Raw genomic sequence first — 72089 nt, 5'->3', positions numbered from 1 at the left:
TCCCCGGCCAGGGCGTCGGCAATGCTCTGGCCGGGGAATCTGATTCAGGAAGAGCACCTGACGTCGCTGTCCATATATGGACAGTGCTGCCAGGGGCTTCTCCAGGAGGGGAATCCCCGACAAGAGCATCGGCAATTCTCTGGCCGGGGATTCCGCTCCAGGAGGTGCCACTGATGTCACTGTCCATATATGGACAGTGACGTCAAGGGCTTTCCCAAGACAGGAGTCCCCAGCCAGAGAGCTTGCGCTGCTCTGGTCCAGGACTCCATAGTTGAATGCTGGAGCAGGGAGCTGACGGTTCCCTTCTTCAGCATTGGATTCAACTGTATCTGCGTCCTGTGGAAGTTGATACAGTTGAAACCGGGAAATACCACCTGCCGCCCGGGACACCACCCGGAATCCATGACTGTGCTGCTGAATCCGGGACGTTTGAGAGGTATACGCGCTGCACTCAAGTATATTGCCGTGGCGCTCCTCTCCCTCTGCAGTAAGTTCTATACTGAAGAGGGAAAGGAGTACTACAGCACTGTACCTGCATACAGCGCCTGTACTGGAGAGATTACGGGGTTCTGTTTTATTCGTAGAAATTAGACTGTTTTAAAAGCATATAATTGCTGTACAGGTGTTATTGAGACCTCTGACGCTACCACTATACAAGCACCAATATAACCAATAATACAGTGACCATATTGTGATGCCAGGTCTACACAGTGCTCTGTAGAGCATTATCACGCTGCAGATCATGCAAGAGAATACAGTACTGATCAGACACATGCACATTATATAATAATTAAAGAGGACCTGTCACCTGTCCTGACATGTCTGTTTTAGTAAATAATTGTATTCTCCATGAAATAACAATTCTGGAGCATCTTTTCTTAGAACTCTGCATTGAGCCATTCCTCTGTTATTCATCCGGGAAATGTATAAATAAATTGACAACAGGGTGTTCCGACAGTGTCCAATCATTGCTGACAACATCAAACTGTGTATGGACACATCCTATTGAAAGGGGAATAATAACACTCAGTTATCAATTAGGCCTGGACTACACAGAAACTTTTTTTTAAGCACCACATGTCGACTATCAAGTGTAGTTCTATAGTTAAAATGAGTTAGTTGCATCACAAAAAGTCTCAGTGTAGGCCAGTACTAATTCATACATTTCCAGGATGAATAACAGAGGAATGTCAGAACAGAGAATCGATGATTCAGAATTGTTGTCTTATGGGGAATGCAACTATTCCCTCTAGGAAACATATCAGAAGAGGTGACAGCTCCTCTATAAATCCAGTGGCTTACAGGCGACATCTTCTCTTATTAGAGTCGTTTGCTCTCCTTTTCTGCTCCATCCGGAACAGACAGCTATGGCAACTACTCCTGATGATTGCAGAGTTTCCTGCTGAAACACGTTTGACTCCTTGCTTTTGCAACCATCCTGAGCATCTATAGCAGCTCAAACAAATTCAGACCCTAGACCAGACCCCTTAAAGCGTACCTCCACTTTCAGTTAAAAACTATTAAAATACAGAAGTGTGCATTATAACCGTATTTCTAAATCACTTGTATTACTGATTTTGCCTTGAGCAGCAGCCTTGACTGTGTAATGTCCGTGCTGCCGGCTGCTCATAACTCTTCAGTAGGAGACAGAGCATCCTGCTATAGAATCCTATAATAATTATACTATACTAACGGCCATTCTCGATATGGGAGACATGGGGACGAGCACAGACTTTACACAAAACGGTTATAGTGCACACTCTTGCACACGCCTGTACCATGTACACTCCTGTACTATAATTGTTTTTAACTGAAAGTGGAGGTACGCTTTAATTAATCAGATTTTCAGATCAGAGGGAAAAGAAAAATATATATAAATTGAGTCCCCAGATAAGACACCTCCTTATATTTAATGCTACTCGCTCCGTGGGCCTCTTCTGCTGCCCACTGCACATTATGTCCTGACACCACCTAGTGGCGTCGGATGTAATTTGCCGCAGGAACTTGGTTCTAAAAATCACAGGTGTCCCAGTGAACAGACATTTATCAACTATCTTGTCTATAGGTGATAAATGTCCATTGTAGCACAAACCATTTAAAGTGGTTGTCCCAGAATCAAAAATTATCACCTATCCACAGGATAGATGATAGTTTCTGATCGCTGGGGCCCCCACCACTAGGATGCCCACCGATCGCGAGGGAACAGGGGGTTCCTTCTCACTGCTCGACTGCCGTGAGGAGAAAATTAAATGGAGTAGCGGTCAAGCATGCGCGCTGACGCTCCATTCAAAGTCAACTGCACAGCATAGTGCTTACCTGCTCCTGCGCCCTGAGTGAAAGCCTTGGTCCTGGTTCCTGGGCAATCCTGCCACTTCGTTCTTCTTTCCCATTCTTCTTTCTCCTGCCGCCATTGTGGCAAACAGGCTCCACCCCATTTTAAAACATGCCCCGGCCCAGCCCGCCCCTGTCGTTGGGGTTCCTTGAGGACAGGTTTGAACACTAGTCTAGCGAATGCCTGTTGAAGTTTTCAGATGTGTTTGGTAGATCGGAGGCTGGGGCTACACCTAGACTTTAATTGATCTAAAATCACTGTCCATAAAAATATTATGTAGAGTAGCTTGAAAATCTCTTCAAAATCACTCCAGTCAAGTGAATCGCTAGCAATTTTTTTTTTTTTACTTGCTAGATGCTGGGATTTTTAACCATTTTTAAAAAGTAGCAGATATTTTTTACTCCATCTCTTGCAAATCGCTTGTTAACGTTTGGATTACTCTATAGAAAAATATCTTACTGCGAAAAGTTTAGTTGTACCCCTAGCCTGAGACTTTACATGATAAGGATAATTAAATCTAATTTACACCTCCCTTTTTTATAGGTCAAGGATAAAGAGCCATTATTTCTAAATTCTCAATAGTGTTAGTGATGTCTATGCTCCCTTGCATTTTTTTGGGACCAGCTGGGACCAGATTCCAGTGGAAGGAACAAGGGAAACATTTCGAAAGAAAATATTTGGAATGTCTTCCTTTTCTGGTATCCACTGGGCATTTTACTAGGGTAATTATCCAAGAACACTGATTCACCCTTGCTGTGAACAGTGGGGTCACTTTTTACTTGTCCCTCCACTCATTGAGTGCCTTATAATGTGAACTACTCTGTAAAGGGACAGCTCTGAAGAACACTGCACTATTCCATTCCAACTTTACCTCTTAATTTATTTAATTAAACATGCTCACTTTCCTGCCTTATGTTCAGCCCCCAGTTTACGTAAATATGTAAATGTATTAAATCTTTAGAATATAAAATGCTATGAGACCTTGGAGACCATGCTTACTTTTGTTTTTTGTTATTTTAAATTACACGGGGGAAGAGAAAAGCCGCAAATTTTAACGTAAATATGTTGCAAATCTTGTTTGCAAAAAGTTAACTGCCGTAAACTGCTCAGTAAATTTGGGCCATTCCATAACTATTATAAAGCAAGAGTTGGTCAAGTAAAGTTGGTGGGTTGTATACAAATGCTTTTTCATAAGCAAGACATGAAGCCTTGGTGCCCTCGATATAAAGCAATAACTTACCGGCATACTCCACCTAAACATAGTCTACAAAAATCTTTGCACCAACGAAAACATTGTGGACACTGTTGCAGCATAATAAAGCAAGTAGCTGCCAGTGAAGATGAGGGCGTTGGACTGGTCGTAAGGTAATTATTGGGGCTATTAGTCAGGGCGTTATCAGGGTCAGGATAGCTGTGTAGTCAGGACTGGTTACCATTGATAAATAGAACCTTATGTATCCGCTTTTCAGCTTCCTAAAGATATTGAAACCCTGCACCTGATATAACAAGAAATAAACCAAAGTATACATGGAAATTGTTTACATTTACTTTTTACATTCTTGTGTTCACAAAGAAGCAAAGAATGTTAAGACGACTGTAAAAAGGTAATTTGACTATTAAAGCAAGTAATGTAAATAGCACCCCATTCTAAAAATTATATAATAGGTTTTAATACTGTTTAATGGGAATTAATATTTATAACATTTTACTTGGATGTGTTTTTCTAGGAGGATTGTGGTTCAAGAATGTTGTCCAGCATAAGTAGCATGATATGATTTACACACAGTTTGTATTGTTCTACCCATAGGAGTCAGTAGAAATGGTAGGTGGCCCTTGTGGTCAATTGGGATTTTCGTTGACCTCTATGGAGTGTACGTGTCGCACCACTAATATTAAAATGTTACAGTACACTGCGACTTTTGGTAGTAACTGTACAGTGCACACATTGCGTTGCACTGTAACATATAGCGTAACTCAATGACAGTCTATGGCAGTGGTCTCAAACCTGTGAGTCTCTAGCTGCAGGGTGTCGAGGCATGCTGGGAGTTGCAGTTTGAAACAGGTTGTGAACCACTTGCCTATGGGGTATAATGATAATTGTCCGTACCAGGCACATACAAAAAGACAGCAAAAATCTATTTAACTATTACATTAACACTTTACAGTAAAATGCTGCATCCTTTGCCGTAAACTAAAGTGGAAAAGTGACCCCCTCCCCACGTCCCAACTATATCAGAGGACCACAAAATCTTTTCATAGTTAAAGATATTTTCGATATCGTTATTTCCTGCAAAATTCTATACTTCGTTTCTTTGATAATGGCGAATTGAAGTTTCTATATAGTGGATATTTTCCGTGACATAGCCAACTGTACACTAACATACAGTATCACACTACAAAGCCATGATCTGTGCCAAAGTGGTCAGTACTCTACATAATGCCTCAAACTTTTTGTTTTGGGAATTGGTAAGGTCTAATATCACCCCCACCAATGTTATCTTCTTACAAAACCTAAAAGGGGTAGTCTGGTTTATAAAATCCATTTTCATATACCCTATTAGGGAATTCTGACTGAATAAAGGAGAGTCCCCCATCTATTAGTTATAGAAAACGGTCTCTGGAGGACCCAATACATCCATGCATTCCGCCAACAGCCTATTAATTTAATGGGCACTGTGTAATGCTTAATTTCTCCTGTGGGGGTGCTGCAGGAGTCTCCGACACTTGCTAACAGGTTCATCACAGATTAGAGTTGACCGCTAAGGGGTCAGCTATGATAAGCTTCAACCAAAAAGGCATTTTAATACAGGAACCTGCCTCTGCCAAGTAGAGTTTGAATTGGGAGGGGTATGGGTGTCCGGTAGAGGAATTATTTTTACAATTCTGAAGGGGGCAAAACATTTATGCAGTATTGTTTAATAATAAACAAATACTGGTATATAAACATGTACTGCAAAACAGATGTCACAGGCACAAGAGAGAACATCACAATTATAGAAAATAAATGAATTGGCTTGCCCTGTGAAACATATGGTCATGTAGACTCAGTGTGACCTCTGTATACATGGGCAGCTATTACATCCATTGTACCATAACATTTTTATTATTTGGGCTCCACAACCAACAATCCACGTTTATCATGTAGCCATATTGTATATAACGTATACTTCTGTGAGCAGTGAGTAGAAGAGTTTTACACTACAGATGAAAGGGTTCTGTCTCTGTAAGCAATTAGAAGCCATGAAGTCATGTTTAATGCTCTAGGGGAAGGCTTTTATTTCTTGTCAGCAGCATATAATATTTGTGATATCATCCAAACCACTCCAAACAAAGCCAGTATGAGCGAAGGAAATGTTCTTATTTCTGTAAAAAAGGGAAACACCAGTTGTGTACTTCCTGTAAAACCTATTGGAAAAAAAGATAATGTATCGCCAATGACTGTCAGATGTTCGAGGTATGCAACCTTTATGAATGCTTAAGGTTTACGACGCCATCATCAATTCTTTCTTTCTTTGTGTGATAAATAGAAAACATAAACTAGTAAAACATTTTCTTTTATAAAGTCCTACAGATAACTTCAAAGAACTTCAAAATAGAGTGTAATGGTTTTCAAGAAAAACTCCGGCAGTGGGTAAAGGGGTATTCTGCTTTCAGCATTTTTGCATTATGTAAAGTTATACAATTTTTCAATATACTTTCTGTTATCAATTTATTTTGGTTTTCAAGATCTCTGCTTGTAGTCATCCCATAGGAACATTAATTGTTTACCTTGTTCATGTGATGGTCACACAGGTGCACAGCTCGTTACAGTTACAGTATGCGTATCAGAGCTGAGCCTTCTAACGAGCTGAGCACCTGTGTCCATCACATGACCATGGACAGAATTTTATCCACTGAAAGTAAACAATGAAGGTTCCTGTTGAATTACTGCAAGCAGATCCCTATGCGCAAAAACATTAGCCTGCACTGAGCCTGCTGCATACTCAATGAGTGTCGGGTCTACGTTACAGTCGACACTTCCCTTTAACAGCTAGGTTCGGAGATAACTCTGATTCCGGCTGTTTAACCACTTTGATTCTGCGGCAAATATCAACGGCAGTAGCTAATCCGTTACAAAGAGGAGGCCCCTCCATTATCCAACCATCGTCCCCCCGAAACATGATCGTGGGGTGCCGATGGTTGTCATGGCAGCCTGGGGAACTAATGAAGGTCTCCAGGTCTGCCATCTTTTCTTCATGCTATTATTAAGCCCTGCCAGACACAGAACTTAATAGGAGCCGGTAAAAATAGCAATACACTGCAATACATAGCTATTGCAGTGTATTGTACCAGCTATAGTCCCCTATGGAGACAAAAAAAAAAAATGTAAAATAGAGGTAAAGCTTTTAATAATGTACAAAAAAAATAAATATTAAAAGTAAAAAAAAAACTCTTTTCCAATTTTGCCCCGAAAGTAAAAAATAAATAAACATAATAGGTATCGCCGCATCTGAAAAATTCAGAACTATTACAATATAACATTATTTATCCTGCATGGTGAACGCTGTAAAAAAAACAAAACACCAGAATTGTTGTTTTTTAGTCACTCAAATAAAATGAAATAATGATCAAAAAGTCGTATGTACCCCAAAATGGTACCAATACAAACTTCCGTTTTCCACAAAAAAACAAGTCCTTACACCGCTTATTCAACGATAAAATAAAAAAATGATGGGTCTTAGATTATGGTGACAAAAATAAAAAAAATTTGTACAAATATTTTTTTATTTGTAAATGTAGTAAAACATTTGGTATTGCCGTAATCACATTGAAACGCAGAGTAAAGTTAACACCCAAAAAACAATGGAGGAATAACAGTTTTTTCCCCATTCCACCCCACAAAGACTCTTTTTGCAATTTCCCAGTACAATTGGTGCCATTAAAAACTACAACTCGTCTAAACAAAGAAAAAGCCCTCCTACGAATATGTCGACGGAATTTGTTGTCATTTGAAACGACAACTCCTCCCGCAAAAAAAAGCCCTCATACGGCTATGTTGACAAAAAAATAAAAAAGTTATGGCTCTTGGAAGGCAGGAAGAAAAAAAAAACAAAGGCTGCGGTGTCAAGGGGTTGAAAGAAAAACCAATAATTACAATAATCTATAAAGGAAATCAGCAAGTCATTTGTTTTCGCTGTGACTTTGTTATTACTGTTCCTAATTGCCATGTTTTGTCCTGATGCCGTCAATATTATTGCCAGCCATGGACTGATGAGAATGCCATTTGTTTTTATTGGAAGCCAGGTAGTGGAGCGTTATCTACTATGTCACATGCCCCCCAGTCCTAGTACTACACTGCATAACATACACATAATCTTTTTCCTGCTGGCCTTCTAACAATTGTAAATGCACGGGCGCGGTCCCAGTGCATGTGGAGAAAACATTACAGCATCTAAACAATACACGAGGTGTGTAGCAACTTCCTGTAGAATTAAATGATCTGGAATAGCCAGAGACCTGTTTGATAAGAGGTGCGTACAATATTATAAAAGCAGATGTGTCAAATTAGAGACATTACAACCGGGGGTTCCCTGGCACCCTGGAGTTCCTTAGAGACTGCTCAAGGGTTCCCCAAAAACTGTTACTTTTACAGCAAGGATGGACTCAATTCATTCTGCTCAAAGATGCTTGTCAAAGCATTGAACAAATCTGGGCCAGAATATAGTTCTGAGCAAGAATTATAAAATGTTCTAGCTCCATATACAACAAATTTCTTTGAGGTAGGAATTAAATAAGGGGTTCCCTAGGAGTGAGTTTTTTTTTATAGGGGTTCCCTTATTGTAACAAGATTAAGAATCCCTGTACTATGGTGTTTTTTTATGCAACCTTACTAACACATATCAACAGTCCATTAAACAGGACTGCCATCCAAAATTTTTGGTCCCCATAAAGTCAAGGCGTTCGGGCCTCCACCATTACTCTGCAATATAATGGGGCCTGTGCCTTTCTCCGAACTAACACTGGGAATAACTTTATATGGGCGCTTTATATGAACACTATTTTGTTAGTCAGGGAAGGAGTATGACCACCAGCCAGTGAGTGTGATGGGTGTGGGGGAATAATGTGGTTCATTGTAGAGTTAAAATTGTGAAGTTAAAATATATAGTATTATATGGGCTTCACATTAACCTATCTTCTGACTGCACACCATGGTTACATACTATTCTGACATGTCCATTCCTATACTAGTACATTGGTACCACTATAAGAATATGATCACACAGGTACATGGCTTGTCACAAGACAGCGCTCTGATAACTGTACTGTAACGTGTCATGCACTTGTCTATCCTTCACATGACTAGGACAGATTTATAAATTTATACAGAAAGTACATTATAAAGTTGCAGCACTTTTCACTTTACGAAAAATAATCTGTATTTACTGAAACCGGAATACCTATTTGACCCCTTGACACACCAGGATGTGCTGGTACATCCTGGTGCGGGGGTGGAAGGATGGAGCGAGCTCATGTGCTGAGCCCACTCCATACACTGCGGGTATTAGCAGTTAACGGCCAGGCATAGAAAGAACTCTTATCCTCGCTGTTTAACCACTTAGATGCCATGGTCAATAGCGACCGCGGCATCTAAGTCGTTAAAAAGAGGGGTGCCCCTCCGACAGCCCATTGGCTCTGCAGCGCAATCGCAGGGTGCTAATGACGATACATTAGAGTATTGTTCAAAACCCCTAGGGGGACTAATATATATTTTTTTAAATTGTTAAATACAGTTTTCAGTGGTGTACAAACAATAAAAAAATATTAAGTTAAAAAATAAACCTTTTCCCTTCATCAAGGGGTCAAAGCAATTTACGCGAAACGTGTGTCGGGGGGCGCTTCATCGGCACACTGACTACACCACACTAATGGGTAAGGCACTTTGTCTATGGTATCATTATGGGATCTGTTGTTTTTGAATGGGCGTGAGGGTCTACTGTGACACTGCATTGGACCTAACCATTGTGGCATATTTTTGCCAGTAATTTGTACATGGTGATGCCACTTTCTACCATCTTCTTCTGTGGATGTATACACCCCCCCCCCCCGTTCATTATAAGCAACAAATTTTTGTAGGACCATTTTTTTGCATTATGTGCTTCGCATTGTAAACAATGATCCCACTAATGGTACCTCATACCCAGTTAAGTAATGCCACATATGTGACTGTAATATGTATTCGATATGAGATATATACTGTGCGGTTTTTGACATTGTGTTTCTGTCTAGCCCTTATACAGTTAATCTTGTTTGGATCTCCTGTATTTTTTTTATTCCCCATTTTTTGTTACTTAATAAAATTGAGATTTTCTATTTTGATACTATCAATAGTGTATGACTCCTTGTCCTCTTGTTTGTATATACGATTTTTGGGAGTTTATATTTTTGTTACTACTATATATTTTGGAGGTGCATATTTGTCCTATGAGACATATGTTTATGATAGTATAGTAAATGAAGATAAATTAGCGGTATATAATGTATTGTGAGGCATTTGCAGTGGTTCAGCTAAAAATAAGTATTTTGGCTATACGTATATATTTATATGATTCCAAAATATCAATATTGTGTGTTAATTTGATTGATATCATTTTACAATACCATATTCACAGCCCAGATAAGGTATGTTGCTTTTGTTTTATAATTCAGTAAGTCCTATGTAATGCGGAGATTTGTTATGTGATGTTCTTGCTATGACAACATAAGGATATGAGCGCATGTTTAAACAAAGACAAATCTCTGGTTCCTAAAATGGAAATACTATGCACTATTCTAATTACCATATTTACATATAGGCCATGTAAGTATGCTAAAACAACAATCCGGCTGTCAGCCAATTTATTCTTTACTGATGAGGCTGCTAAACCAAGCAAATGACTTCCCAGTCAGGAAACATAGGGGAATGTATTTTTCCACAGCACAGCTGGTGAGGGACATGGCTTTAGATGTTATATATATATACAGTGAAGGAAATAAATATTTGATCCCTTGCTGATTTTGTAAGTTTGCCCACTGTCAAAGACATGAACAGTCTAGAATTTTTAGGCTAGGTTAATTTTACCAGTGAGAGATAGATTATATTTAAAAAAAAAACACAGAAAATCACATAGTCAAAATGATATATATTTATTTGCGTTGTGCACAGAGAAATAAGTATTTGATCCCTTTGGCAAACAAGACTTAATACTTGGTGGCAAAACCCTTGTTGGCAAGTCCAGCAGTCAGACGTTTTTTTGTAGTTGATGATGAGGTTTGCACACATGTTAGATGGAATTTTGGCCCACTCCTCTTTGCAGATCATCTGTAAATCATTACGATTTCGAGGCTGTCGCTTGGCAACTCGGATCTTCAGCTCCCTCCATAAGTTTATCGATGGGATTAAGGTCTGGAGACTGGCTAGGCCACTCCATGACCTTAATGTGCTTCTTTTTGAGCCACTACTTTGTTGCCTTGGCTGTATGTTTCGGGTCATTGTCGTGCTGGAAGACCCAGCCACGAGCCATTTTTAATGTCCTGGTGGAGGGAAGGAGGTTGTCACTCAGGATTTGACGGTACATGGCTCCATCCATTCTCCCATTGATGCGGTGAAGTAGTTCTGTGCCCTTAGCAGAGAAACACCCCCAAAACATAATGCTTCCACCTCCATGCTTGACAGTGGGGATGGTGTTCTTTGGGTCATAGTCAGCATTTCTCTTCCTCCAAACACGGCGAGTTGAGTTAATGCCAAAGAGCTCAATTTTAGTCTCATCTGACCACAGCACCTTCTCCCAATCACTCTCAGAATCATCCAGATATTCATTTGCAAACTTCAGACGGGCCTGTACATGTGCCTTCTTGAGCAGGGGGACCTTGCGGGCACTGCAGGATTTTAATCCATTACGGCGTAATGTGTTACCAATGGTTTTCTTGGTGACTGTGGTCCCAGCTGCCTTGAGATCATTAACAAGTTCCCCCCGTGTAGTTTTCGGCTGAGCTCTCACCTTCCTCAGGATCAAGGATACCCCACGAGGTGAGATTTTGCATGGAGCCCCAGATCGATGTCGATTGACAATCATTTTGTATGTCTTCCATTTTCTTACTATTGCACCAACAGTTGTCTCCTTCTCACCCAGCGTCTTAATTATGGTTTTGTAGCCCATTTCAGCCTTGTGCAGGTCTATGATCTTGTCCCTGACATCCTTAGAAAGCTCTTTGGTCTTGCCCATGTTGTAGAGGTTAGAGTCAGACTGATTAATTGAGTCTGTGGACAGGAGTCTTTTATACAGGTGACCATGTAAGACAGCTGTCTTTAATGCAGGCACCAAGTTGATTTGGAGCGTGTAACTGGTCTGGAGCAGGCTGAACTCTTAATGGTTGGTAGGGGATCAAATACTTATTTCTCTGTGCACAATGCAAATAAATATATATCATTTTGACAATGTGATTTTCTTTTTTTTTTTTTTATATATATAATCTATCTCTCACTGGTAAAATTAACCTAGCCTAAAAATTCTAGACTGTTCATGACTTTGACAGTGGGCAAACTTACAAAATCAGCAAGGGATCAAATACTTATTTCCTTCACTGTATACATAGATACATATAGATAGATAGATAGATAGATAGATAGATAGATAGATAGATAGATAGATAGATAGATAGATAGATAGATAGATAGATAGTTTCTCAATGACCATGACCTACACAAATTTTAAGAAGCATTATATTGTAATCATATTTTGAATTCTTGGCTTGATTTTATATCTTTTTTTTAAAAAATTTTAAAAATAAACTTATTTTGCTTCCTCTTGGGTTTTAGGTAGGAATGAGATCTCGAAACCAATGTGGAGAAAGCTCAACAGCTGGGCAGCTCTTTACCTACAACAATGGGAATGCAATAGAAAATGAGAACCTCAGCAATGATGGCAGAAACAAGAATAACATCCACAGAAATAAGGAAGGAGATGTACAGGTCTCTGGAACTGTTAAAAGACATACCAAATCTTCTGGAGTATGTGACAGAAAAAACAGAAAAATGCAAGACCCATCCAAGGAGGATCTTGTAAAGCTACTGAGTGTGATGGAAGGAGAACTGCAGGTATATTCACGTGATTAATATTCCTTCTAGAAAATTATTTCGGAGTGGAACGTAACCTGGAAAAGTAAAACACTTGAAATCAATATTTGAGATAGAAATGAGATATTAGATGAACACTATTTTGTTAGTCAGGGAAGGAGTATGACCACCAGCCAGTGAGTGTGATGGGTGTGGGCGGAATAATGTGGTTCATTGTAGAGTTAAAGTTGTAAATTTAAAATAGATAGTATTATATGGGCTTCTAAGTCGTTAGAAAGAGAGGGGGCCACATTAGTGTATTGTTCAAAACCCCTAGGGGGACTAATATATTTTTAAAAAAAAAGTTAAATACAGTTTTCTGTGGTGTAAAAACAATAAAAAAATATTAACCCCTTCCCTCTTTAGCCACTTTTGACCTTCCTGATAGAGTCTCATTTTTCAAATCTGACATGTTTCACTTTAGGTGGTAATAACGTCGGAATGCTTTCACCTATCCAAGCGATTCTGAGATTGTTTTCTCGTGACACATTGGACTCCATGTTACTGGCAAAATTTGCTCGATACGTTTAGAATTGAATTGTGAAAAACACCAAAATGTTGCGAAAAATTGCAAAAATTTGCATTTTTCTCTATTTAAATATATTTGCTTGTAAGGCAGACAGTTATACCACACAAAATTGTTGCTAATTAACATCCCCCATATGTCTCCTTTAGATTGGCATGGTTTTTTGAACATCCTTTTATTTTTCTAGGACGTTACAAGGCTTTGAACTTTAGCAGCAATTTTTCACATTTTCTAGAAAATTTCAAAAGGCTATTTTTACAGGGGCCTTATATATTAGAAACACCCAAAAAGTCACCCCATTTTAAAAACGTCACCCCTCAAAGTATTCAAAACCGCATTTAGAAAATGTCTTAACCCTTTACACATTTCACAGGAATTAAAGCAAAGTAGAGCTGAAATGTACAAATTTCATATTTTTTTTCAGAAATAAATTTGTAATCCAATTTTTTTTATAACACAGAAAGTTTTACCAGAGAAATGCAACTCCATATGTATTGCCCAGGTTCTGCAGTTTTAGGAAATATCCCACATGTGGCTCTATCATGCTACTGGACTGAAGCACCGGTCTCAGAAGCAAAGGAGTACCTAGAGGATTTTGGGGCACCATGACTTAGAATATATTTTAGGCAACATGTCAGGTTTGAAGGGCTCTTGCGGTGCCAAAACAGTGGAAATCCCCCAAAAGTGACACCATTTGGGAAACTACACACCTCAAGGAAATTATCTAGGGGTATAGTGAGCATTTTGACTGCACAGGTTTTTTACAGAAATTATTGGAAGTAGGCCGTGAAAATTAAAATCGACATTTTTTCAAAGAAAATGTAGGTTTAGCAATTTTTTTCTCATTTCCACAAGGATTAAAGGAGAAAAAGCACCGCATAATTTGTAAAGCTTTTTCTCCCAAGTAAAACAATACCGCACATGTGGTCATAAATGGCTGTTTGGATACACGGCAGGGCTTAGAAGGAAAAGAGCGTTATTTGGCTTTTGGAGCTCAAATTTAGCAGGAATGGCTTGCGGAGGCCATATCACATTTACAAACCCCCTAAGAGGACAAAACAGCGGAAACCCCCCACAAGTGACCCCATTTTGGAAACTACACCCATTGAGGAAATTATCTAGGGGTATAGTGAGCATTTTGACTGCACAGGTTTTTTGCAGAAATTATTGGAATTAGGCCGTGAAAATGAAAATCTAAATTTTTTCAAAGAAAATGTAGGTTTAGCTCGTTTTTTCTCATTTCCACAAAGACTAAAGGAGAAAAAGCACTGCAAAATTTGTAAAGCAGTTTCTCCCGAGTAAAACAATATCCCACATGTGGTTATAAACGGCTGTTTGGACAGACGGCAGGGCTTAGAAGGGAAAGAGCGCTATTTGGCTTTTGGAGATCACATTTAGCAGGAATGGTTTGCGGAGGCCATGTCGCATTTGCAAAGCCCCTGAGGGGACAAAACAATGAAAACGCCCAAAAAGTTACTCCTTTTAGGAAACTACACCCCTTGAGTAATTAATCTAGGAGTGTAGTGAGCATTTTGACCCCACAGGTGTTTCATAGAATTTATTAGAATTCGGCAGTGGAAATAAAAACAATTATTTTTCTTCAATAAGACGTAGCTTTAGCTCAAAATTTTTCATTTTCTCAACAAATAAAGTAAAAAAAGAACCCAACATTTGTAAAGCAATTTCTCCCGAGTACGGCAATACCCCATATATGGTCATAAACTGCTGTTTGGGCACACGGCAGGGCTCAGACGGGAAGGAGCGCCATTTGGAGTGCAGATTTTGCTGGATTAACCCTGCAGGTGTTTTGTAGAAATTAGTGTGCACTCGATGTTGCAGAGTGAAAATGGGATTTTTTCCATAAATATGCCAATATGTGGTGCCCGGCTTGTGCCACCATAACACGACAGCTCTCTAATTATTATGCTGTGTTTCCCAATTTTAGAAACACCCGACATGTGACCCTAATCTTTTGCCTGCACATTCGACCAGGCTCAGGATTGAAAGAGTACCATGAATAATGAGGCCTAATTTGGCGATTTACAAAGTATTTGTTCACAAGTGCAGAGGCTCAGATGTGAAATAATAAAAAGAAAGTTGCCCCATTTTGGAAACTAAACCCCTCAAGCCATTTATTAAGGGGTGTAGTGAGCATTTTCACCCCACAGGTCTTTTCCATAAATGAATGCGCTGCGGATGGTACAAATTAAAAATTTATATTTTTCCCTAGATATGCCACTTCAGTGGCAAATATGTCATGCCCAGCTTATGCCACTGGAGACACACACCCCAAAAATTGTTAAAAGGGTTCTCCCGGGTATGGCGATGCCATATATGTGGAAGGAAACTGCTGTTTGGGCATGCTGTAGGGTTCAGAGGGGAGGGAGCGCCATTTGGCTTTTGGAGAGCGGATTTTGCTTGGTAGTAGATTTGTTTGAGTGTTGCTGGTGTTTCAGTTTATAATGTGGGGGTACATGTAAGCTGGGCAGAGTATATCAGGGGCTTAGTCAAGTGGTATAATAATGGGGTAAAAAAAACAATATAATGATCCATAGATGTGTGTTACGCTGTGAAGCAATCCTTTCTGCATAGGCCAGTGTCGCACTGATATAAGGCATCCTTTCTTATGCCCCTTTTGGTCCACACTCTGCTCCTTTGCAGTTTGGGAAATTTTGCTGGGAAAGTGTTGTCCTGGTATAATACGGGCACCCTTGCTTCTAGCAGATATGTTTGGGTCCTCCCCTTCCTGGTTAACTAATTTTAGGGCCTTGATAAATCGCCTCTTGAAACAGAAAAAATGTTCTCCTCGGGCTGCACAACTACATATTTTTTATTTCCTGACTTATTGGAGCCTTAACTAATTTTATTTTTTCATAGATGTAGTGGTATGAGGGCTTTTTATGACGAGCTGTAGTTATTATTGGTACCATTTTGGGGTACATGCGACTTTTTGATCACCTTTTATCCTATTTTTTGGGAGGCCAGGTAACCAAAAAACCACAATTCTGGCATAGTTTTTTTAGTTTTTTTTAGGTCAGTCCGATTCCGGCGATACATATTTTATAGCACTTTTTTATGTTTTACAACTTTTTGCACAATAAAATTACTTTTGTAAAAAGAATGTATTTTTCTGTCGCCAAGTTGTGACAACCATACATTTTTAACTTTTTTGTCGACGGAGCTGTATGAGGGCTTGTTTTTTGCGAGACGAGCTATAGTTTTTATAGGTACCATTTTTGGATACGTTCAACTTTTTGATCACTTTTTATTCCAATATTTGTAGGGCACAGTGACCAAAAGACAGAAACTCTGGTATGGTTTTTTACGGTTTTTTTTTACGTTGTAATAAATAATATAATATTTTTATACCTCAGGTCGTTACAGTCGCGGCGATACCAAATACGTATGGTTTATTTTATTTTTTTCAATAATAAAGGACTTGATAAGTGAACAGGGCGATTGTGTTTTATTTTATTACTTGAAATTTAAATTAGTTTTTTCACTTTTTTTTACACTTTTTTAAACTTTCACATTTTTTTTTTTTGCATTGCGCAACCTACGTAGTGCAATGTATTCGATCTGTCAGTTATTCACTGACCGCAAGCTGATTAGGCTTTGCCTCCCGGCGGGGCCTAATCGGCTTCCGTACTGGCAAAGCAGGAGGCCATTGTGTCTCCTGTTGCCATAGCAGCAGTCGCCAGTCCTGATTGCCTGTCAGGGCTTGCGATCTGCTAGCAACCGCTAAGATGCAGCGATCGCTTTCGTTCGCTGCATCGAAGGGGTTAATGGCAGGGATCAGAGCTAGCTCCGGTTCCTGCCATTACAGGTGGATGTCAGCTGTAACATACAGCTGACTTCCACCGCTGATGACACCGGATCAGCTCCTGAACCGGCGCCATCTTGCCGACGGCTACGGAAGCCGATCAGACTCTGCCACCGGGCTGGTCCTGACCGGCTTCGGTGCTAGGCAGACTGGGAGGCCAGTATTAGGCCTCCGGTTGCCATTGCAGCCACCAGAACCCTGGCAATTTCATTGCTGGGGTTCCGATGAGCTGCAAACACCTTAAATGCAGCGATCGCATTTAAGGGGTTAATGGCGGGGATCTAAGCTACTTTCGGACCCCGCCATTACAGCCGGATCTCAGCTGTAAGATACCACTGACATCCTGAGATCATGGCTTCTGAGCCGGTGCCAAGCATTTAGCATATGGATATGGCAAAATGCGGGAAGCACTAGCTTTCCATGGCGTACCCATACGTCAAATGTCGGGAAGGGGTTAAAAGTTAAAAAATAAACCTTTTCCCTATATCAAGGGGTCAAAGCTAAAGCTATTTACGCGAAACGTGCATTGGGGCGTTTCCTCGGCACACTGACTACACCACACTAATTGGTAAGGCGTTTTGTCTATGGTATCATTATGGGATCTGTTGTCTTTGAATGGGGGTCAGGGTCTCCTGTCACACTGCATTGGATTTAACCTTTGTTATTTAGATATCGGTGCCGTTCTATTCGGCGCCTGATATTTAAATAGCCACCTGAACTGTCAATGGGGAGTGTAATTGGCAAGGGGGCATGTAACATCGCTGTGACACTGTCCAATCAGCTACGAACTGTGTCACAGCAAGAGCTGGAGAGAGGAGAGCGTGTGCTGTGCGAGCATGCGTGCGCACGCTCTCACTCTTCAGCTCTCGGCAGTCAAGCTGAACAAGACTGCGTGATCTCTCTCTCGAGAGAGAGATTACACCGTCTTGTCTTTGTCTGCAGAGAGCTGAAGAGTGAGTGAGAGCGTGCGCGCGCCCGCACGCAGGCGCACACAGCTCCGATGCCGCTGCCCGAAGATACTCTAGCCGCCATGGAACAGAAGGAAAGGAATTCACATTCTTCTTCTCCTCCTCTGTTCCGTGGTGGCGGCGGAGCTGCGCGCGCGCACATGCTCTCACTCTCTTTTCTCCAGCTCTTGCTGTGACACAGTCCGTAGCTGATTGGACATGTGTCACAGCGATGCTACACGCCCCCTTGCCAATTACACACCCCATTGACAGTTCAGAGGGTTATTTAAATATCGGGCTGACAGCTGCGGGCCATCGGCCATGAGAAGTTTGCGGGGGGGGCCCAATAAGAACTTTTGCATCGAGGTCCATAAGCCTTTAGCTATGTCCCTGGATGGGGACGAGAGGTCGGAGTAAGGATCGCTCGCCCTCATCCATAGCTCTGTGTGACAGGAGCAAACGAGCACAAATGTCTCGTTGATCAGCACTCAGTTGCACCGGCCGCTACCAAATAATGTTTTTTAAAAGACAAAAAATCGCTAAAAACAAGCTGTACACTCTGAGGCCAAATTCACACTGAGTTTTTTTGCAGAAAATAAAAAATCTGATTCAGATTTGGAACTGCCAGCGTTGTTCGATCCTTTTTTTTTTTCATGTTTTTTTTCACGTTTTTTTGCAAGCACCCATTGAATCTAATCTAATCAAGAACCGCAGGCAAAAAAATCTGAAAATTCAGAGAGTCACAGGTTTTTTTCTCCTTCTCCTTGATTTCAATGGGAGATCAGAGGTGGAAACTGCTTGAAAAAAGAGCACGCTGCTTGTTTTTCGGCAAGCAGCCAGGGAAAAAAAGACGCCTCTGCCTCCCATTGAAAACAATGGGTTTCCCCATCAAAATCAGCGCCTAAAAACTCAGTGTGAACTGACTCTTATGAGCCCTAGCCTAGAGACAGGCCCTTTGCAGCTGAGGTGTCACATGGACAGCCCCCCCACAGTAAAATCACCAAAACCATAAACAACACTCTCCCCCACCCCACCTCAGCACATAGCGTAGGGTAGGCAAAAAAAATCTCCTAACCGGCGGCTCACCACTCAGCTTCTCCCGGTCCACAGACAAATGAATTCCTTCCCCCGCAGTAAACACACTATACCGCCACTGCAATCACATCATAGAGATGTGGTTGTAATGGCACAAAGGTGTGCTTGCTGCGAGGGAAGGAATCACATACTTACCCAGGACCGCAGCGTTTATGGCGCCTGCACTCCTCTCTGTCAGGCTGTTCTGGCGGGAAGCAGTAGACGGTACTTGTAGCAGATGTGCGCACGTCACATCTGCTACAAGCATAGGAAAAATGTAAGCAGCTGGGGTGGTACTTGAAGCAGACATGGGTGCGGCACGTCTGCTACATGCATTTTTATTTTTAGGACTTGATTCTGGTGGTAGTGGATTGTCGCGGCAGCCCTGGAGGGCTTTCATGGCGCCTCAGGGTGCCCCGTTATCCCGGTTGGGAATCACTGGTCTAAGTAAAGAAGATAGTTGAAGTGATTTGCGCTAAACTCATTAAAAGGTGAATGCCTTACATTTTAAACTGTCTGACAGCCAGACAATAAAATCAAAACCTGTTAGGGTATGTTCACACGATGAGAGGCATTTACGTGTGAAAAGACAGACTGTTAACAGCTGCCTCGTTTCACACGTAAATGCTCCTCCTCACATTTTGCGAGCCATCTGAGACGCACGTAAATCTTGAGCTGTGCTTCATTGAGTTCAATGAAGAACAGCTCAGATTACGTGGCAAAGAAGTGCCCTGCACGTCTTTGCCGAGGCAGTCCATTTACGCGTCGTCGTTTGACAGCTGTCAAACGACGACGCGTAAATGACAGGTCGTCTGCACAATACGTCGGCAAACCCATTCAAATGAATGGGCAGATGTTTGCCGACGTATTGTAGCCCTATTTTCAGGCGTAAAACGAGGCATAATACGCCTCGTTTACGCCTGAAAATAGGTCGTGTGAACCCAGCCTTATGGTCATACGTAGATTTGCGCCAAAATTTGTAGCTTTCCAAATTTGACAAAAAATAAAAAAAGTCACAATATTTATAGCAATTTTTTTGCATGTCATAAAGGCGTAACCTGAGGCTCCTTCACCCCAATGCAAAAATGCAAAATCTGTAACAGGGCGGCCAGACTTTTAAGTGTAATTTATAGTACTAGTCTCCTCATATGAGGCAAAAACCATTTGGCCCCAGGGCCCAGGTGCGACCGAAAACCTCTGTACACCTTGTAATTCCCCCACTGTCACGTCTCTGTTTGCAGCTTTTTTAGCACAGATAAAACGTGGAATAAACTGCATTATAAATGTGGGCCATGGTCTTTTCAATGGGATTTGTCAGTGTAGTTTATGCTTTTTAGGCCAAAGCAGTTTAGATTCCTAGACATTGGAAATGAATATAGTGTTTCTTTCTTCTTATATAAATAAGCTGGTGCTGTAACGTCTTTGTACTAGATCTTGATCTAAATTATTGAGACGTTTGTTATTTTCTTTGATCTTACCCGACATATTTTGTTGTTTTTCTTGTGTGCAGCATTTGGATTGTATTGCGTCTGAGGAAATCATGATCAGTCTATAAATCTGCTGTACACAAGCATTTCATTGTATTTCTTATTACGGTATATGTTTTTATCTAATCTAGTTTATACACCTTATCAGGTCTGTTTAATATAACAGTGTATCTGAAATTGTGGCATTTAGTATTCTGATTTGTGAGTCTATGAATTCTGTTTGAATGTTTAGCGCCACCTAGTGGTAGCTAGGGCTTGCATATGTAGCAGATTATTCATCCAAAGTGATATACACTAATGTATTCATTCCTATATAATCTATGTACAGTATATGTATAAAAGTAATAATCAATCCAAATTATAATATAAATCTTTCTCACAGAACTATATATCACTCTGCTCATCTCCTCCTGCTCTATTACATGCTTGAAACGGGTGCTCCCCTTTATAAGAGTTTGAAGATGAGATGATCGCAGTAGACTAAACAGTTGCAGTTAAACAGTAACCTGTATTTCTTTCAGAACACTGCAGTACTTTACTTGAATAAGTTCTCCTGAGGTAGAATATAGAGATGAGCAAATTTCCCACAGTTCATTACGGGTCCAATTCAATCAAATTGGAAAATTCGGTACATACGAATTCGCTGCAAATTGCAAGTGTCCCGATTGCCCTGAAAGCTCATGTGTGACTCTCTGATATCTTTTAGAACTGTATTTAACCCTTTTAAAGCTCTAGAAATGCCAAGCCAGCGTTAGTAATGTCATCCACCTATATCCTTTGGCTGTGCTAGAGGGAGGGATAACCGAAGTGCAGTTTGAGAAGGCTGGCAGCAAAGTCAAGTGATCCTTTTTCTAATCTGTAAAATGGCAGCATGTGGTCGCAAATTCCTTTTCTAATCTGTAAAATGGCAGTTGGTGTTCACGAACCCCAAAAGTTGTGGATTTCGCTGAATCGGACCGGATTAAATTTGTGGAAAATCTATTTGTTCATCTCTAGTAGTATAACAATAGTGAACGGACGATGTAACTAGCTGATCCTTGCCGGGACTGTGACATACGCCAACTTGTCCACCAAGGTGTGGTTACGCCCCAAGTCAATGTTTGTTTCGGCTCACCCTACAGTGCCTTTATGGGTCTCAGGAAGGCTCCTGCATACCACAGCCTGTCTCACCTTTGCTAATTTGCGGGTTGCACCCCACACAGGTGTGAGTGTGCAGTGTACATGTTACACAACACTCAACTGTATGTAGTGGTGAGGACAAACTTTCTGGACCTCGCAGTACAGTTACAACGCGGTACTATACTACCCACATCCAGTGGTGTAACTACCGCCGTAGCAGCCATAGCGGCTGCTACGGGGCCCGCACAATGCCCGGTTGCGTCCTTAGGACTGCATAGAACTGTCTACAAGGGGGAGGTGGAGAGCACTGTCTACAAAGGGGAGGTGGTGGGCACTCTCTACAGGGGGAGGTGGGGCCTGTATGGCACTATCGACAAGGTGGAGGGGGCACTATCTACAAGAGGGAGGTGGGGGCACTGTCTACAAAGGGGAGGTGGGGGCTATATGGCACTATCTACAAGGGGCAGGTGGGGTCACTATTTACAAGGGGCAGGTGAGGGGCACTATCTACAAGGGGGTGGTGGAGGGCACTGTCTGCAAGGGGGAGGTGGGGTGTACTATCTACAGGGGGGCTGTATGGCACTATCTACAAGTGGGTGGGGGCACTGTCTACAAGGGGGAGGTGGGGGACTGTATGGCACTATCTACAAGGGGCGGTGGGGGCACTATCTACAAGGGGGAGGTGGGGGCACTATCTACAAGGGGGGTTGACACTATCTAAGTGGGGTACTGTATGGCACTATCTAATGGGGGGCTGTATCACACAATCTACAGGGGGGCTGTATAGCACAATCTACAGGGGGCACTGTCTACAATGGGGGGCTGTGTGGCACCCAGAAGAGGGGAAGGGGCCCAGTCAAAAGTTTGCTGTGGGAGCCAGTCTTTTCTAGTTACACCCCTGCCCACATCCCATGGAATTATACAGTCCACATCCCGCTACAATGGCAGGGATCAAAGATAACTCTGATCCTAGCTATTTAATCCATTAGATGGTGTGGTCAATAGCGCCTGCAACATCTAAGGAGTTTAACATGGGACTCCCTCTGTTTCCCCATCAGCACCCCCGCAATGCGATCACAGGGTGCTTGTCGATGGCTGTCATTGCAGCCAGAGGCCTAAGGGAAGCCCCCAGACCTGCCATGTCTATATGCCTATTAGGGCGTACGAAAGGCACGGCCTAATAGATTGCCTGCCAGTTTTACAGGCAATAATGCTTTGGCATACTGAGAATACCAAAGCGTTATAGAAGCAAACAAACAATTGTATTGTGAAGTTCCCTACTGGGACAAAAAAATAAATTGTGTTCATAGTAAAGAATAGTTTATTTTGCAAAGTGTTAAAACAAAAAAATACACATATATGGTGTTGCCGCAATCATATTGAACCATACAATAAAGTTAACATCGTATTTAAATGGCGCATAAAATACTGTAAATAACAAAGGTGGAATTGCTTCCCTAAAAGTGAGTCAATAATTTATATGTACCCCAAAATGGTTCTATTAAAAAATATGACTTGTCCTGCAACATCAAGCCTTCATAGAGTTACATCGATGAAAAAATAAAAAAGTTAGGGCTCTCGTGATGCGACGATGAAAAAACAAAAAAAAGATGCTTCGTACTAAAGACCCAAAATAGGCCGGTCCTAAAAGGTTAAAGCATGCATACAAATAAAGTGATGCAAACATTTTTACACAAAGGGTAGGAACGTGTGAGTTAACGCTCATTACATGCTACCCAGAAATAGAACAGCATGTTCAATGTCACAGGTTCCCTTTAAATCCACTTTTAGTGTTTTTCAATTAAAGACTTTTTAGAATAAATTATAATATAATTAAACCGACCAGCCATAATATTAAAACCACTGACAGCTGAAGTGAATAACATTGATTATCTTGTTACAATGGCACCTGACAAGGAATGGGATATGTGAGGAAGCAAGTGAATAGTCAGTTCTTAAAGTTGATGTGATGGAAGCAAGAAAAATGGGCAAGTGTAAGGATCTGAGTGACTTTGACAAGGGCCAAATATTGTTGGCTGGACAACTGGGACAGAGCATCTCCAAAACGTCCGGTCTTGTGCGGTGTTCCTGGTATGCAGTGGTTAGCACCTACCAAAAATTGTCCAAGGAAGGGCAACTGGTAAATCGGTGACAGCGTCATGGGCGGCTAAGGCTCATTGATGCATGTGAGGAGCAAAGACTAGCTCTTCTGGTCCGATCCCACAGAAAGATACTGTTAGGCCGGATTCACACGAGCATGTACGTTTGCCCGCGCAAAAAACGCGCCGTTTTGCGCGCGCAAAAGACACTTGACAGCTCCGTGTGTCAGCCCCGTATGATGCGCGGCTGCGTGCTTTTCGCGCAGCCGCCATCATTATGACACTCCGTTTGGATGTTTGTAAACAGAAAAGCTTTTCTGTTTTCATTCATCCTTTTCACAGCTGTTGCGCGAATCACGCACATCCCACGGAAGTGCTTGACTTCAATGGGTGCATGATGCGCGAAATATGCCCAAAGAATTGACATGTCGTGACTTTTTCGTAGCGGACTCACGCTGCGGAAAAATCACGCAACTGTCTGCACTGCCCCATAGACTAATATAGGTCCGTGCGACGTGCGTGAAAATCACGCGCGTTGCACGGACGTATATCCTGTTCGTCTGAATAAGCCCTTAAACAAATTGCTGAAATAGTTGATACTGGCTGTGATAGAATACACAGTGCATCACAACTTGCTGTGTTTGAGGCTGTGTATCTGCAGACCAGTCAGAGTGCCCATGCTGGCTCCTGTTCACCACCGAAAGTGTCTACAATGGGCATGTGAGCATCGCAACTGGATTATGGAGCACTGGAAGAAGGTCCCGATGTCTGATGGATAACATTTTCTTTTACATCATGTGGACGGCAAAGTGTGTGTGCATCTCTTACCTCTTGACGAGATGGCACCAGAATGCACTAACAGAAGAAGGAAAGCTGGCAAAGCCAGTGTGATTCTCTGGGCAATGTTATGCTGGGAAACCTTGTGAATGTTACTTTGACACGTACCACCTACCAAAACATTGTTGCAGACCAAGTACACCCCTTCATGGCAACGGTAGTCCCTAATGGCAGTGGGGGTCACTTAGCAGGATTATGCGCAATTTACAGGATTTAAAGAATCCCCTGCGTAAGTCATGGTGCCGGATAACACAGGACAACTTCAGAGGTCCTGTGGAGTTTATGCCTCGATGGGTCAGAGCTGTTTTCGCATCATGAGAGGGACCTTCACAATATTAGGCTTGTGGTTTAAAGCGGTTATGTTGGGACCGAAAACTATTAGCAGTGTACTCACTACAGTATGTGAGTAACTCGTTAGTATGCAATCCGGTCTCCCGTCGCACTGATTCTGAGATTTTAATCGATTTTTATAGCGCTGGTGGGGGATCGAATGTCTAGCTGCACAGTCTTCCTTCATGACAACACCCCTCTTCGTCACGTGAACCGCCCCGCTGTACTCTATGTACAAGCAGCAGCAGTAGTACAGCGATAAACAAAAAATAAAATGGTACATACACTGAAGCAAGAAAAGTCTACAATAACATAAGTAAGTAAAACTAGTATCAATATATATGTTAATGAACTTGTTTTGTGTTCATTTCCTATCTCCTCTTGGTAAGGCTGTGTTCACATCACCGTTCCTTTCCACTGAGGGGTACCGTCGGAGGTTTCCCTCGGGTTAACCCCTCAACGGAAAGGCAAATGGGAACCTTAGCTTCCGTTTCCCTCACCATTGAACTCAATGGTGACGCAAACCTAGCTAATGGTTTCCGTTTTGTCACCGTTGTGACAGGGTTATGTCGTTTTTGACGGAATCAATAGCGCAGTCAACAATAACGGAACCCCGTCACAACGGTGACAAACAAAAACCTTTACATCAATGGTGAGGGAAACGGAAACTTAGGTTTCCATTAGCCTTTCCGTTGAGAGGTTAACCCGACAGAAACCTCCGAACGAACGCCTCAACGGAAGGGCAATGGTGATGTGAACAGACCCTTAGAGACTCACAAGAGTAAAGGGAAATTGTTACGTCACCAAAATGGTTGTGCACCAATGAGACACAGATGTATCCTCTATCCCCTGTTACTCTACTCATAGAATAAATAATTGCCATATAATAGACTTTCCCAGTGGAAATAAATAATTATCTGTGGATGACGTGAAGAATCTAAATCAGAGCGTGCTTGTAACAATGCTTGAATTACACATACACATCTGTGCTGTCAGTGTAGTGGTTTTTATTGTATATTACTAGATTCGTGTGCTAGTAGTTGTATTGGAAAGCAACACCTGGATACTCAGAAGGATTTTGTGTAGTATATTGTGAAATGCTTTAACAGCAATCAATACATTTCTATTGAAGCACAACACATGGATATCCAATGATCAAGTATTGCCTGCTGTGATGGTGCATTATGTGTGGTTTTATTGTAAGCCCTCAGCAGAGGGGAAATCATTCTGTAATCAGGTAGTACAGGTCATGTCTCCAGCATATGGACAATCAGGCTTCATTCACATCTGCGTCAGGGTCCCGTTCTGACGTTCTGTCTGAGTTTTCCGTCAAAACGGGACCCTGACTTAAACAAACGGAAACCATAGGTTTCCGTTTTAAATCACCATTGATTTCAATGGTGACGGCTCCGGTGCCAAATGGTTTTTGTTTGTCTAAGTTGTGCAATGGTTCCGTCATTTTGAAGAAATAAATAACATAGTCGACAGCCTTGCACAAAGGAGACAAATGAAAACCATTGGCACAAGATCCATCACCATTGAAATCAATGGTGATGGAAACGGAAACCTATGGTTTCCGTTTGTGTCAGTCAGGGCTCCATTCTGACAGAAATCTCAGACGGAACGTCGGAACGGAGCCCTGATGCAGATGTGAACATAGCCCAAGATGGGTCAGAGGTGCAGCCACAAGACATAAAGTGTTCTCATTGTCCAGTCTCCACATGGGATCATCAGGAGGCACCACCATCAATCAGCTAGAGTGCAGACCAGCATACCAAGCAGATGCAAATATCTCCCTCCACTGCGTTCTCATCCTGGCTGTGGCAGACAATAGTTGGGCAATACACATAATAGTACAAAAGACCACAACTCACATACAGACAGTAGAAATACAAACTAAAGTCAATATTATAACAAATCATGGTGACTTGAAACTGCCAAGATGTTCCTCCCTCCTGAGGGGTATATAAGGGCTTGTCCTGGGGAGGATGGGAGTTTTGGATTTAGACCTTCAGGAGAGCTGAAGCTGAGGCCAGTGCTCTTAGGAGCTTCCTGTGATTACCTGATTTTGTGGACTGTGTGCTGTCACTGCGTGGAAGGCGACCTGTTCTGTCAGCATTGGATGCAATAAATCCTATTGGAGTTGCCATGTCTTCACTGGCTCTGTTGATCGTGTATTAACCTAACAAACCCCATGACACCTGCATAAAAGTGTATTGAAATTAATTGAAATAGTTATATTGTGGCTTCCTCATATTCCATACTAATGATAAGAAGGTCAGAAAAAATAAGTCTAATAAATAAACAAATATTTTATATGTGACGTCTTATAAATATTGGGGAGTGTAGGGAATGGAAGCAGATGAGATAGCTGCAACTGAAGACCACTGGAGACCAGGTGTCAATCTGTAAGCCACTATGTAATAGAGACTGGCGCACTAAACCATCTAGAGCCAGTGATGAAATACAAGACCACTGCACACCAGGGACAATGAATAGTTTCAGACAGCCGTAATACAGCATTGTAATGTTCATATAATGCCCCACTAAATCCCTACTGAACCAAAGCCGGATAACGATAGAGCCCTTAGGTGATTTAAGTTTGGTTCAACAGAACCTTGGAGAGTCTTCCTTCTTGTTTTCTTTCTTCCCGTTCTTGTTTTTTGTGAACAAAATGGGAGATCAGATCCCTCTAACATAAATGTGACCTAAGCCAAAGGCCAGTTCAAGACCGCTATAATACAGATACACTTTAACTTCCATATTTGCGGCCACAATATGGAAGTTAAAGTGTATCTGTATTATGGCTGTCTGGAATTGGCCTTTGGCTTAGGTCACACTTATGTTATACGGATCTGATCTCCCATTTTGTCTACAAAAAGCAAGAACAAAAAGAAGGAAAACCTTGCCACAAGAATAGTTTGGTGAATTTTTTTTCCTCCCTAGACTGGGATCCCTTCCCATTTTGTAGAAAAAGTATGGACTGAAACTTCTTAATTGGTGTAAAGGATTGGTTTTAAGTACATTAATAAAAAATCAATCATAAGTGAACTAGAGGGGTCAGGGCCAAATTGGGGAGCAGAAAGATGAAGATGGAATGACTGGATAAATAGGGAATTCCAGTGGTGGAATATAAAGTGGCAGACTAGTATGGAGGAATATAGTGGATGAATCCATGGCTATGGGGAGGCTTGCATGCAATATACTTGGTGTCCTTCCAGAAAATAGATTCATATGTGTTAAATCACAATATGTCCTGCCTTATAACACTTGGCAATTCTAGAAATAGTCTGTATTAAAAGATTATACATCTACCGTAAAAAATGCTGCTCTAGGGATTAATTATTACCTGACCCGCAATGAACTTTGCAGAATTCTCGTACATCATGTCAAGAAGTTTCTTGGTCAGGTGGAAGGAAATCAACATTAATTAAGCTAAACAAAATCCCACTTTGTGTCAGACATATAAACATATAGAAAAACGTTCATTCAACTGTGTGAAGTTGGAATCTCTGCAGAGCGCGTCATAGGAAGTTTCTTGCCAAGCACCAGACTGCAGATAATTAATGATATCATTGAAAGCTCCCATGGTCCGTTCTCCTCAGAAATCTAGTGACATCATCGATGAAGAGTCCTGGCAGTGAGAGTAGAACAAAGATATGTGGGTTGGAAATAATAGTCAGATGTCTTCTAGTGAACATTTGATTTAGCGTGAAGCTTGCTATGGGGGAGGTCTTGGTCCTTAGAAAGTTTAAGGTAAACAAAATGTAGATCCTTTAGTGTGTAGGTTACATATTTACTAATGTAACTTTTTTGTAAGGATTGATATGAAGCTAGAGATTATTGATGATAAATGTAACTTGTCAACCCATTTGTTCTATTAGTACTATAGTTACTGTGTTATTGTTAGCACACTCTTTCCGGAATACTGAAGGATCTGCACTCTGACGTGCACGTATTTCACAAGCATTGGCTACCAACTACTCAATTACGGTTTGGGGCTTCAGGAGGATTGGTAAAGTTCAGAAAAAATACCCCACTCATTTGTTGTTACAGTAGAAAAAAAAATCTGTGTCATTATCACCAGAATTTATCGAGAGATCAATAAGCTCTTGATCACATACAGACCCACATAGGCTGTATAATACTATGACTGCCATTGGGGCATATTTTCGGTCTCCAAAGCCATGCCATCCCATGCCTCTATAAGCTAATGTTCTGGCATATAAATAAGAAAATAAAACTATTATTAATAAAAATGTGAAAAAAAATGATATATATTTTTTTAATATAATTATTAATAATCAAATATATGGTATGGCTATAATTATAATAACGTACAGTGAATTTAAAAACAGATCTATAGTATTATAGACTTTCTACAATTTTCCGGGTTGTAGAAATAATTTGCAGATGTACTTGTATTCACGACCCTTACAATAAGATTTCTTGCATAAAAAGTACAAAATAAAAAAAGGAAACTGCCAAACTGAACTGCAAAATACTTTGCTATTTCTTAAGTTAGCCGCAAATTTTATTCCAAATCTATAAATGATTTGATATTTGCTTGTTCAGTGCAAAATAAATAACTTAATCTTCTGCAAATTACTTTATACTATTTGTACGTTGATAATTAACAACCAGTACCAGAATACAATAGTTTAATACCAAATGAATATGCCCAAACTTTAAATTGTTACATAAATAAAAGAAATATAAATACATATGAAAGCTGAAACGAAAATATAATGTATAAAAAAATATGACACAAAATACCTGCTACAAGAGCCTATCATTTAAATATGAAGTGGAATGAATTATCACGTGAATTATCATTTCAAGCCCAATTACACAATAAGGCCCGATGCACAGGACCCTAGTTTTCATCCTTAATTACGAATCCGTAATTACAGATGAAATTGCGGACCCATTCATTTCTATTGGCCACAAACACCTTTCCATATATTTACGGATGTGTGTCCGGCCCGTAGAAATGATCCGCAAAATATAGAACATATTCTATTCTTGTCCGCAATTGCGGCACAGAATCGTTCATAGAAGTCTATGGGCGCTTCCGGAGAGAATGGCAAAAGCCCTCAAAATTTTTCAATATGATAATGAGGAACCACATAGGGTGTACACCACCAGTAAATAGACAGTAAATTGTAAGGAAAGGGGAAAGTAGAAAAGTGTGTGGAGGTGTAACAATAGTAAATAAAATAAATTCTTTATTCGTTTTTTATTTTTTATATTGGTTAAAAAAATCAACAGTCAGCATATATTGAATTATTGCAGAGACCCCTATTGTTCTGCATTGGAGGGAAACAATGTACCCTAATTACTGATATATGCCCAACCTTGCTGTACTGTAGTCATCTATTAATATTGCCCATGAATGAACCTGGCATCAACAATATGAAACTGATACTCTGATTTCCCCGACTATCTGAAATGAGACAGGGCAAACGGAGTGGTAGTTCTGTAAGTGCGCCTACCTTCCTGTAATGTGTGCTGCCAATAGCGCTCTGGGTATATACCAGAGCACTGAGAGACCACTGATAATCAGCGCTGTTCTTCCTCCGCTTGTGTGCTGAACGGGGCAAGCGTGACAGCGGTGGGAAAAGCAGGATGGTTGGGGCTGTGGGAAGCACAGAGTGCTGCTGCCCTGCCCTCCAGTGAGTCTGCTCGAGAGCAGAACGGGGACGGCCAGGCGGCTCGTGCGAGAGCCGGGTCGCAAACAGTGGCGTAACTACTGCCGTAGCAGCAGTAGCGGCTGCTACGGGGCCCGCGGCATGAGGGGGCCCGTGTCGCCCGCCGGCACGGGCCCCCACCATGGCCGGAGGCTCCGCTAGCAGCCGCTATGGCTGCTACAGCGGGACACCACTGAACACTACGGCAGAGCAGGGAGGTATCTCCCCGCTCTGCCATTAAACAAAACACATGTATCCCCTATCCACAGGATATGGGATACATGTGTCATCGCTGGCAGCGATAAGGAGAACGGGGGACTGAAAGTTCTCCATCACAAACCTCGGACTTCCGGGGTCTGTGTCGGCAGCTCCGGAGAAATGAATGGAGCGCCGGTCCCGCTTCTGCGCATGCGTGACCAGCGCTCCTTTCATTTTTAGGACACACTGTAGGTCGAATTTTTTTGGGAGGGGGGACGCTGTATGGCGTTCCCTACAGGGGGGGCTGTATGGCGTTCCCTACAGGGGGGGGACGCTGTATGGCGTTCCCTACAGGGGGGGGAACGCTGTATGGCGTTCCCAACAGGGGGGGGCTGTATGGCGTTCCCTACAGGGGGGGCTGTATAGCGTTCCCTACAGGGGGGGCTGTATGGCGTTCCCTACAGGGGGGGACTGTATGGCGTTACCTACAGGGGGGAGCTGTATGGCGTTCCCTACAAACCCCCCCTGTAGGGAACACCATACAGACTCCCTGTAGGTAACGCATACAGTCCCCCCCTGTAGGTAACGCCATACAGTCCCCCCTGTAGGGAACGACATACAGCCCCCCCATGTAGGGAACGCCATACAGTCCCCCCTGTAGGGAATGCCATACACCCCCCCTGTAGGGAACGCCATACAGCCCCCTCTGTAGATAGCGCCATAAAGCCCCCTCTGTAGATATCTGCAAAGGGGGCTGTATGGCGTTATCTACAGGGGGGCTGTATGGTGTTATCAAAAGGGGGGGTTTGTAAAAAGGCACTATCTACAAGGGGGGGGGGTTGTGTGACACCCGGGGGAGGGGGGCGCCCCAGTCAAAAGCTTGCTATGGGGCCCAGTCTTTCCTAGTTACGCCCCTGGTCGCAAATGTAATAGGGATAGACTACCAGTTATATTTGAGCTAGGTTATAGTGCTGATAGCTGATGTTGTTTGTTAAAAACTGTAACGGCCGAAGCGCGTTTCGCCTGTATTTTTGGCTTCTTCTAGGGGCGGGGATCGCAGGACTGACAGCCCTTTTATGTGTCAAAAATTGATTGACACCATGAAGGGCCAAAATAAAAAAAAACATTTCAATAGATCAATGTGTTGCAATATGCACGAACAGGGCTAGTTAGATACAAAGCCATGTCTATGGTATATATTTACAAGTACAAGATGGAAACAATGGATAAGGTGGTAAAAATACCCAACTAACTCAGCTCTAGAGGTTTTGACAATCACTGTACATTATTAGTATAGTGCAGAGTGATAAAACAATAAAAATTATGTACAGATACCTAATAAGAATGGGATACAGGCAGTACGATAAATACAGAAGGTTGGTGATTACACAAAATTATAATGTTTCACACATAGATATGAATTTTTGTGGATAGTCAATCTCCGTATTAGAAATTTTTTGGTAATTAGTTCAGTTTTACATTCACTAAATGTGACTATATCATGAGGTACAGTTGGATCAGAGATAAAATGCTTATGTTTGAAAATTCACTTATTATGTCTATAGTTCTCCTAAAATAGAGCTTGAATAAAGGGAAAGAACCGTAGTCACAAAATGACCTTTGACATAGTCACTAAAATCCAGTTAAATTGAGAAAATTGAAGTTTTCGTTCAAGCCACGAGGATTAAGAGTCCATACGGAAAATCCAAAGACTCTCCCTTAGGAGGGCCTCATCCAGATCTCCTCCTCTGATGCCAAGATGTAGTTGGCAGATAGCCCACCCCCTCAGATTGGTCCAATCCAAATTGTGCGCATTTTTAGAATACCTGGCAATTGGAGTTGGCGTAAAGGGCTTATTTAAGGCCCGACTTTCTCTCTCGTTCTTATCATAGTTTACAATGAAGCCAATATGCTCCCGTATCCGTATCCTAATTCTCTTATAGTTTTGCCTACATATCTATGACCACATGGGCATTCTAGACAGTAAACCACACCCACCGAATTACATTTGATGTGCTCGTTGATGGAAATTTTTTTGCCAAAACCATCTTTAAAGTCTTTTGTGGTTTTGAGGATTCTGCATGCCTTACATAATTTACATGGAAAAAACCCGGGGATTGAAGTTATGGTTTTAACCTCATTACGGACAAAATGGCTTGTAACAAGGAGATTTGAAATGCTCTTCCCTTTACGGTAACCCGTAGGGAGTCTGCCACCTAGTATTTTGTTCAAATCTAGATCTGTTTTTTAGAACATACCAGTGTTTGTTGAGAATGCTCTGCATCAGGTCCCAATCATCATGGTAATCTGTAATGAAACTAGGTTGTTTTGGAAATTCTTCTTTTCTCTTTTTAGGAACTAACAGGTTTGCTCGTTCTCTCCTTAATGCTATATTATAGGCTTCTTTAATACTCCTATTTGAGTAGCTTCTCGATTGGAGTCTTATTTTGAGTTCCATCACTCCCTTTTTGAAGACAGAAAAAGTTGAGCAGTTGCGTTTAAGGCGCAAAAACTCACCTTTTGGGATCCCTCTTATTGTGTGGATTGAGTGGGCACTTGTTGCATTCAATAGGCTATTGGTCGAGGTGTCTTTCCTTTACAGGTCAGTTTTAATTTCCATGGTGGCGTCTGTGTAAAGTCTGATATCAAGGAAGGGAATCGATTGTTGACTGAATTCCAATGTCAACCTAAGATTGTAAGTGTTGTCATTTAATAAATCAACGAATTTCTGTAAGTTTGAGACGGTCCCTCCCCAAATGACTAGAATATCATCTATATAACGAGGCTCATATTATCGGTATAGGTCTTCATGTTGTCACTGAAGACTATGACCTCTTCCCACCAGCCAAGATAGATATTGGCGTAGGTGGGAGCCACTGCCGCTCCCATGACCGTGCCACGCCCCTGTAGGTAAAAACAGTCATCGAAGAGAAAATAATTGCATGTCAAAATAAATTTTAGAGCACGAAGAACTTAATCTTGCTGGATTGAACTGCCCATGTCTAGAAAGGAAAAAGTCAACTGCTGCACAAACCCTTGTGTGGTCAATGCTGGTGTATAAATTCTCGACATCACAAGTAACCAGTGTATCATCTTGATCCAGAGTGATTCATTCCACCTCCTTTAGAATTTGCATATTGTCCCTGGTGTAGGAAGGGAGCTGGTATACAAAGCTCTTGAGTTCTTGATCCAACCAAATGTTAAATTTTTCTGTAGGATTTCCTACACCAGAGACAATAGGCCGACCAGGTGGGTTATCAATATTTTTATGTACTTTAGGAAGTAGAACGAACGTGGCAATATTAGAATCTTTCACAGAGAGATAGTTCTTTTTGTTCTGGGTTATGGCTCCTGAATCATAGCCCTCGTCTAACATTGACTTATATTCCAGTAGAAACTGTGCTGTGGGATCTACCCACAATGGTCTGTAACATTTTATATCCAGGAGTTGTCTTTTAGCTTGATTGTAAATATTTGTCTTTGGGCCAAATTACTACATTCCCTCCCTTGTCGGACTGCTTGAAAACAACATCTTGCCAACTTTGAAGTTCATTAAGTGCCCTTTGCTCCTCAATTGAGATATTATTATGTACATTATGATCAGGGAGTGAAAGAACGTCAGTGCTTAGCAGATCTATGAAAACCTTTACTGTTGGGCATGTGTCTAGGGGTGGCATTACAGTAGATTTGGGTTTCAGAAATTTCTTGGTTTTAATTTCCAAGTTTCCCAACCCCACGATATTGGTATTTTCAAGGAGTAGTTCTTCTAAATCATTGAGGACTTCACTTTCAAGATCTGAAAATGACTGTGTACTTAAAACGTCAACTGTTGTTCCCGCAATATCAGGATCTGAAATTTCCCGTTTTGCAAAAAAAAAATGTAAATATTAGCTTGCGTCCAAATAGATGTAAGTCTTTAATCACAGTGAATTTGTTTAAACGATTGGGTATACAAAAATTCAAGTCTTTTGTCAAAATGTGAACCTGTTCTCCAGTGAGAAGATGTTTAGATAGGTTGATAACCTGCAGAGAGTCTTCAATTGTGCCCAATTGTATAGGTTTTATTTCCTGCGTTGTTCTGGGTTTTTTCCTTTCCCCCTCTGGGCGCCCCTGAAGCCCCATCTTCCTCTGTCCCGTAAAAAAGGGTCTTCTGGGTTTGTATTAGATTTATTCCGAGTCCCAGGGTGTCTACTGGGGGTGCTAATTTGTCCAGCTAATAGGCCACGAGAGAATGGTTCGATGTCTGACTCAGAGGCCTCAGTCTTTAAAAAAATGTAAAAGATCATTAAGATCTAGTTCTCTGGTTGAATGCTGAGTATCTGTGTCTGTAGCTGAGGTAAAGGCATGAGAGAGTTTCTCCCTTTGTCGCAGTAGTCTTGAGTGTATTTGGTCAGTAATTTTGTATTGAGCCTTGGTTACATTTTAGCACATTGAGTAGATGAGGGTTATTGACCGGAAGTATCCAAGCAGGACACAATGTTATATCTTATAGAGAGAATGGCAAAAGCCCTCAACATTTTTCAATATGATAATGAGGAGCCACACAGGGTGTACACCACCAGTACACCACCAGTAAATAGACAGTAAATTGTAAGGAAAGGGGAAAGTGGAAAAGTGTGTGGAGGTGTAACAATAGTAAATAAAATAAATTCTTTATTAGTTTTTAATTTTTAAATTGGTTAAAAAAATCAACAGTCAGCATATATTGAATTATTGCAGAGACCCCTATTGTTCTGCTTTGGGCGTTTCCGCAATTTCGGACGGCTGTGGATGTGTATCCGTAGACGTCAGATCTGTATTTGCGGGCAGTAAAAACCCTTACGTTCGCGTGCATGAGGCCTAACAAGGAACAAGTAACCAAAATGTTCAACACTAACATGACAGTTGTAACCAAGTAGATCAGCACCTTACACACTAGTGAAAAAATGTAGGCAAATATATCACCTAGAAATGCATCTGCTTTTTTTGCAAACTGTGTGCTTTATGTCCCATCTTTAGTTTGTCATTCAGAAAAATTATTAATAATCCTCTGATGACAATTTTCCCACACAAATCTACTAAATAAAACAGAATACACCAAGCAATGTTGCAAAAAAAAAGGAAAATAAAAATTAAATCACAGAAGAAACCACCTATATTAACCCCTTATTGAATTATCACGTAACTGCACGTGATAAGGGTTAAGGGGAAGCATGGAGCGAGCTCATGGGCTGAGCTCGCTCCATACACTGCGGGTGACGGCTGTGTTACACCTCACTCAAACGGGCGAAATCAAAGTTCACTATGATTCCGCCTGTTTAAGACCTTAAATGCCGTGGTCAATCACGATCACGGCATTTAAAGTGTTGGAATCAGTGGGGCACCCCCTCAAACAAGCCACCGCCCCCCCCCCAGGGCAGGATCGACTGGTAACAATGGTTGTTATGGCAGCCTGGGGACCTAACAAAGGCCCCCAGGTCCACCATCTTTGTAATCCTTTGAAGCTCTGCCTCTGGCACGGCTTCAAAGGAGACTGTCAGAATCACGTTATACTGCAATATATCATACAAGCGATTCAACAATCGCTGCTTCAAGTCCCCTAGGGGGACTAATAAAAAAAGTAAAAAACAGTTAAATAACGTTTTTGTTTATGTTCCAAAAAACATAAATAAATGTTAAAAAAAATAAAAGTTAACATAACTGGTATCGCCGTGTCCGTAAAAGTCCAAACTATCACAATATAGCGTTGTTTAACCCGCTCAGTGAATACGGTAAAAAATATATATATATAAAACACGCAAATTGCTGTTTTTTGGTCACCTTGGCGCTCCAAAAAAAATTAATAAAAAGTGACCAAAAAGTCGCATATACCCCAAAATGATATAGGTGAAGACTACAGCTCACCCCGCAAAATTTAAGCCCTCCCTTCGCTAAATTGATAACGAATGAAAAAAGTTATGGCTCTCAGAATACGGCGACACAAAATATTGCTTTAATTTAGCAAATAGTTTTATTTTTTTAAAAGTGGTAAAACATAAAACAAAACATATAAATTTGGTTTCGCCGTAATCATTTGAACCTGTAGAATAAGGTGAATATGTCGTTTTTACCACCTGATGGACGCCGTAAAAAGAAAACCCCCCAAAAAATAGCGTAATCGCTGTTTTTTGCCCATTTCACCCCACAAATAATGTTTTTTCAGCTTCCCAGTACATTATGCGATAAAATAAATGGTGCCATGAAAAACTACAACTTGTACCGTAAAAAAACAATTCCTGGCTATATAGACGGAAAAACAAAAAATTATAGCTTTTGGAAGGTGGTGAGGAAAAAACAAAAGTGAAAATCTGAAAAATAGCTGAGGAGGGAAGGGGTTAAACTGAATTATGCTGCTCTTAACCCAGTTACAATAAAAAATCTGTTGAACACACAATCCAAAATTTAGCGCTAACTAAGGGTATGTTCACACGATGAGAGGCATTTACGTGTGAAAAGACAGACTGTTTACAGCTGCCTCGTTTCACACGTAAATGCTCCTCGTAATTTACGAGGCGTCTGAGACGCTCTGAGACGCTCGTAAATCTTGAGCTGTGCTTCATTGAGTTCAATGAAGTACAGCTCAAATTACGTTGCAAAGAAGTGTCCTGCACTTCTTTGCCGAGGCAGTCCATTTACGCGTCGTCGTTTGACAGCTGTCAAACGACGACGCGTAAATAACAGGTCGTCTGCACAATACGTCGGCAAACCCATTCAAATGAATGGGCAGATGTTTGCCGACGTATTGTAGCCCTATTTTCAGACGTAAAACGAGGCATAATACGCCTCGTTTACGTCTGAAAATAGGTCGTGTGAACCCAGCCTAATATGTAAAAAAAACAAGTGATATCCCTTTCAATTTAAGTAGACAATAAGTACATATTTTATATGTTATAAATATATTATATTATCGATATTTTTATGCTAAGGCTCTGTTTATATTTGCTTCCACCACAAATTTTATCTGATTTGATAAGAGGAATAGAGCTCCGTGCAGTTCTATTTCTCAAAACGACGGACACTACAATGGAACCCTGACAGACCACATTATAGGTCAATGGGGTCCTTCGGGTGCCAATGGTATCCGTTGTATAACTGGACCGGCACTGTGTCATGGCTTCCTTCATAAATGAAAGATACGATGCTGATATATACAGAGCCTAACAAAATCCATTCATGGTTATTCTATGTTTTATTTATAAGATGTATGTTTAGCTTTTTGATCCAGAGATTTTTGATCCAATTGTTGCAAAGCCAAATTCTGATTTCTGCCAATTTTGGAATATAAAATCTTTCCTGACCTCACAAAAACAGTTGGATACTGGACTACTTGGAGCAAAGTTTTAGAACAGTACCCTTATAATAAGCTAGTAACAGGGTTTCCCACTACTGGGACCACCAGAAATCAGCTGTATTCTGTTTGGGAATCAGGAAGCAAATATTCAATTCCCCTGCAGTGCCAACAGAGAAGAAATGAAACATTATACAGTTCTCATTTAAATCAATAGGCGTGGACTTATTGGGTCCTCTAAGGTGAGAGACGCTCTTTTACCTGATCTCTCCACTCTGACTAATTGATATGGGTCTTGAATTATTGGGTATTTGGAAATGGGTTTTATAAATTAAACTATTAATACTATAAGACATAAGAAAATTATTCAATATTAAAATTCTGCTATTGATTTTAACATTGCTATTTCTTTGTATGGGATATTCTAAAACGTAACCTTACTTCCCCATAACATTCATGAATGTACGCTACCGTTCAAAAGTATAGGGTCACTTAAAAATTTCCTTAGTTTTGCAAAAAAAGCACAGTTTTTTTCAATGAAGATAACATTAAATTGATCAGAAATACACTCTATACATTGTTAATGTGCTAAATGACTATTCTAGCTGCAAACGTCTGGTTTTAAAATGCAATATCTACATAGGTGTATAAAGGCCCATTTCCAGCAACCATCACTCCAGTGTTCTAATGGTACATTGTGTTTGCTAACTGTGTTAGAAGGCTAATGGATGATTAGAAAACACTTGAAAACCCTTGTGCAATTATGTTAGCACTGCTGTAAACAGTTTTGCTGTTTAGAGGAGCTATAAAACTGACCTTCCTTTGAGCTAGTTGAGAATCTGGAGCATTACATTTGTGGGTTCGATTAAACTCTCAAAATGGCTAGAAAAAGAGCGCTTTCATGTGAAACTCGACAGTCTATTCTTGTTCTTAAAAATGAAGGCTATTCCATGCGAGAAATTGCCAAGAAACGGAAGATTTCCTACAACGGTGTGTACTACTCCCTTCAGAGGACAGCACAAACAGGCTCTAACCAGAGTAGAAAGAGAAGTGGGAGGCCCCACTGCACAAATGAGCAACAAGACAAGTAGATTAGAGTCTCTAGTTCGAGAAATAGACGCCTCACAGGTCCTCAACTGGCAGCTTCATTAAATAGAACCCGCAAAACGCCAGTGTCAACGTCTACAGTGAAGAGGCGACTCCGGCATGCTGGCCTTCAGGGCAGAGTGGCAAAGAAAAAGCCATATCTGAGACTGGCTAATAAAAGGAAAAGAATAATATGGGCAAAAGCACACAGACATTGGACAGAGGAAGATTGGAAAAAAGTGTTATGGACAGACGAATCGAAGTTTGAGGTGTTTGGATCACACAGAAGAACATTTGTGAGACGCAGAACAACTGAAAAGATGCTGGAAGAGTGCCTGATGCCATCTGTCAAGAATTATGCAAGAACTATTTAGGGTAGAAGCAGGCAGCTGGTATTCTATCTGTAATGGAGTGGCCAGCGCAGTCACCAGATCTCAACCCCATAGAGCTGTTGTGGGAGCAGCTTGACCGTATGATACGCAAGAAACGCCCATCAAGCCAATCCAACTTGTGGGAGGGGCTTCTGGAAGCATGGGGTGAAATTTCTCCCGATTTACCTCTGCAAATTAACAGCTAGAATGCCAAAGGTTTGCAATGTTGTAATTGCTGCAAATGGAGCATTCTTTGACGAAAGCAAAGTTTGAAGGAGAAAATGACAATTTGAAATAAAAATCATTATTTCTAACCTTGTCAAGGTCTTGACTATATTTTCTAGTCATTTTGCAAATCATTTGATAAATATAAGTGTGAGTTTTCATGGAAAACACAAAATTGTCTGGGTGACCCCAAACTTTTGAACGGTAGTGTATTTCATGCAAGGCCGGCTTTAGGTTTGATGGTGCCCTGGGCAGCATCTTTTACTGATGCCCCTCTAATGGTGTACCACATATTGCCCAAATAATACTATAATACATAACATAGATACAAATAACAATGCTCAATCATTAAACTAGGGAATGAAGCTGCATCCTGTGCAGTTGCTGTTCCATAGGTTCAGGCAAAAATTGTGGAATTTTGGGTGCAGGCTCCAGGTGCTCAGACCATCAGGGCCAGTGGTGCCCTCTTCAGTAAGGGGTATATGTCATACACCCATAAGTCCGGCCCCGATTAATTGTAGTAGAAATACTTGATTGTAAAAAGTTTTGAATAAATTGAATAAGAGAATGGTTTTCTGCACTGATTATGTGCCAGGTGTAGAATCTGTATGTGGATAGTACACAAGTACGCTTCCTAGCAACATGTCATGCAATATGACTGGAGCAGACTGTTTTTGGCAATGTGAAGTGTATTAGTCAAGAAGTTCTACTAGTTGAACTTGCCGATGGCTTTAGTTCTTGTACCAAATGTCAATTTATCGGGAATGATGTAAGCGTGTGTTATATAATCTGCAGCTCCTCTAATCATATCATCATATCATGTTTCATTCCCACAGGCTAGGGAGGATGTTATCCATATGCTAAAGACAGAGAGAACTAAACCCGAAGTTTTGGAAGCACACTATGGGTTTTCAGCTCCCGAGGATGTACTGAGGGTATTGCACAGAGATGCTATACTTGCAAAGGAAAAGTCCATAGGAGAAGATGTGTATGAGAAGCCAATGGCAGAGGTACAGCATGTTTACTGACTACTAGGATCTCATTTCACGATACAGTATTTGTTACTTAAAATATTCCTTTACAAGGGCTTTCATTTATTTGCTTTGGTTGCTAATTTGGGGTGGCCCAACATGTAATGTACAATAAACGAAGGAAATTTTACTGACGTTATAGTTTTATATGACTATATATCTATCTATTTACATATATATAAAATAAAACAAGACTATCTAAGGAATAGGAATCAAATACTATATATATATATATATATATATATATATATATATATATATATATATATATATAAATTATAGTTACATTTGTCTATCTCCAAAAAGTGTATGTATTATCAATTTATTTCTTTTTTATTCTATTTCTATTGCATAACGTAAATACTAAAATATTTATGCAGGTATTTGTTCTGATATATATGCATGTATAATATTTTATATATATATATATATATATATATATATATATATATATATATATATATATATAAAATAAATATATATATGTATGTATATATATATATATATATATATATATATATAAAAATATACAATCACACATATATAGAGCAACCTTTTAATGGTCAGTTTACCTTTAAGAAATCGATACTCTGTCCTGAAAACTCGATGTACTTTATGGCATCTTCAAAGCCTCTACTTAATAGTGTCAGAGTATTAATAATACCCACACCACCCTAATCCTATCATGTCACTCTGCTCTCCGAATAAAAAGTCAGCATAAACTGTGCATGGAACATGTTGTGTGGCAGTTGCAGGCACGGCATATATACAGTTCGTTACTGTGTTTAACATAAATATTATTAATAATCTATGCGAGGCGACTTGTAAGTAATGAAATATATTTAAATAAGTCTTTATTAACAAATGAATGGAATAGTATCATTTAATTTACTTTGCCTCCCTGTGCATACTAATGAATAGGATTATTAGTAGTTATTATTATTATTATTATTATTAATTAACAGTAATTTATTATTTGAAATGAAATCATGGACTCGTAATCTATCATCAGAGGAGTAGTTTCAGGGGTTACAGGTAAAGTGGCAAATGCAACTGCCTCAACGCCTTCAGAGCCTATATGCCGCCCTGTCATATAAAAAAAATGGTACAGATCCTTTACAGTGCTTTGTATATCACATACAGTATATACAGTGCATATGAAGTAATAAGTGGTTAGGTGAAGGGCCTGCTCCAGCTTTTACACTGGGCTATAAGACATTCCCTTATCTATTGCAATATTCAAAATCATGGGCTTCTGGATTTCCGTGTTTAGAAGTTGCACTTTATTGTATGTTATGCAAGTTAAATTACATTTTTGATTGACAGAAATGTAAATATTAAATGTTAGGGCAATAACTCATAGATGAAAAATACGCTGTAGTTCAAATAAAGTGTATAATGTTAAAGTATGCAATGACCGGTAACCTTTCACCTGGACAGGAGAATATAGATTTGCTATTAATTCTGCGTTGTGTCTAACATCCAAAGTATCAGTCAGGGGCAGAAAAATGGCTTGCAATATATGCCCCTTCCCTCTGTGTACCCTCTCTGACATTTAACACAAGAGATCACGTGACTTAAGGCCTGTTTACACTGGGCGATTATCGTGCAGACGAGCATTCATAGAACGCTCGTTGCCGATAATTGCCCTGTTTAAACAGGGCAGCGATCAGCAGATGAATGAGCAAACGCTCGATCATCTTGTGATCATGTCGTTTTAAAAAAGCGAAATATTTGCGTTGTCGGCAATGCATCTCCCTGTGTAAACAGGGAGACGCGCTGCCGACGATGATAATGTATGGGTACGAGCGATTGGAGTAACGATCTCTCGTCCCCATCCATAGCTCCATGTGACAGGAGCAAATGAGCGCCGATCATGTATGGGTGAGTCAAAAATATCCCCACTCTGACTTTAGAATTTATTTTAATTAACTTTCAGAAAAGACGTAACACGTTCAAATCTGCACAGCAGTGACTGGGGAGACCGCGACCTCCTACAGAAAGCACTGATACAACAGTGCGACCAACAGAAGTTTTTATATAAACGGAGTGTGGATCATTTTTGACTCATCCTCGTATATATATGTATACAAAGAGAATGCCACACTTCAGTTGATATAAATGTAGATGGGTAGTATTTATATACTATTGTGTGTCACAATGTTACTTTGGGCTTTTTGTTACAAATTAAATCAATTAACATTTTCTTATATGCCCAGTTGGACCGACTTGAAGAAAAGCAGAAAGAAACTTACAGACGCATGTTAGAGCAGCTACTACTAGCAGAGAAGTGCCATCGTAGGACTGTGTATGAACTGGAAAACGAGAAGCGGAAGCATACGGACTACATGAATAAGAGTGATGACTTTACTAACTTATTGGAACAAGAACGCGAAAGGTGGGTATACCATGAGACACTGCTACTGTAATAGAGTACCACAGGAACAGTGGCGCTGGACTAGTAGGAGATTTAAAAGGTAAGTAGGAGCCTATTTGTTATTTTATGACATAAGCAGTTGCTCAAAAAAAATTTAAGCCTAGGAAATTCCTTTAAGCATCAATCCGGAAAAATTGAATTTAGTTTCTATGTGCATGGTTATCATGGGTTAAGTGTCACCATTGGAGAGCTTGTCAGATTAAGTTTGCTTGATAAAGGCCAGCTACAAAACTAAAAGTTCATGTCTAATTGAGTCCTTAATCTTATTACAATAATAAAATGTTATTAATTTTTTTAAATTAAATAATCTGCAAGAACAAATGAGACACAACTTTTCATATGCCATTAGCATTGTAAGATAACCTTATAGGCAGGCTATGTTTGAGATGTGATATACCTGTTTCTGCAGACATAATGGGTCAGATTTATTTGTACTGTCTTAAAGATAGACAGTCTAAAACGAAAGCAGACAGAAACTGTGCCAAATTGATCACAGTGGCGCTCGCTGTATAATATATTTGGTGCATCTTGCTAGACATGTTAGACAATTTTCTCTTACATCACTTTATGACTGGCAAATTTTGCATCAATTTTTTGTTCCCAAAAAATGGAATACAGTATTATCAAATCTGGTGCTTTTTACGACTTCCCTTAAACACACCCCTTTTTCTAGACACTTTTCAAAATGTTGTAAAACATTATATAACATTAATAAACATTATAAATTTGTCCATGTACTCCACTTTTATTTGTTCCACAATTCTGACACATTTTACTTAGCAAATACAGACAGGACAGTCAATATTCTAGAATATGACATTGTATTACTGACAATAATATGGTCCCCTGTAGATGCATCTTTTTAAGCACTTGGTGGGGTGAGAGGGTACCCTTACACTGATCTTTAATAATTTTAGGCCAGGATCACACACACCGTTTTAATGCCGTCTTTGGCTCCGTTTTTTGAGCCAAAACCAGAAGTAGATCCAAAACTGATGCATCTCCTTTCTTTTGGGTCCGCTTCTGTGTTTGGCTAAAAAAAAACTGCACCAAAAACTGCATCAAAACTGTGTGTGTGATCCTGGCCTTATTCTTTCAAAACCACCACCTTAAATAAGGACTTTCAGATTGTATTGAGAAGGCAGAGATGAGCCATATTTGAATAGGTTTGCAGTAAATATTGTTCAATTGCAAGGTTGGTGCTAACTATGGCTTAGGAGTATGGTTTGGTTTTTCTGGTCGTTTTGCAGCTTTACCCTACAACCTGAAAGTCAATGATGTGGAAGTTTCTAATGACTCCGCTCCCCATATACAGAGCCTAAAAAATATTCACCCATATGATTTTAAGTTTAATGGTTTAGCAATATTGATTCCAGAACTCAATCCAGTTGAGAATTTGTAGCTGGACTTAAATAATAGCTCATTACTCATGATCCCTAAGTAATATGACAGAGCTTGAACTGTTTAATAAAGGAAAGTGGGGAAAAATGAGTATCCACATCTGCAGAGCTGACATAAACCTATCCCCACTGACATAACGCTTCAGTTGCTGCTGACGGTGCCACTACCCGATACTGACTTGAAAGGGGTAATGAGATTTATATTCCATTATTATGTTTTTGATAAGTATTTTAATAATTCTTATTATAAAAGGGGATGTCTCATGAGGGCATCCCCTGTACATATTCCCTATTAGGGCACATGGTCATCATAGAGGGGGCTAAGCTTGATTGACAGGTCTCTTCATATTTGTGTATAGGGAGAGACCTTTCAATAAAGCTGAGCTGGGCAGGGAGAAGCTGGAGTGGATCCTCCCAGTAGGCACTTCTTCCCGAGCCTGGCACTTATTAAAATTAAGTTTTCTCTAAAACGCTGCATTTTTTAGAGTAAAACATAGTTTAGTATAATCAGGGCACCTGTCGGTATATCAGTCTGCCCGCAGCTAGGGCAGGCATGAATCTGGTGACAGGTTCCCTTTAAGTTGAAGCATATCAGGAAAATCTTTCAAGCCTGTTATGCAGCTTTTAGTGTAATGTATGAAATCAGCGTTCCGAGCCAGAAACGCCCTGTTGTAAAGTAACTAAAAGGAAAATGATCTGCTTTGAAATGTTAATTATTGAGCATAGACGTTCCTTTCAGTCTTCACTGACGGATTTGTAAAATTTGAGGTAATTTCATTTGTAAGCAGTAGTGATATCATGAAGAGTTATAAACCTTATGGACCCAATTATATTTTCTTTGAGTCTGATGTACAATTTAGAATGAATTATGCATATAACCCATAATATCTGCTGTTGAAAGAGAAGTTGACACTTATTATTGATGTATGTTTTGGAGCTTAGGAGTTTCTTTTCAAGGCACAGGTAAAGGACATGGCACTGAGACTCAGACTTCTACACCAGAAACTTCGCTACCACCCGGAATCAGGGACATGTGCCCAAGGTCTTTTGCCCAGTGCCCCGGAATACCTAGCGATCGTCCAATTGAATTGTATTTGGGTTTTCAGGATACATTGGCTCCTCCACTGTTGGTGCCTCATAATTTTCCTACTGACCAATACACCAGTCTAAAGATCTAGTTTACTATGCACTGTATACACCAACATGTTGGAGAGTACCATGACTACTACTGAAGAATGCCAGGTTTTGCAATGAGAAATCAGTTGCCCCCTGTGGAATTTGGAGGCCATGCCCATTTTTGTTTTTAATTTGTGTCAGAAAAGTGACAGGGGAAAAATAAATATTTATTAAAAATGACAGAGGTGGCGGTATGAAGAGATGATTGTATCTTGTCTTACTATAAGAGATTCTAGTTGGAAAACTACCCCATAAATACATATTTTTTTGAATAGTGCAGAATTGTGTTCCCCAGCTAGAGGCTCTGAGACTCCCTGCTTTCGTCAGGTGCACGTACTATTGTGCACTTAATAGGATTGTGAATGTAAGGGCTCATTCACACGAACGTGAATCTCGTCCGTGGGATGGCCGTTAAAACAACGGCCGTCACACGCAACCCATGCATTTCAATGGGGCCGTTCACACGACTGTTGTTTCAACGCAGCGTGTGAACGCTCCGTTGAAAAATAGGACATGTCCTGTTTTCCTGCGTATTACGCATCCCTCCATAGACCGTAGTCTGTGGGGGATCTGTGACAACGCGTCCCGCTCGGGTCTACCTCGAACGTGGAAAACAGTCGTTTTTCAGGTCCGAGGTGGGCTACGTTCGTGTGAATGTAGCCTAAGGGCATGGCCCCACGTGGCGTATTTCTTCCGCAACTGTCCGCATCAATGCCGCACAGAATCTGCGTTGCAGATTCTGTGGCGGATCTGCCCAAAATGTGCAGTAAATTGACGCAGACTGGCCGTTGCGTATTGAGGTGAAAGTACTTCCCTTCTCTCTATCAGTGCAGGATAGAGAGAAGGGACAGCACTTTCCCTAGTAAAAGTAAAAGAATTTCATACTTACCGGCCATTGTCTTGGTGACGCGTCCCTATTTCGGCATCCAGCCCGACCTCCCTGGATGACGCGGCAGTCCATGTGACCGCTGCAGCCTGTGATTGGCTGCAGCCGTCACTTAGACTGAAACGTCATCCTGGTAAGCCGGAATGGAGAAAGAAGCAGGGAGTTCTCGGTAAGTATGAACTTCTATTTATTTTACAGGTTGCTGTATATTGGGATCGGTAGTCACTGTCCCGGGTGCAGAAACAGTTACTGCCGATCGCTTAACTCTTTCAGCACCCTGGACAGTGACTATTTACTGACGTCGCCTAGCAACGCTCCCATAATTACGGGTGCACACACGTAGTCACCCGTAATTATGGGTGCACACACGTAGTCACCCGTAATTACGGGAGCCCCATTGACTTCCTCAGTCTGGCTGTAGACCTAGAAATACATAGGTACAGCCAGAATGAAGAAATGTCATGTTAAAAAACCAATACGCATCCGCAGCACACATAACATGTACATAACATCTGCGGACTTCATTGCGGAATTTAGAATCTCCATTGAAGTCAATGGAGAACTTCCGCAATGAGTCCGCAACCAGTCCGCCACACGTCCGCAACAACCATTGTATGCTGCGGACACCAAATTCCGCACCGCAGCCTATGCTCCGCAGCGGAATTTTCCGCCTCGTCCAAACGAAGCCTACTAAAAAGAAGTGGAAGGCAATGGAGAAACGGCTCCGCTGCGGATTAACGCTGCGGAGTGCCCGCAGCGGAATTGCAGAGCAATTCCGCCATGTGGGGCTTTGCCCTAAGGGTAAATTTACATGCAGAAGATTTGTTGCTGACATTTCTGCAAGTGTTCCCTATATCTGAATGGGGTTTGAAGAATTCCATGCACATCCTGCAGCAACAAACCCCATTCACATGTATAGAACAGATTTTCAGTCATAAAAATTGTATGCAACAAATCAGCCACGTATGAATATACTCTTACTAAAGCTTATCCCGAGGTTGAGAGCCATACTACTGCGCCTTGACACCTAGATTGTAAAAAAAAAAAGGCACCTTTGTGTGCTAAAATGGTTTATTTTGATTTGCTCATTCATTCTTATTAGTAAGGATTTGTAATTTGTTCATACAAATTTGAAATTTTTGCAGCGGAATCAAAGATTTTCCGCTGCAAAAAACGCAACGTTTGCTATTTGCTGTGGATTTTTACCTCACCATTGAAATCAATAAGGAAAACCTGCAACAAAAGTGCAGCTATAGCCTAAATTGACATGCTGCGGATTAAAAACTGCACCGCAGGACAATTAATGAACTTTTATTAGCATATTTTTCCGCTTTTCTGCTACTGTAATACGCTGCAGATTTTCTGCAATGAAATCCACTGCAAAAAATCCACAGCTAATGCACCAAGTGTGAACATCCCCTAAATGTAACTCATTTCAGTATTGAAACCTCTTAGCTGCTGACATGTTCTGGTTTTCCAGAAATCTTCTGAATTGTTTGTAATTCTGTAAAATGTATATGTGGACAAGACATTATTGTCAAACTTCAGTTGATGCTCTATTAAATAGGTTATATGAGATTTTTGCAGAAACAGCATTACTGCAATGAACTGTGTCTGATATTGCATTCACTTTAAGGGCACGTTCACACGTGGCGGAATTGCTGTGGAATTCCGCTGCGGACAGTCCGCAGTGGAAATCCACAGCAGACAGTTTGTCCATTGGTTTCCACACCTTTTTAGTTACTTCTTGCAGACGTTGCGGAAAACTCCACTGTGGACCATAGTCTGCGGTGCGGAATTTTCTGTCCGCAGCATACACTGGCTGTTGCGGACTTGATACGTACTTGTTGCAGAATTTCTCCATTGACTTCAATGGAGTTTCAAAATTACGCAATGAAATACGCAGATTTAATGTGTGTTGCGTTGCGGATTGCTTTCAGGAACAGGATATTTCATCATTCTGGCTGGTCTATACCCAGACTGGGATGGAATGTTTGAAAGAGAGCAGGATGTACTCTTCACCTGAATCCGCAACGACAAATCCGCAACATTTTACTTAACATTTTAGCCAAATCCGCAACAGAATCTGCAACGCGGGTTATGTGCGGCATTGATGCGGACAGTGTCTGCAGAATTCCGTCACATCTGAACAAGCCCTAAGGGAGAAGAGCTGCAATATCAGACATGGCCTATGTAAATGAGTGGCGCTGTTTATAGGAACAAAGCATAAAGTTTTGTATAATTAATATATTATTCTGGATATTGTATATTAATTTTTTTTTGTCCTTTTAATATCACATGCCCATAATTACAGAAAAAGTTCAGTGAAACAAAATAATTTTTAATTAGCAATAAATTGCAGAGGAGATTCTGGGCTCAGACATGACTACTCACAATACAAGGCAGCATGTATAGGACCTTAAATACCTAATCCATGATGTTTTTTTGGATAGCTAATTCAGAATCTTCCTCTAATCTTCTTCTGCTGTATTGTATAACCTCCTCTAAGCAAACTGCATATTGGCTGAGCTGTGATAAAACATTCTTCTGTCTTTAGTCATCCTGGCACCCAGATATTTCTGGCTGCTCTTCCAGTGATGTAATCTTAAAACTGCATCACCTGCAAAGGAAACTGATCTGCAAGCAATAAAGAACACAGTTACTTTAAAGCGAAATTGTGTAATTGATGTAAGCAGGCTTAGGGCTTGTCCTGTGTTTGTTATTTGAGCCGATCAAGCTTCCTTTCAGGCGAAAGAAACAGAACAAAACTGAGTAAGGACTCTCAAACCACTTAAGTTTGGAAACATTTTTGAATTTCGCTTCTCTAAAGCTACCTGTATAACCAGTGGCGGATTAAGTAGACCATAGGCCCTGTGCTATTACCCAAACTTGGGCATCCCTTCTCCGCGGCCGTCCTGCTGTGCCGTAACTATTGTTAACACTACCATTTTGTGCAAGCATTAAAAAATGGGTGTTACGATTCCCCTTGTCAAAGGGTTGTATCCCTACATACTGACAGTCTCCAACCATCGATGACAGTATCACACTGTGCAGGCACACATCCTCCTGACAAGGAGAATGGTTACACCCATTCGTCTATCAGTCCTGGACAGCACTAAGACTTTTTGTGAAATACCAGGATTTCCTAGAATAAACATGTCAGGAGAGGTGACAGATTCTCTATAAATCCAATGATTCACAGGTGACGACTTCTCAGATTCTAGTAGTTTTTTTCCTCTTTTCTTCTCCATCCGGTCCAGACTTCATGACGACTTCTCCCAACCATGACCCATTTCTGCAGAATTTGCCACTCAGTTGTCTTCGACTCCTCATTTTTCCAACATTTCCACACCTATAAACGAAGATAAAATTATCATGGTGCCACATACTGTGCCTCTAAATATAATAATAACCATACACTTCGCCCCTGAAGAAAAATAGTACCAAACACTGTACCCCTGAATATAATTGTGTCAAACACTGTAAAGTAAAGCACCACATACACACAGCCCCCTGTAGATAGCGCCACACACAGCCCCTGTAAATAGCATCTCACACCCCTTTATCGGTAGCGCCACACACATCCCCCTGTCGAGAGCATCACACACAGCCCCCTATAGATAGCGCCACACACACCCCCTGTAGATAGCGCCACACACAGCCCCCTGTAGATAGCGCCACACACAGCCTCCTGTAGATAGCTCCAGAAACAGCCTCACCTATACATAACGCCACACAGCCCCCTGTAGATAGAGCCACACAGACCCCTGTAGATAGCGCCACACACAGACCCCCTGTAGATAGCGTCAAACAGTCCTCCCCCTCTTGTAAATAGTGCCACAAAGCCCCCCTTATATATAGTGCCACACAGCCCTCCCTTGTATATAGTGCCAAACCCCCCCCCCCCCTTTCAGGGGCATACATAAAGACTCATGGGCCCTGGAGCAAAAATTCAGCTTGGGCCTACCCCTCCCCAACACCACAAGATCCCTGCCCATGCATATACCCAGCCCCCTTGCCCAACAGCCCCCATGGATGCCCACACATTATAATGCCCCCATAACGTATAATACCCCCATAGCTGCCCTCATACAGTTTAATGCTCCCCATACAATATAATGCTCCCCGTAACTGCCCCATACAGTATAATGTCCCCATAGCTGCCCTCATACAGTATAATGCCCCCCATAGCTGCCCCCCACACAGTATAATACCCCCCATAGCTGTCCACACAGTATATAGCAGACCCCATACAGTATAATGCACTTCATAACTGCCCAACACAGTATATTACCCCCATAGCTGCCTCCACACAGTATAATGCCCCCATAGCAGACCCCATACAGTATAATGCCTCCCATGGCTGCCCAGCACAGTATAATGCCCCCCCATAGCTGCTCCACACAGTATAATGCCCACATAGAAGACTCCATACAGTATAATGCCTCTCATAGCTGCCCAACACAGTATAATGCCCCCCTTAGCTGACCCCATACAGTATAATGCCCCTCATAACAGCCCAACACAGCATAATTCCCCCATAGCTACTCCACACAGTAAAATGTCCCTCATAGCTGCCCAACACAGTATAATGCCCCCCATAGCTGCCCTCCACACTGTAAAATGATCCCCATAGTTGCCCCCATACAGCATAATGCCCCATACAATCTAATGCCCCCATAGCGCCCCAACACAGTATAATACTCCCATAGCTTCCCTCACACAGTATATCACCCCCATAGCTGCCCCCCACACAGTATAATGCTCCCCATAGTTTCCACCATACAGTATAATGCCCCATACAGTATAATGCCCCGCATAGCTGCCCCCATACAGTATAATGCCCCATATCAGACCCCATGCAGTATAATGACCCCATATCAGGCCTCATACAGTATAATGCCCCTCATAGCTTTCCAACACGGTATAATGCCCCCATAAATGCCCTCATACAGTATAATGCCCCTAGACAGTATAATGCCACTCATAGCTGCCTCCACACAGTATACTGCCCCCACAGTATAATGCCCCACACAGTATAATGCCCCCCCCATAGCTGTCACCATACAGTATAATGCCCCCATGGATGCCCCCACAGTATAATGCCAATATCAGCCCCCATACAGAATAATAGCTGTCCCCCCAGTGTAATGTCCCCATAGCTGCCACCATATCAGCCCCCCCATAGTTGCCACCATATCAGCCTCCTATACAGTATTATGCCCTCATATGTGCATAATAGAAAAATAATAAAATTTCTTACCTATCCCCGTTCTCACGATGGGTGGAGGAGATCCTTCTCCTCCTTTGCCCTGTGCTATGAGTGACTCGGTGCAGACAGGCACGATGATGTCACTAAAACGCGCCTGTCTGGGCCGAGCCTCTAATGGCTCACGGCATATACAGTTGGAATCGACAACTCGGTAAGTGGCTCACGACCACCTGGAGGTCTTCACATGAACCCGCAGGGGGTTGCGACCCACAGTTTGTAATGTATTGTATCCTGCAGTTTGCAGTGGGGAGAGGAGAGGGGGGGGCCTGTAATTTAAACCCCCCCCTCTCCTTTCTCCACCGTAAACACAGACAGCACAATACAACACACATACATTACGGCCCTCTCTGCAGCTCACCTGCAGTCTTCCATGCTCTTCTGCACCAGCTCTTCGATAGTGGCTGCAACGATCGCATGGTACACTGAGTGTACCATGTGACCGTACGTCTAAAGGAGCCCAGCCAGTAACCAGGAAGTGCCGGCATCACGGCACATACAGAATTAGCATTAGCGTGCTGTGTGGCAACGGGGATCCTGTGGGCCTCCCAGGCTTAGGGGCCCGGTCGCACGTGCGACCGCTGCGACCCCTATAGCTACGCCACTGCCACCTTTGTATATACTGCCACACAGCCCCCCTTGTATATAGTGCCGCACATCCCCCCCTTGTATATAGTGCCACACAGCACTCCCCTTGTATATAGTGCCACACAGCACTGCTCCCTTGTTTATAGTGCAACACAGCCCCCCACTTGTATGTAATGCTACACAGCCCACCCGTGCATATTGCCACATAGACAAAAAAAAAAATATATATTGTATCTACCTTGCCCCGTTCCTGAGGCAAACAGAGCGCTGCACAGACTCTAGGCAGGACGATTGCGCAGACCATCGTGATGCAGTGACGTCATCACGTTGGTCTGCGCAGGGAGACTTCCCAGCGCCTTATAGACTGCAGTCTAACATGGCCTGCAGGCTATAGTATTATTTTGTAACTGTGTCCCGAGGACGCATATACAAGTGAATGTGTCTGTCACTATAATCGGGGCCCCCTCCGGTGCTAGCGACGCCACTGGGCATGAGGGGGCACGTGCCGCCCGGCTCATAAATGTTAAACCGCCCTTATGATGATCCGCCACTGTGTAAAACATGACCACACACAAACAGGCATACTACATATGAGATCAATTTTACACATGTTTAAACTGGGATGTAACGTATTATCCACAGTGAAGAGGGATTGGTGCGGTATTCATATAGTCACACCGATAATATAACTAGCCAGGCACCTACTGTGGCCCTTCCTTGAGTATTAGTGATGAATATCTGGTACTTTGTTTTTAAGAGTTTTTATGGTTTTTCTAAGTCATTCATTTGTAAACTTGCCTGAAGAAGGGGCCTTTGTGCGCTGAAAGCTTGTATTTATCATTTTTATGGTTAGCCAATAAAGGTATCACACCTACTATACTTTTGTCTTTTTTGACACAAAAGTATTTAACATTGCATAAGGGTAAGACTGTAAGACTCCAAATGAAAGCATGGTTTAACCTATTTTTTACTATTAGGAGAAATTACCTTATCTACTTCACAGAGTCATTAATGCTAACACTTTATCAACAAAATGTAAACGTAATAAGGCCACATGCATACGGCTGAATTACGCACCCGTACAAGCTCCGAGTTGTAAGGAGCCGTAATACGGCACCCATAAAAGTCTATGGGGCCATACATACAAAATCTCAGCATAAGACACACTTATGGTCTGAAGAACATTACTCGTTGTCACAATCACAGGGTATGTGGACCCACTAGGCCGCTCCGCCGTAGCGGAGAGGCAGCTGGCCTATTCACAGTCTATACAAAAGGCTATAGCAGTTCGTAACACACGGGTACCTGAACTAGTCCTGACAGTGGCTGTGGCTTCAGCACGGATGGAGATAGGTGCAACAGGTTGCGCCAGACGTGGCGGACAATACAAGACGTGGCAGAAGACACTGGATGTGGCGGAAGACACTGGACGTGGAAAACTACAGCAGGTGCAGTAGGACACGACGCCAACACTAAGAGGCTCAGAAACGAGAACACAGCACGGGATACAGGATACGGGTAACAGGGCACGGGTAACAACTGGAATGGGAAAACACTAAGGGACCATTTGCAAGACAGACTTGGGATACACTCACAACGCTCGGGCAAGGATCAGAAGGGCAGGGCCCTTCTTCTAGTCCAGGAAACATGTGTAGTTGATGATAATGATTGTTTCACATGTGCGGGCGCTGGCCTTTTAAGACCAGGCACGAGTGTGCGTGCGCACCCTATGGGACACAGCGGACTGGAGCGGAAGTGAGCGCTGGCGTCTCCTATGAAGGAGATGTGAGCCAGCGCTCACTGACCAATGGCCGCGGGCATCGGGAGGTGGGTAAACCTGATGGCCCGCGGCCCTGGACGCTACACTCGACCACTTAGTAGGTAACTCACTTGCTTACAACGGAAAGATCATTTCCACCAAAAAATATCCAAGATCTTTAGTTGTCTTCTTCTGTACAGTTGTTAATTCTATTCGACTGTTTCTTACAGAGGTTCTCATCCAGCTTTTCAAAAGTCATGAATGATAAATCTGCCTAGCTATGTAGCTGTACGTCCTGTTCCCATCTTCCATCTTTGCATAAATTGTCAGATTTGCAATTCACGTCGGCTGAATATAATTTTTTTAAGAGAAAAATTGTCAGAAAAAGACAACACAGGAAATCTCAAATAATGTTAGTGTTAGATTGAGTTTACCCTGCTAACCAGTAGGTAGATCTAGTAGGAATCAGCCCTGTGTTGTATGGATCTAGTAATATGTGATACTGAACTATTTTAATGCCATTGAAAAAACGATTTACTAATGGAGTATTATATTTTTATGATCGAAAACTAATCTTGTAGCAATACACAAGATGAAGGGGGTAATAACAGTTAGTTACAGGCTGTGTCCTGTTATATAATGATGGGTTGTGCATGGAAGTCTGCAGTATTTATTTAAATTTTTTTGATGCCATACACCAATCATTATAAATAATGTAAGAAATATTGAAAAATAAATACTATCACTCAAGACATCACATAGATGGTTCAATTATGAAAAAGTTCTATTGAGCTCATATACTATATACAAAAGATTTTTTTTTAAAAATCACTGTAATAAATTGTAACAGTACACGGAGCGCACACGGATGGCTTCCGTGTGCAGTCCGTTGTTTCAACAGACCAAATGAATGAAAAGGCAAAATCTGTTCTGTAAAAAACGGACAGGAGTAGGACTAGTCCTATTTTTGTCAGAGCCGCCACACGAATTAGAAACAATAAAAAATAATGACGCTCATTTTATTACACAATAATTCCGGTTCAAGACTGTAAAATAATAAACACTGTAGGGCTTTTTGGGCGAATATTTAAATGACAGCTGGAACTCACAAACTATTTATGGTAAACTGTTGCAAAAGTACTCGCAAAAAAAATCTAAGTTAATGGAACGTTTGTTATTCCACATATTATAATAATGCTTAGCGCATTAACGCTTCTCACTACTCCTTTACGCCTAGAGTATGTAGTATGGTCTTCCTGATGAAGCAGCCACACGAAAATAGAGTAGCACCATTTAGTTGTACTGTCGAGCTGCGTTGCATTATTGCGGCCGCCCTGTTTGAATTTGGGGTAACCAAGTCTCCCTGTAAAGGATCTGCCAGGCACAACTTCTGTGTATACGCCCATGGGTAATCAGTCTGCACCTGGTTCTATGTCTCTGAGACTGACTCCATCTTCCACCACTCAGGATGGCAGGCTTAGGAGTGGGAGAGCCTATCACAGCCTGGCCAGACGGAGCTAGCTCCCGCCCTCTGTCTATTTATACCTGCCTTTCCTGTTCCTCCTTTGCTTGTGATTCTTCTCGTGTGGTTTCCTGGCCTTGCTGCAGCTTCTAGCTATTTGACCTTGCTTCATACTGACCCCGGCTTACTGACTACTCTCCTGCTCTGCGTTTGGTACCTCGTACACTCCTGGTTTGACTCGGCTCGTTCACCTCTCTTGTTGCTTACGGGGTTGCCGTGGGCAACTGCCCCATTTCCCTTGCTTGTGTCCCCTTGTCTGTTTGTCTGTCGTGCACCTACTGAGCGTAGGGACCGTCGCCCAGTTGTACCCCGTCGCCTAGGGCGGATCGTTGCAAGTAGGCAGGGACTGAGTGGTGGGTAGATTAGGGCTCACTGTCTGTTTCCCTACCCCCCTGTCATTACACTCCCACTCAGATCTCTGAACAGTTTGTCTCTGAAGCACAGGCTACAGACTTCTACTAAACAGCCTCCTATCTGCTAATATAAGTATGTTAAGGGGTAACATATAACGCAGTTGTGTAATATATCAGCTTGTGCATTTCTAAACTAGAGGCACACAAGTGTCACTCATTTTCACTCTGAAGATATTGCTTTAGGTTGCCTCATAGTGAAAAACTTGGAAGGCCAATATGTTGAAATACAATAATATATACAGTGCAATAGTGATGTTTCTATGCATTATTATAAAACACGGTATCAAAACCGTCCATTATAACCATAGGAGTAGTACAAGGTCTTAGAATGAGCATTCTTGCTCTTTTTTAAAGTGACATTTGCCATTTCTGGTTGGGGTCCAAACTTATCTAGAAGAACTGGATGTATTTCAAAACTGTCAAGTCTTCTACTCTCTAGTGGGATTAGCTATAAATAACGTCATGTGGTATTTCATCTTAACTTCCAAGAAAATACACTTCTGTAAGCAACTTAACTGTGTGCTGCTTGAGACTGATATAGAATCTACTAAGTGTCTATCAACAGTTTACTAAGTCAGGACAGAATAGAAGAATAGAGTTTTTGTTAGTATGAAATCGTCTTCTTTTTGTGAAACTTTTGTTATCTCCTGGTCAGTCTTAAAGTCACCCAACCTTCCTTTACCATTGCATACCTCAGTAAAAGTTACATGTAAAAGATGCATATTTTTTAATTGGACATGAGATACAATATCATACAGCACATATAAAATTCTAATGTAGTATTATTATTATTATTATTATTATTATTATTATTATTACATCATTGTGTATTCGGCCACATTACTTACTTAAGGCTTTTTTTTTTTTTTTTACGAATGGGAATTTTCTTTTAGGTAATGAACTAGTTAATTGTCCCCGGCTGGCAGGCCACCAAATCCTTGAAGTGATTGCTTTCTTACTGCTTTTAGTCAATCTTCTTCAAGAACTGCTCCCACTACATCATCTGAATGGAACCTGCAGTTTGTTTTGGCATTAACCCTTCCTCTGCAGGAGGGTGCCTTTGTATGTGGAACATGAGGCTTCAGCAGGGTTGAGAGCTAATCTCCCATTGGCTGTATGTGTGATGGAGGTGACTGATGCCTCCTAGCTGCAGCTTGGGTGCGTTGCAGGAAGATTACCCTCTTTGTGAGATCTGGGGGGAAACAAAGCATTGATGGGTAGGATGTTGTGTTGCCGCACAGTCATGTGTTGTTCGACAACTTCGACAGAATGCACATTGTGTTCCGTTTTTCTAACGCAAAAATACAAACATGCACACACTAGATCAACATGAACCATGTGCTGGGCATTAGCCGCACATCATTACACAAATGAGACAGAAAACTGACTTCTATTATCACTTTCTCCTCCCCCCACTTTCTAGATGGGAATAAGCTTCTACTAGGATTTGCATGACAAATCCCTGTCCTAACATGGTACAGTAGAAACACATGAATGATGCTTCCCGGTCTACTATAGTGCACTTGCTGTCAGCAAAAAGCTGCAATCTATCTAGTAGAGAAAAATACTAATATAATGTAGTAGATATTGTTGTTGTACATTATAATATAATATATATATATATATATATATATATATATATATATATATATGTATAATATATATATATATATATATATATATATTATATGTCATTTGCTATATATTATAGTACATTTAGGGGTAGTATATAATAGTTGGATAATGTAATAGATATAGTAGTATAATATAGTAGATATAATACTTCTATATTATAGTATTCATGTTTTCTTGGTGTAATATATCATACTAAATAATGTGGTAGTATGTAGGTGTAGCATATTATTCCACTAGTATATTTTAATCGCACTAGCAGTATATTGCAGAAGTATCTAACACTTGCATATTATAATACTGGTTTATTATAGTAGATCTAGTACTATATATTTGGGCTAGTAAAGTATACTAAATAAAGTAGAACAGAATAGTAGTTATAGTCTGCATACAAATGAGGACACTGACATTACACAGAGGATACTGACATTAATATAAATAAAAAAGGCAAAAATACAACAATAAAACAAATTTATTTTCCATAAAATCACATACTAAACAAATTCTTCACGGCTGACAGCATTTGTATGAGACTTTATTTGTAATGTCAATCCCCATGGAAATGTGTTGTAGAGAAGTTTCAGTGTTTTCCTTGTGTTTGGGGGTTTTGGTGCTCCACCCCTCCAGAAAGAGTGGAGTGAATGTGCACAATAATGAAGCATGTAAGAAAAGATGACATCATCAGTCAGTGGTCCCAGCTCCAATGCACAGCAGTCACCTTTTATTGTCCTCATGACATGGTTGGAATGTGTTGGCAAATTCCCTAGAGAAGTGGAGCCAGAAAACGTCTTGTTCAGGTTTCCGAGGAGAATAGCTATGTCTGGTAAACTATCTGCTGGCTAATAGCAAAGGTAAGGGGAGTCCAGATCTGGTTCACTTTAAGACATGCTGCTGGTGAGCTCTTTTGTCCACGGGTCCTTTCTGGTTGTATGGCAGTGTGATCACAGAAAGACCTTCCTGAGGCTGCGAGGATAGTCCAGAAGCTGGGATGAATGAGGACTGTAGTAGAAAATGCAGTGCATCCAATATATTTGGAGATTAGACAGTTGTCTAACTATACACATGAGGTTGAGTATGTGTTTTATTGTATAACCAATATTATATTTATGGGCATCATATATATTGTGATGATAACCAAGGTACTTAGGAGGAATGATTTGTTTAATCCTCATCATGTACATTTGGTGTTTGTGAACTATTGATTTATTCAGTGGACATATATGAACATTATACTTAATATTACTCAGTGTTTAGCAGTGTACACATGATTTATTTAGAGGTGAAAATGCATAAACAGCAATTACCTTAAATATTGTCAAGAAAATTAGACACGGAGAAGGACACTTTAACTTCAGAACCTTCACAGTTTTGTTTTAGCCCATCGGCAGATAGTACAGTGTGTTATGACTATGACATTTCAAAAACAGATGTAAAATTCAACCCCTTTGGAAGCACGGAAGAGATTCCATTCATGTAATATATTACAAAATTGCTTTTTTGCAGTTCTTTAACATGTTATCTAAGGTACAATAAATACTGGAACATTTTGGTAAACTGAACAAAAGCAATGATACACACGGTAAATGTAAAATCTTCTATTTGAATACATAGGTTACTTGAATATATAGGTTCTTGCACATGCCGTATGCAAATTAACTTTGGAGTGTCCAGCAAACTAGGAAGTGTCCTACAATGTGAGCAGTAAACCCTCCCCAACCCCTCCCCTCTTCTGTTGATTGGCGGCTCTGCTGTTCCTCTGCATCATATGCTGTTCTCTTCAAATCCCTGCCAATCAGCAGCAAAGGGGAGGGGTTGGGGAGGGTTTACTGCACACAATGCAGGACACTTCCTGGTTTGCTGGACACTACAATGCGGTGGTGGAATATAACTACCTTTTCCCAGTAAGGCCCTATGCACACGACCGTATTTTTCATCCGTAATTACGGGCCCATTCCTTTCTTTTGGACACGGACACCTACTCCTACTCTTGTCCGTAATTATGGCACGGACTCTCCCATAGAAGCCTATGGGCGCTTCCGTAAATTGAGACAGCTACGGATGTGCATCTGTAAATCGTCCATATTTACGGAAGCGTTGCTATGCAACATGTTGGTGACTCTCTCTTTTTTTTACGGATCCGTATATACGGATCAAATACGGATGCATTACGGACCATATCTGCAGATACCGTTCCGTATATACGGATAAAATACCGATGACTACGGAACAGTATTTACAGATAGATGAAAATATGGTCATGTGCATGGGGCCTTACACAAGCATTAACATTGGCAACATAGGTGTTATACTGCTTTAGGCCTCATGCACACAGCCGTGCCCGTAATCACGGGCCGCGATTTCGGGCATGGCCGGCCGCAGACGGCAGCCCGCATTTTCGGCCCATTCTCCCATACAAAGTATGGGAGCACGGCCCGTAAGAGGCAAAAGATAGGACATGTTCTATCTTTTGCGGTACAGTTCTACGGCACGAACACCTATTCGTAGCTGTACGGAAAGGTGTCCGCGGCCAATAGAACTAAATGGGTCCGTAATTGCGGACCGTATTACGGTCCGCAATTATGGAGATGTTTTACGGTAGTGTGCACGGGGCCTTAGGCCATATGCACACGACCGTATTTTTCATCCGTTATTATGAACCCATTCATTTCTATCGGCCATGGACACCTCTCCGTACGGATGGGTGTCCGTGCTGAAAACAATATAGAACCTGTCCTATTCTTGTCCGTAATTACGGCACGGACTCTCCCATAGAAGCCTATGGGCGCTTCCATAAATAGGGATGGCTACGGATGTGCATCTGTAAACCGTCCGTATTTACGGAACCGTTTCTATGCAATATGTTGATGACATCATTTGCAGCCTCCATCTTTTTTTTACGGATCCGTATATACGGATCAAATACAGATGACGGGTCCGTATTTACGGACAGTATTTACGGATAGATGAAAATACGGTCGCGTGCATGGGGCCTTACACCTTAGCTAGCTAGCGGTCTTAGCAGTTTAGGGAGCACAAAAGTGCTGACGGACTCCCATTAATGAAGAGTGCCTGCACATACACCATATTCTTGAAATAGATGGGGAGCTGATCCCAAGCAGTAAGACCCACAAGAATCAGGTTTTTATGGCATGTCTGGTGGAAATGCCATAAAAGTCTATTATAGGAAAAACCCTCAGAGATGTGGAAACCTGAATAAAATCTTGTCAGTTGTCCTTGATTGATAGGTGGGTTGAAATTTCAACTAAAATAATATATATTCTGAAAATAAAGTTCTGAAGCAAGGTGCCAGATTATTTGGATTTTACCATCATCATCATCATCATCATCATCATCATCATAACAACAGCAATACAGCTACTACTATGATTACTATTAATACTAATAATAGTAATAATACAATTGTGATTGCAATAATATTAGATGGAATGCAATTAAAATGGAAACAACATATTAGTAATACTATTGGTTTGTAAGCAGCAGTCCGAATATGTTCAGGCTATGGCTTAGCAAGAGTATATGCTGTTATTGGGTGAATGGCCAGAGCTCTATGCCCCTGTAGAGATCCAGTTGTGCCACTCAGTATGCTGTGGAAGCACTGGTAGCACATATTGATATACTCCAGTAGCATTACAAGGTGATTTGGATGAGAAAGGGGGATGACCAGCAGAGAAATTTATGTCTCCCTGCCTGAGTTTCCATTCAAGAGCAGTCAAGATTTTCAGCGTTTTTATTTTATATGAAATATGGTATGGAACATATACAAATTTCTACCATATTTAATACACAAATGCAGAATTTAAACTGAATTAAAGTTTTTCACAAATTGAAATTGTGTAAATATTCAAAGCAATATTGTCAATAAAATGTATAAACTACATTGTGAAGTTCATTGTTAGAATTTCAATATAGTTGTTGGGGATACCAAAATAAAACACTGATATACTAACACAAAGTGCTAAAATGGCAATAGCATACAGTGGCCACATACTACTAGCATGTGATGCCTGAATAATACTGCTATTCAATAGCCATACAGTGTCCAAATGGAAGTATCACAAAGGGGTCATATTAATATCATATAATGCCCAACTATGAAATGTCTAAATAATAATACTTTACAATATCTTATTAACTTATTAAACAAATTGTAACCTTGATCCATAAACCTGCATACTGCTAATGCATTTGCAAGGCTAAAAGAGGGAATATGAATTCCTTGCCATTGCTTTAATGTAATATTAGACATCATCAGTACATGGATACAAATTAACAGCGCCAAGCAATGCCACTAATGGGAAAATACATAGAACATGGTAACTATGAGAGCTTTTAACATTACAACAAATATGCACAATTTACAATTCTATGTTTGAAGATAACTTCCAGTATTTTTATTTTTTTTATTCATATTTTAATTGTTTCACAGGTTAAAGAAGTTATTGGAACAAGAGAAAGCTTATCAAGCACGGAAAGATAAAGAATATAACAAGCGACTGAATAAAATTAGAGACGAACTAGTAAAGCTTAAGTCATTTGCACTGATGCTAGTGGATGAGAGACAAATGCATATTGAACAACTCGGACAACAAAGCCAAAAGATACAAGACCTCACTCAAGAACTCCAAGAAGCAGATTCAAAACTCAAAGAAGTTTGTGCTAAAGCCAACGAAGACAGCCAGAAAGTTGTTACATTGGAATTGGACCTTGAACACAAAACGTTAAAATATACTCAAGAGCATGAGGAAATGACTACAAAAGTTGCTACTCAAGAATCGAATAACCGTCAGCTACGACTTAAGCTGGTGGGTCTCAATCGTAAGATTGAAGAATTAGAAGAAGTAAATAGAAATCTTCAAAAAGCTGATGATGAGTTGAAAGAGCTGAGAGAAAAAATTGCTAATGGAGAATGTGGAAACTCAAGCTTAATGGCAGAAGTAGAAAATTTAAGAAAGCGTGTTTTAGAAATGGAAGGGAAAGATGAAGAGATAACAAAGACAGAATATCAATGTAAAGAACTACAAAAGAAACTTCAGGAAGAAGAACATCACAGCAAGGAGCTGAAATTGGAGGTAGAAAAACTGCAAAAAAGGATGTCAGATTTGGAAAAATTAGAGGAAGCTTTTATGAAAAGCAAATCAGAGTGCTCTCAGTTATATGTCAAGCTCGATAAAGAAAAAGCCCAAACAAGGGATTTGATGAAGGAGGTAGAATTGGTTAAAGCTCGTGTTAAAGAACTTGAATCCGTAGAAGGAAGACTTGAAAAAACAGAGCATAGTTTAAAAGATGACTTATCAAAGTTAAAAAGTTTCACTGTCATGCTTGTTGATGAAAGAAAAATCATAATGGAAAAGATAAAACTTGAGGAAGGAAAGGTCAATGATCTAAACAAGTGTTTAAAGACTGAACAAGGTAAAGTTATGGAGGTAACAGAAAAACTTATAGATGAAAGCAAAAATCTTCTAAAATTGAAGTCAGAGATGGAAGAAAAAGTATATAACTTAACAAAAGAAAGAGATGAGTCAATAAGCAAACTAAGAAGTAAGGAAGAGAAAAACTGTGAATTAAGCTGTAGAGTAGACCTGCTGATGAAAAGAATAGATAGCATGGAGGCAACAGAAAGAGAAGCAGCACGAACTAGAGCTAAAAAAGGATTTGAATCTGTACATCAGGAAGACAACAAGACAAAAGAGTTGGTCTTAGAAATAGAAAGACTTAGGAATCGTCTACAGCAGCTTGAAGTGGTTGAGGGAGACTTGATGAAGACAGAAGATGAATATGATCAACTACAAAGAAAATATAGAACTGAGCAAGATAGAGCAAATGTCTTGTCTCTTCAGCTTGAGGAACTGAAAAGTCAGGTAGCAAAAAATAAAGCTATTGAGAAGGGCGAAGCTGTAAGTCAAGAGACTGAACTTCGACATAGAATAAGAGTAGAGGAGGCTAAAAACCGAGACTTGAGAGCAGAAGTTCAAGCACTGAAAGAGAAGATTCATGATATGATGAACAAGGAGGATCAGCTTTCACAACTTCAAGTTGACTATTCAGTTCTTCAAAAAAGGTTTATAGGAGAAGAAAATAAAAATAAAAATATGGGGCAAGATGTACTGAATTTGACAAAAGAGCTAGAGCTTTCAAAACGATATAGTCGAGCTATAAGACCGAGTATGAATGGAAGAAGAATGGTAGATGTTCCTGTAACATCTACAGCGGTCCAGACAGATGAAACCACTAATGAATTGGTTGAGGAGGAGACACCAGCAGTGTTTATCAGAAAGTCTTTCCAAGAAGAAAACCATATTATGAGTAGTTTAAGACAGGTTGGGCTTAAAAAACCTGCAGAGAGGTCACCTGTTCTGGAAAGGTATCCACCTGCAACTAATGAACTAAATATTAGAAAATCATGGATTCCTTGGATGAAAAAACGAGAAAATGGCACTCCTGGGACCCCAGTCACACCAGAAAGAGCAGTTCGCCCAAGCCCCAGTCAAGGACGCCCTAGTGAAGTGTTTCTTTCACCAAAACAAGGTCAGCCTTTACATATAAGAGTAACACCAGACCATGAAAACAGCACAGCTACTTTGGAGATCACGAGTCCACCTGCCGAGGACTTCTTTTCAAGCACTACAGTAATACCAACCTTAGGTACTCAGAAACCACGGATTACAATTATTCCTTCTCCTGGTGTCATGACACATAAAGGCAAAGGTATAGACAGCCTAATGTCCCCAGAAAGGTCTATGTCTCCTGTTACAATAACCACTTTCTCCCGGGAAAAAAATGCAGAAACTGTCAGAACCAACTTTGGGGAAAGGCCCACATCACCAATTCAGATACTTACTGTATCAACATCTGCTGCCTCTCCAGAGATATCTGTGTCACCTGATGCACATGAAATGACTATGGGACGTGCTGTATTTAAAGTTACCCCTGAAAAGCAAACTGTGCCAACTCCAATAAGAAAATTCAATTCTAATGCAAACATAATTACAACGGAAGATAACAAAATCCATATTCACTTAGGTTCTCAATTTAAACGAAACCCTGGCAGCTCCTCAGAAGGTACACCAGTCATAACTGTTAGACCTTTAAATGTTGGTACAGAAAATAAGGAAGTAACGACTGGTACCGTACTCAGATCTCCAAAGACGAATCTGTCAACCAGATCTGCAACAAATAAAGTGACAAGTTCAATAACTATAACTCCTTCCACAACATCTTCTACACGTGCAACCCAATCAGTGGTAAGTATACAAGTATAAATTCATTATTAAAGTGTCCATTTGTAGACTCGTAGAATACCCATCATAATGATTGTTTTAACAGTTTCTTCTACATTAAAGTAAGGAATTTTGTTAATATACAGTATAGGTGATCATTACTTTATTTTCTCATTCAGAGAGCTGACTCGCCTGTGTTCCCTGCATAACCTGCATTACAAAATGTACAAATTCCATGGTGATGCATGGTGAAGATGGATTTATACTGGTTCCGTTAAGTTGAATGGAATAAGTGTACATCTACAGTATGTCTTGACCGTTCTCCCACTAGCAGTGGCTGCAGGCCTCCTGGATTCTTAGCCATGCAGACTAGACTAGGAATACAGGGGATTCAGAACAGCACAATGCTTTTAGGGGAAATTAGCGCTTTAATACGGTGTCTGATGGAACATGGCATGATTTTTCTTCTGTTAGAAACAGAATCAGAAAGGAAAAGCCTCTGTAAGTCTCCATAAGAACTCGGAGGCATATAAAAGCACAGTACGGCCCTATAGAAAGCTGTGGATGCCCTATTATGCCACCATGCAACTCAAAGATTTTTAAGATCATTGACATTCTCGTGTGCATGAGGCCTTATACTAAATATTAATACATTTAAAAAAGGCTTGATTTTAAATGTAGAAAAATATTACAAAAATATGTACTTAAAAATGTCAGAAAGTCATTGGGAGAAATTAATTATTTTGTTCGATGCCAGTTTTCTGTCGTAGAAAAGTCGCAAATGCCTCAAAAGTCGCAGTTAACTCAAAAAAATTAAATTTTTTAGACATTCACGCCGCTTACGGCACATACTAAAAAAGTAAGTGGGCTTAGTGGAAGTGCATGGCCTTATGCAGCCCAGCAAATTTACCATAACTTACGGCACAAATTGGTAAATTGCGCACACCTTACACTTTAGATTAAGTCTAGCATCTGAAACGCCAGTTTTAATAAATCCGCCCACCATTGTTTTTGGGTTATGCTTACCTGCTTCGGTTTTTAGCTCTATTCCACTGGTCTATTGCTTTATTCTCCAGCTTAGCTGCTGCTATGTCAGAGGTTGTGTACAATTGTCCACAAGTATTTGGACAGTGACACAATGTTGATTATTTTGCCTCTGTACACCACCACAATGGATTTAAATAAAGCAATGAAGATGTGATTAATGTGTAGACTTTCAGCTTTAAAGATTATCTGTCAGATATTTATCATTCTCTGTCTGAGGGCAGCATAAAGTAGTGACAGACACACTGATTTCAGCAGGCTGTCACTTATTAGGTAATGTACCATAGTTTCCGACTATCTAGTAGCTATTTTTGCGGCACACAGCCATTGCCGCAAGTATGAGTCCAAGCATATTCATAGAAAAAGTGAGAAAAATGTTAATCAGCGGCTGGAGGGCAGTGTGAGAGGTGCGGGGTGCAGAGTAAATATATGAATAAACTTGGAGTCAAGCTTGCATTGCTGACTGCGTGCCGTAAGTATATCTACTACATTTTTAAAAACGATGGCATATTACCTCTATTACTTCTTTATGCTGCCCTCAGACAGGACAGCATAAATATATGACAGAATCACTTTAATTGAATACATAGGCCCCCATTTTCACATGCTCAAAAGTAATTGGACAATTGTTGATAAACAGTTTCATTGCCGGTTGTGGCCTGTTCCCTGCTTATATAGAGCTGTGCTCGGCTGTTTCCGTCAGCCCCATAGACTTTGAATGGAACGGCACCGCACATGCCCAGCCTCCGTTCCATTCAAACTCCTCCTAACCGCCGTCTAAATATAAAAGGTCTGAGGTTGATTCCAAGCATTGCATTTTCATTTGGTAGCTGTTCATGGGAACTCTCAATATGTGGTCCAAAGAGGTGACAATGCAAGTGAAGGAGGCCATCATTAGGCTGGAAAAAAAACCACAACAAACCTATCAGAGACATAGCAGAAACTATAGGAGCAGCCAAATCAACAATTAGATAAATTCTTAAACAGAAGAAATGCACTGGAGATCTCAGCAACACCAAAAGACCTGGAAGATCACAGAAGACAAATAAAGTGAATGATCGCAGAATTCTTTACTTGGTAAAGTAATACCCTTTTACAACATCAAGCCAAGTCAGTTATACTCTCGAGGAGGTTGGCATATTATTGTCAAAGTCTACAATCAAGAGACGTCCTCAAGAATGTAAATACAGAGGGTTTATCTCAAGAGACAAACCACTTGTAACACTAAACAACAGAAAAGCCAGGTAAGACTTTGCTAGAAAACATCTAAAAAAGCCGCCTAGTTCTGGAATCTATGGACAAATGAAACAATTATGAACTTGTACCAGAATGATGGGAAGAGTATGGAGAAGGAAAGGAAGGGCTTATGATCAGAAGCATACCAAATCTATCACACATGATGAAGACAGTATTATGGCATGGACATGTATTGATGATGTGACTGCGGATAGAAGTGGCAGGATGAGTTCTGAAATATACAGAGCGAGACTTTCTACTCAGATTCAGTCAAATGCTGCAAGGACGGAGCTTCACAGACCAGATGGAAAATTATCTCAACCCGATTGAGCATAACTTACTGAAGACAAAACTAAAAGCAGAAATAGCCACAAACAAGCAGCAATTGAAGGCGAATGCAGTAAAGGCAGAGTGTTGTCCATGGGTCCAAACTTCAGGCAGTCATTGACTACAAAGCATTAGCATCCAAGTATTAAAAATAATCCTTACATATAAGATTATGTCCGTTTGTCCATTTACCTTTGAGCCTGTGTCAATGGGAGGACTATGTAAAAAATGGCTAAAAATTCCTGAACGGTTGATGCAATATTTATATTAAAGCTGAAAGTCTACACTTCAATCCCATTTTCATTGCTTTGTTCCAGATCTATTGTGGTGATGTACAAAGGCTAAATTATGGAAATTGTGTCACTGTCCATATACTTCTAGAACCAACTGTATATGCTTTTAAGGAGGATGTCTCATGACTACCGGGGTGGTCAATGTGCACTAATATAAAAATGGGTCTACCACTATGTAAAAGCAGCTCCCACTTTGACAGTCTGGCCTGTTCATGCATTACATGGTTCCCCATTTATTTGAATGGCAGGCATGTAATGCTAAATTTTTCCTGCAGCAGCCATTGCTGGGGAAATGAATGACCAGGTACGGCTTCCCCTGGCAATAAAAGCTGATCGCCAGGATTAGGGATGCCAGATCAGCTGATTGCCGGGCTGCCTTCTATTTAAAAACGCGGTCATCTTTGTGAGATATCCCTTTTTAAATAATATTAATAATGCCATAAGAAAACTGTAAGAAAAATGAACTGATATGCAGCCACACTAAACTGGGAATGGCGTATATAAACGAACCACATCTTGAAGCTCACCGAACTATGTCCTCCTTCACAACAAATAAACTTTTTGTGTCTGGGTGGTGTATAAGGAGTATTGCTGTACCTAATATACATTCATCATGGCATGTAAGCTGGTGCTAAGACACTCCCAAAAAGATCAAAAATCCCATAAACCAAAGTGCTTATCAACATAATCTGATGCAACAGGGAGAAAACAGTTTATTCCCAAATTGCAACCACACAGGTGGCACACCCATCCCTGTTTGTGCCAAATTTAGCTATTTGCTGTAAGCACTGATAAAATAATTTATCGATATTTACACTAGTGGTCGGTAAAAGTGCCAGTATTCTTGCATGGAAAACCAGTGTGTGCGCAGTCAGGTTACTTCCTATTTGGATTGGATAATCCTTCTTTACCAGGCTGCCTGCGCCACCCCAAGAGTCAAGACTGGAGTTCGGAGGGGGATTCAGGGAGTCATTGTCTGACTGAGGCTCTCACACCTAAATGGCACATCACACTGTGTCAAGCCGCGTCCATAAAACCACACCCAATTTTTATGCATCTTTGGGTGTTTTTACACTTGCTTGTGTAAAATCGCAGCCCAAAAATCCCCCAAAATCCTGCAGGTGTAAATACACCCTTAACCTAACCGGTATTTTTTTTAGTGGAAAAAGGGTAAACCTATCTATGGCACATCAAAAAGCTGATCGGGGGACTGCCAACAGTTGGACCCCGAGCGAGCTAATATTAATGGCCTATTCAAAGGATAGGCCATCAATTTTAATAACCCAGATAACCACTTTAAATTAACATGCTTGTACAGTAAATAAAGTACACATATTGGATAACCACATGCATGGGGAAAAGTAGCAGAATGTGAAATTAGGTAAATTTTACCCATGGCCTGTACTATGTGTGTAAAGTACGTACATAAAAATACGCATTTGCCAAAGAAAAAAATGAAAATTTTATTTTTTTCCCATCTCTTTTATTCAAATGTCTGGACTGTCTAAAATAACACCAAAGCCCTTGATGAATACCTTGGAGTGTCTTCTTTTGTAAATTATATGATTTGTGGTGTGATTGCAATATTCTGGTACCCTATGGCCTCCAAAACACAGTATTTAAATGGAAAATTAGCTGTAGAATTGGTGGTCTGAAAAAGCCAAAATGGCCTCCGTCTCTGTCAGTCCTTTGCACATTCCCGTACAGAAAAGAAAACGCATATTGGGTATCATCATACAGGGGAAAAATAGCAGAATGTGAAATTACGTATATTTTACCTGTGGTCTAAAATGTGTTAAAGTCTATGCACACCTTTGAATACGATTTTTTTTATTTTTTTAATAAAAATGTGTATTGGTGCAACTTTGTAATTACTTTTTATTAAAAGTTTATTTTTACTTTTTCAGATACAGCTGCTTTGTATCCTGTATACAGAGCAGCTGTATCTTGCGCTGAGACCTGAATCCGTCAGGTCAGCGGCACTGACGGGTTCAGTGGCAGCGGATCCCGTATGTCTCTGATGCGCAGGATCCTAAGTTCATGACTTAGATATGATCGATTACAGGGGGATCCTGTGTGTCAGAGACACTCTGGACCCGCTTTCACTGAACCCGTCAGGTCCGCTGGACTGACTGATTCAGGTCAAAACGAAAGATATAACTGCTCTGTATAGAAAATACAGTAAAAAGGTAAAACAAATTTTTAATATAGAAAATGTAAAAAGTTACACCAATCACACTGACTGAAAAAAAAAAAAAAATGCCCCTCAAAGGTGTACATAGCCTTTAAGCTGTACAATATTCTACAGTACAGACTTGTTATGGTGCTCCCTGATGTTCTTTGATTTCCTCCCAGAACATCCACCTAATGTGTTGAGTGCTGGTGAGAAGAAGCTATTTCTTGTGCGCAGACTCTTATTGGCTGGCCTGCACAATAGGAAGAATCACTCCGTCGCCCCTGTACAAGAGAATCTCTGCGGGGGGACTGAGCTACGGGGCACATTAGGTGGACGCATTAGGTGGATGTTTTGAGAAGTGAATCAAAAGAACCCCAGGGAGCGCCATGACAAGTAAAGTATGTAACAAAAATATCTGGACACAGGAGCATTTGTAAAAATGATTCTACGTGATCTAACAGAGATATGAAATATTTAATCGCGGGACAACCATTTTAATTGCTATTTTGCAATATTTAAAGGAGCCATTTCTTATCTGTTGTTGAATAAGAAATTCTTGCTGTAATTTGTTAGGTTTTATTGTATAATATACAGTCTGTAAGGATGTTGTATTCACTTGGTGATTGATATATTTTTCTAATTCTGTAGATACCACAGGATGGGTCAACCCAACGCCACATCCCTACCCGCATTCCCATGTCAAAAGGTATGAAAGCAGTAAAGCCAATAATGGCAGTGCCAGGAGCAGGAAATCTGTCAAAATTTGAGCCACGTGGCGAGAGTCAGTCTATGAAAATAGAATTGAAGAAATCACCAGCCAGCAGCTCTACCCCTCTCGGAGGGGGGAAGGGCTGAGGCTAAGCCTCAGGGGTATGTGCAGGTGTTTCTGCTACCATTAAAAGCAGTTCCCTGTTTATCAAAGTTGCTAGTTTTATACTAATTCATGACTTCTTTTTCATCTCTGCTGTTTGAAAAGACTGGCAGACCGATGACCTGTAGACCTTCTAAATGTAATGGCTAAAAGTAACAAAAATTAAAAAGGATAACCATGTGTCTCAAAAATGCATCATGAATACGGATGTACTGTAAAACATTGATTACAACAATTATGTAAATTGGGTCACATGATATTAATTTTAATTGGTACACTGCCTCCTCATTGCCATAGTCACAGCCCACAAAATTACGGCATTCACTATATACCACTGTATACCACCATATACATTATATCCTGTCTATTTCATTTACGTAAAGCGGCATCTTAAGGAAAATTATTAAATTCATTGGAAAATATTTAATCTTGCACCTCAATGTTTTACAGTCTGAATTACTATAATATATAGTGTTGCATGCCGATGATGATGGCATAAGCATCATGTATTTGCTCATGTGGAATGTGTAGCATTGACTGCTGGATACATTGTTTTTTTATTGAATGTATGTGTTTTATCTATATAGCCGCAGGCAGTTTGCTTTCCAAAGTCATATGAAAATACTGCCATCTCCTGATGTACAGAGGACTTACACTACTAGTCTAAATACGTGCAATTTTTTTTTATAGAACTGTATTTTTTTTAATCTGGCTCCCACATCTACCACTAAAATGTACAAATTTACATTTTGTAGTATGTCTCTTATAATATGTACCATATGTTTTTTTTTTTGTTGGATTCATGAAAACTGGTTTAATTCTTTATTATCAACCTATCACATTCCCTCAATATATATATATATATATATATAAAAATGTAAAATTAAGATATCAATAGAGTCATGTATCATTGTGAAATGGTGCCCTAGAGGTTGCTTGTGCCAAGGGATGGAGTGCCACTTTACAAACACAATTATTCCTAACTCTATCTTTATGCAGAGATCACCAGGTTAAAAGGATATTCCCATATTATAAAGTGATGGCATATCCCTAGGATATGCTATCACTTTATTACCGGTGGGGGTCCAGCCTTTGGGACCCCACCAATCCTAAGAACCGTGGGGCCACAGCGCTGCTGTAGCAGTGTGGCCCTCCCCAGTGGCATAGCTATAGGAGTCGCAGCTGTCGCAATTGCGACCAGGCCCCCGA

General features: G+C 40.8%; 1 protein-coding gene across 1 annotated transcript; it reads left to right on the top strand.

The window, feature by feature from the left end:
- Positions 1-12173: 12173 nt before the first annotated feature.
- FILIP1 (filamin A interacting protein 1) lies at positions 12174-70864 on the top strand. The gene is made up of 5 exons (XM_075864160.1): positions 12174-12446; positions 40419-40592; positions 42833-43011; positions 62143-64957; positions 70658-70864. The coding sequence occupies exons 1-5, from the start codon at positions 12174-12176 to the stop codon at positions 70862-70864; spliced, it is 3648 nt and encodes a 1215-aa protein (XP_075720275.1).
- The last annotated feature ends 1225 nt before the right edge of the window (positions 70865-72089 follow it).

This window comes from Rhinoderma darwinii, chromosome 4, assembly GCF_050947455.1.
Source record: "Rhinoderma darwinii isolate aRhiDar2 chromosome 4, aRhiDar2.hap1, whole genome shotgun sequence".
Taxonomy (NCBI): Eukaryota; Metazoa; Chordata; class Amphibia; order Anura; family Rhinodermatidae; genus Rhinoderma; species Rhinoderma darwinii.
This window is presented reverse-complemented; position numbering and strand designations above follow the sequence as displayed.

Coding starts and splice junctions, on each gene's coding strand:
- FILIP1 (XM_075864160.1), top strand. CDS start 12,174: ATGAGATCTCGAAACCAATGTGGAGAAAGCTCAACAGCTGGGCAGCTC. Junction 40,593..42,832: donor ATGAGAAGCCAATGGCAGAG/GTACAGCATGTT, acceptor TTATATGCCCAG/TTGGACCGACTTGAAGAAAA. Junction 64,958..70,657: donor CACGTGCAACCCAATCAGTG/GTAAGTATACAA, acceptor CTAATTCTGTAG/ATACCACAGGATGGGTCAAC.